Source organism: Phaseolus vulgaris, chromosome 1 (assembly GCF_051622355.1).
Source record: "Phaseolus vulgaris cultivar YP4 chromosome 1, ASM5162235v1, whole genome shotgun sequence".
Taxonomy (NCBI): Eukaryota; Viridiplantae; Streptophyta; class Magnoliopsida; order Fabales; family Fabaceae; genus Phaseolus; species Phaseolus vulgaris.
The window spans coordinates 29,543,337-29,615,425 of record NC_143498.1 but is presented as its reverse complement, the minus strand read 5'-3'; the positions used below and the strand labels follow the sequence as shown (position 1 = coordinate 29,615,425).

General features: G+C 32.4%; 1 protein-coding gene and 1 pseudogene across 1 annotated transcript; both read right to left on the bottom strand.

Annotated features, from left to right (window-relative positions):
* Window positions 1-13,206: 13,206 nt before the first annotated feature.
* On the bottom strand, window positions 13,207-15,645 carry LOC137813820 (Sodium/calcium exchanger family protein). Its single transcript, XM_068616260.2, has one exon. It carries the CDS (start codon window positions 15,141-15,143, stop codon window positions 13,380-13,382), a length of 1,764 nt encoding a protein of 587 aa, XP_068472361.1. The 5' UTR covers window positions 15,144-15,645; the 3' UTR covers window positions 13,207-13,379.
* Window positions 15,646-37,940: 22,295 nt separating this feature from the next.
* Window positions 37,941-38,270, bottom strand: LOC137815776 (secreted RxLR effector protein 161 pseudogene; annotated as a pseudogene).
* Window positions 38,271-72,089: the final 33,819 nt, after the last annotated feature.

Here is a 72,089-nt window from a genome sequence, read left to right as displayed (position 1 = left end):
GTGAAACCAACGCCAAAATTTGGTGAGATCTTGATCTGTTTGAATCTCAAATTTCAGAAGCAAATATTAAAAGGCCAACTCAGGATAAATCTGTGAAAATCACGCATTCTGGACCACAACAATTTGTTTCAGTGGTGCAGTTTTTTATTTTGAAATCAAATCTAGTGTTATTCCATAGGTTCCATTTTGTGTGCTATCCTTTCTTTGAGTACCTTTTTATTTGTTTGTCTAATATTTCATTGAAACTCTTTCTAGTTGTCACATTTAATCCCATTTGTGTGGTACTGTTTTTCAAATTAATTTGTTTCTTGCTTTATTTCTTTGACCTCTAAGCTTGGTGGTGGATTAATTATTAATTGGTACTTGTTTGAGTGGAAATTGACTTGAGAGGAGTCTAGTTTGCTTAATAGGTGCTGGATTGAAGAATTAATTACCTAATTCCAAGAGGAACAAAGGCAAGGGCAGAAACAAACACCTACCAAATACACCACATACATTGGAAGGCCCAACAAAGGAAGTGCAAATAGAAAATCAACAAAGGGAGTTTCATCTAATTTCTTTGCAACTTAACTCTTGTTAATTACTTGTTTAATTACGCAATTAGACGGTGAGTGTGTCTTCAAGGGCTCCAAGTGTCCAAGAAGCCTCACCTAGGGCCGACTAGTTTAAAACTATCTAGTTTAGTATTTGTTAATTGCTTTAATTGCATCTTTTTGCCTTTAATTAGCTATGCTTATTAACTGTTTTTTGTCTTGTTTAAGCTTTGTTAATTTTTGCTTGGGTGATTAGATAGTTTGCATTGTTTCTTGCATTAAAATTTGATTTCTCCAACTTCTTTGTGTTTTAAGTGGTTTACCAAGAGAAAGGTTTGTGTGAAGACATTGAGGGATAGCTTTTGGCTAAGGCAAGACTTGGTACTTAAGTAGTCCATTGTGACTCACCTCTCTTACCTGGAAAACTACCTTCTTTAACTTCCCTCATTTTTTTCAAGGTAAAACATTTCTAGACATAAAACTCTAGTCATGTCTTCTCATTCTTCAAAGTCTATGGAAAGTGATATGAAATCCATCAAATCCCTTCTGAAACAACTTGCCAAGGATGTTCAATTAATTTCCTATAGAAAATTGGAGAACGAGTCTAAAATCAATGAACTAACTATAGCAAAGGAAGAGAAATCACAAAATTCAAAAAAATCTCATACTCATGCATCTCATTCCAAAGAAGATGAGTCTCTAGGAGAGGGAAGCCTTAGAATCAATGACTATTACCAACCACCCCCTAGAAGAAATAGGCAAAGGGAGCAAGAGAGCCCAAGGGAAGTAAGGGTAGACCTACCCCATTTCTATGGTAAGGAAGATGTAGAGGTATACCTAGATTGGGAGATGAAAGTAGAGCAACTCTTTGCTTGCCATAGGGTGAGTGAAGAAAGGAAGGTACCCTTAGCAACCCTTAGTTTCCAAAGTAATGTCATGTATTGGTGGACCTCTCTAGAGAGAGATCGACGTCTTCATAGGGAGCCTCCCATAGAATATTGGAATGACCTTAGGGGGAGCCCTAAGACGTCGCCACATACCTTCCTACTACCATAGGGAGTTGATGGACAAGCTCCAAAGACTCGAACAAAAGAACATGAGTGTGGAAGAGTATAGGCAGAAAATGGAGCTCTACATGATGAGAGCATCCATTAGAGAGGAAGAGATCACCACCATATCTAGGTTTCTAAGTGGGCTCAACCTTGAGATAAGGGATAGAGTTGAACTTCTACCCTACCAAGACTTGAATGACTTGGTTCAACTTTGCATTAAAGTTGAACAACAAAATTTGCGCAAAACTTCAAGTCAAAGGGTGGGTTCTTACTCCAACTTTTATCCCAAGAAAGACTTTAAAAGGGAAGGTAGCACATCTAGAGAAGAACCCAAAGAAACTACCAAACCTTTAGTAAAAGATGCCTCCACCCCACCCATCCGTGCTAGGGACACCAAGTGTTTTAAGTGTTTTGGAAGAGGACATGTGCAAGCACAATGTCCAAACCAAAGGGCTTTGTTCTTAAAAGGAAAAGATGAGTACACTGGTGGTGAGGATGAACCTAGTACACAAGAAAAGGGGGAAGGAGAGAGGATAAATCCTTTGGAGGGGGACTTATTGATGATTCAAAGAATCCTCCACAATCAACCTAGTGCATCCATTGAGACACAACGAGAGAACATCTTTCATACTAGATGCAATGTTTTAGAAAATATATGCTCTCTCATTGTGGATGGTGGATCATGCTGCAATTGTTGTAGCACTAGATTGATTGAGAAACTAAATCTACAAGTAGTTCCTCATCCAAAACCTTACAATTTACAATGGATCAATGAGAATGGGGAACTACGTGTAGACAAACAAGTGGAAATCAAGTTTTCTATAGGTAACTACAAAGACAAAGTTTTATGTGATGTAGTACCTATGGAAGCTTGCCACATCTTATTAGGTAGACCATGGCAATTTGATAAGAAAACCTTGCATGATGGTCTAACTAACAAGATTTCCTTCATCCACAAGCACAAAAAGTTTGTACTTAGCCCTTTACCACATTCCCAAGTGGTAAAAGACCAAATACAAATGAAACATAAGAGGGATGAAGAGAAAATAGAAAAAGAGAAAACTTTTGGGAAACAAAAGGCGTGGGAGAAGAGTGTTCCTTCCCACAAGGTCATTCAACAAGGCAAGCACATTGAACATACCCTTGAAAACATGCTTCTTGTTGAACAACCTAGCCTTACCTCTTGTAAAGGAACACTTGCAAGCATAAGCAAAAAAGAAGAGTCTTTAAAAAAAGCTTGCCTAGATAAAGATGAAGTAAATTATTTCTCATATGTGCTAGGATATCACCAAGTGAATGTCAAGTTATCTATAAGCATCTACAAAAACAAATTTTTATGTGAAGTAGTGCCTAGAGCAACTTGTCATGTCTTATTGAGACAACCATTGCAAAGTGTACAAATTCTCATAAACAATGGTTGTAACAACGAGACTATCTTTACACATAAGAGAAAAAGTCTTCATGAAGGAGAACTCATGGGCCAAATTAGAGTTGATAAAACTCTAGAGCTTTTAAAAGGAAAACTTTTGTCCCCTATGAGAAAAGAGGTTCAAAGACATTACCTTAGGTACTATTCTTGTTTTCAAACTACACCCAAAGTAATGTCTCAAGAACTCTATGCTCCTTCACCTTTTGCAAATGATCCTTGGGAAGACACAAATTTCATATTAGAGCTTCCTAGGACAACAAAAGGTTTTGATTCGATTTTCATGGATAAACTCTTCTCTAGAGAAGTGCTACATCTTCATGGTTTATCCTCAAGCATAGTGTTGGATAGAGCTCCAAATTTCGCAAACCATGATTTGAGGATTCTCTTTGGAAAACTTGCAACTAAGTTGTACACTTTAAATTCTTATCATCCTCAAAGGCATGGTCAAAATACATTTGAAAATCTAGCTCTTTCTACTATGCCTAGAATAATCATAAAGGAAAAACACAACTCTAGAGATGAGCATACACACCATAAAGTAGTTCACAAAACTACTAGTATTTCTACTTTTGAGGTTATATGTGGGCTAAATCATCTTTCTCCTTTTAAGTTGTTACCATCTCCTATAGGATTTATGCCTAAAGAGAAAGTAACCACAAATGAACATTTCAAAATGCATAAGATGATTAGAGAACACATACAACAATCAAAAGAGAAACATTGTACAAAGTTGCCAAAACAAAAAAAAAAACAAAAATGGCAACATAGTAAAATTGATTTTCAGACTAACACCTATGCTTTATTTGATGATTTCTATAGGTGGACATTTGATCCAGGAGGACAAGCTTTGGCGAAACAAGAGGCTGCTATTCGAGATCAAGTCTGTAGATTTGAGGATAGATCTTCTCAAGAAGGAGGAGATGATGGACACCATCCAGCCACATCCATTCCCCTAGTTGAAGAAAAAGCGTTGGATTTGAGGACAGATCCTTTTCAAGAGGGAGGGGATAATGGAAGAGGGCCAAGCACAACCTCATATAAAAAGACAAGAGCTAAGACATGAGCATCCAAAGCCAAACCAAGAGCTTCTAGGCCAAAGGAAGGAGCATCTAGGCCAAAGTGAAGAGCGTCTAGCACAAGGTGGAGAGCGTCTAGAGGGAGAGCGTCTAGAAGGAAGGGTAGACCGTCTAGGACCTATTACTAGGTCCATGACCAAGCTACGGATGTGAGACTTGGGCCAAGCTATGGATGGGAGAGAAAGCAACTTGTATATGCTACATGAAGGCCCATTAAGGATAGCTTAGTATTAGTTGTGGTGTAAATAGCATAAACTTGATTCCATGAGACTTGACCTAGATTTGCTAAAGATTTGGTCACATTCTAGAAGGATTCTCCACATGGTCGGCCATGTGCTCCATGTGATGTAAATTTGCATTTCATTTTGATTAGCATTAGGGTTGCATTATGGTTCTCCTTAGCCTATAAAAGGAAGAGCATACACCTTGTATTTTGAAGACTATTTTGAGTAATGAAATGCTGCCCAAGTGCCATTCAAATTACTCCCTTGCCAAATTCTCTCTAGAATTAGGTTTTTAGTCTTCAATCTTCACCCTCAAATGGAGATGGCTGAACCACTCCAACCCTCACTACTCCTCATGCACCTTCAAGGCACCCACACTTCCTAGGAAGGCCTTGTTCCACTCTCCTCCACTAAGCTTCTGCACCCATCATCATCAAAATCAAAGAAGAGCTCATAGGAATGCCATCACCAAATGATGGAGAAGTGCCTTCATGATTTGTAGAATTGTTGGTGATTGGCGGAAGCTATATGGAGTGTGAGCGAAACAAGGTCCTCCTAGGAGCTATGGTGACCTTGAAGGTGCATGATAGGTAGGGATTGAGAGTGGTGAGGCCAACTCTCTTTGGTAAGGGGGAGATTTGAAGATCAATAGCCTAACCTAAGAGGTTTTTGGGCAAGAAGTGAAATTGGCACAATTTGGCAGCAATTCACTAAGTATATTAATCTTGTAAAACCAAGAGCCAAGACACTCCTTAAATAGTATTGGAGGTCGGTTTACACAAGGTGAAATGAGAGGGAAATTCAAAGCTATGGAAAGACAAAATTGCCGCCTAAAATTCAGCACATGGGAAGTAAGTTTTAGAATCTAGCATGTGCAATTAGATCTAGACCTTACGCTCCACTTTGGGCTAGCTTGGGCCAGTCCTAAGTTTAATTAATTAAGAGTTTAGGAAACTCTAATTAAACTTAGGTTGGCATTTTAGGAACCAATTTGCATTTTAACAAAATTACAAAAGAAATATTATATGCTACTTTTGATAAGAATTTAAAAGTTATTCTACACTAGAAGCTATGGCGTCTTTGAGCATGTATAGGTAGGTCTCTCTGCCATCAGTGGCAGTGTTCCAATCCCCTTCAAGCTTCCTAGCCATGGCCCTAGTGATTGGCCTAATATGACATGTTGGTGGGCTTTCAATTGTAGTGGTGTTTGGGTCTCTTCCATCAACAGTTGCGAGTTCACTTTCCATTTGGACTACCTTATCCTCCACATTTGTTGAAATCGCACTAGAGGAAGCATAGTTTATACTAGTTAGCCTTGTTTTGAATCTTTTAAAGCAAGGCTAATACAAACTCCATATGATAGTCCTTTAACTCAATCTGGATGCTCCTTACGAAATATGACACCAATTGGATCATTTGAAGATATATTTGATGTAGTTTCTAGTTTTTTCAACATTAACTTGTCAATTTTTTTTCACGATGAAATTGAAAGTAATAATCAATATTGTCAAAACAACATACTTGTTAGACCAACAATCAAGCATTTCGACTAGCAACTAAACATATCAGACCAACAATCAACCAATAGGTTTAGTAATCAAGCATTTTAGACCAGCAATCAACCAATTAGAACTTGGTTTTAAATGTAGTGTACCCTTTATCCATATGAAAGAGAGAAACAAAAGCATAAGATGTTGGACCATGCCATTGAAACTCATAATCCAGTCCAAAAACAATGGAGACTCATAGCAATTACTAATTGTTGCAAAATCAATCTAATTGTACTATATAGCATTTATCATATATGCATGCATTAGTGGTCACAAGATATCCTCATACAAATAAGAATTCATGTTATAAACACATTATAAACTGAATAAAGACTAAACAGCAATATACACATATAGTTGCCTCTAATACCAATTCATTGTCTAATACTTACAATCAAAACAACACATAGGTTTAGTAATCAAACATTTCAGACCAGCAATCAACCAATCAAAATAACATATATTGTGTTAAACCAACACTTCAGTATAACATGATCATTATAAAATTTAGAAACCAACAACTCCTCAACTAACCAACTAACATTATATAAAACAACCAATGTATATTTTCAAATTATAATAACAATTACCCCAATTTTCATAGTCTCATCATTCACATAAGTGTCATTTTTCCTCTTATGTGTAATCTTCCACATTTCATCTCGTCCAATATTGTTACCTATCTCAATTCTCTATATTTTGAAATAAAAATTATATAAGTATAAAAAATAGAAATCATAATATATTAAAACAAAGAGTATAATATAAGTGTGGGTTTATGACTCACCTTTTCGTTTTCTTGTCATAATTGGGAGGTTAATTGCCACAATCAATTGCAATCAATGGGAGATTAATTGCCGCAATCAATTGCAATCAATGGGAGATTAATTGTCGCAATCAATTGCAATCAATGGGAGGTTAATTAACATTAATTGTATTTATTATTGTTGTCTCCTAGAACCACTATATATAGTGGCTTCCTTCAAGCAATGTAACTACTACAAACAAGCAACACACACTTGCTTCCTCTCTCTTTTCATATACTCTCTATTTATGTTCTTGGGTGTAAGTGTTTAACCCATATAGAGAGGATTTGTTTTAGGGCTATTTATCTATTAGTCTGAGAGGAATTCATTGTACTCCCAGTATCATTATAGTGAAAGTTTTGGCTCTCTCGTCGGTGGTTTTTTACCTCTATTTAAAGGGGTTTTCCACCTAAAAATTCTGGTATCATTCTCACTTTACTTGTTACTTTAATTTCTCATAATCTTTGGTTGAAATTATCACGCTTCCACGCACGATATCCCTACAAATTGGCATCAGAGCTTTTCGATAATTCAACCAGGATCTATTATTCAATAATGTCAAAATTGGATATTGAGAAATTTGATGGTAAAATCAACTTTGCTATCTGGCGAGTCCAGATGCTAGCTGTTCTCACCCAGAATGGTTTAAAGAAAGTTCTGGCAGGTAAAATGATGAGACCAACCACTATGACGGAGGAGCAGTGGGATGAGATGGATGAAAAGGCATTGTCTGCAATCCAGTTATGCTTGTCCCGTGAGGTGTTGCGTGAGGTCATCAACGAGAAAACTACAACAGGCATATGGAGTAAATTGGAGTCTTTATACATGACCAAAAGTCTTGCAAACTAACTCCGGTTAAAGGAGCGACTCTTTACACTCCGAATGTCCGAAGGTACTCCCATCCAATCTCACCTTGATGAATTTAATTCCATCATAATTGATTTGGAAAATTTGGATGTTAAAATTGATGACGAGGATAAAGCAGTTCTACTTATTGTTTCTCTACCACCCTCCCATCGACAATTCAAAGAAATTATGTTATACGGTAATTATCTTACCTTAAGCTTTGATGATGTCAAGACTAATTTACTAGCCAAAGAAAAATTTGATACTCAAATTCATTCTGAAAGTTCTAGTGAAGGATTAGTAGTTAGAGAGAGAAACCAAGAGAAAGGTAGGAACAATAAGTATAAATCTAGGTCAAAATCTAGAGGCAAGAACTCCAAATATTGTCGTTATTGCAAGAAAAAGGGACACGAGATCTCTGAATGCTATAAATTGAAAAATAAGCAAGATAGAGAAGATAAAGGAAATGGTAAACAACCAGAAAAATTTGCCGAAGCTAGTATTGTTGAAACTGAATTTGATGGGGATTGTTTTGTAGCTTCCAACACTGAACAAAGGTCTAGAAATGAATGGATTCTTGATTCTGGTTGTACTTTTCACATGTCTCACAATAGAGATTGGTTTACCACATATGAACCAGTTTATAATGGTCTTATTTTGATGGGAAACGATGCTCAATGCAAAGTTGTTGGTGAAGGAACAATCAAAATCAAGACACATGATGGAATTGTTAGAACTTTAACAGGTGTCAAATATGTCCCTGAGTTGAAACGGAATCTCATTTCCTTAGGCACCCTTGAATCTCATGGGTGTAGATACTCAGCTGAAGGTGGAGTTTTAAAAGTGTCTAAAGGAGCTCTTGTGTTACTAAAGGCAATTCGATGTGATAGTTTATATGTGCTGCAGGGTTCAACTGTTACAGGTTCTGCAGCTGTTGCCTCACCCAACAAAGATAACACCAAGTTGTGGCATATGAGATTAGGCCACATGAGTGAGAAGGGAATTTTAATCCTCAAGAAGAAGGGTCACCTTGGTAACTACTGTACTGGAAAGGTTGATTTCTGTGAACATTGCATTTTTGGTAAGCAGAAAAAGGTTAGTTTTTCTAAAGCCATACACAGAACCAAAGGTACTTTGGATTATATTCATTCAGATCTTTGGGGTCCGTCAAAAATGTTCCCTCCAGAGGTAAATGTCGTTATATGATGACAATTATTGATGATTTCTCACGAAAACTGTGGGTGTATTTTCTCAAACATAAGAATGAAGCATTTTCCACTTTTAAAGAGTGAAAATTATTGATTGAGAATCAGACTGGCAAGAAGATAAAGAGGTTAAGGACAGACAATGGCCTTGAGTTCTGTTCGAATGAATTCAATGATTTCTGCAAGAAGGAAGGCATTTCCAGACACTTCACCATCCCAAGTACTCCACAACAGAACGGGGTTGCAGAAAGAATGAATAGAACTATCCTGGAGAGAGTTCGTTGCATGTTCTCCCATTCTGGTTTGAGCAAATCTTTTTGGGCTGAAGCGGCTTCAACGGCATGTTATCTAATAAACCGCTCTCCTAACAGATCAATTGATTGCAACATTCCAGAAGAAGTTTGGTCAGGTAACCCTGTTGATTATTCTAATCTTAAAATATTTGGTTGCCCTGCTTATTCTCATGTAAACGAGGGGAAATTAGAACCTCGTGCTAAGAAGTGCATTTTCTTGGGCTATGGCTCAGGGGTTAAAGGCTATCGTTTATATGACCCAGAATCTCATAAAGTAATTCACAGTCGGAATGTGATCTTTAATGAAAATGTTATGCTCTCTTCTGTAAAAGATACTGTCATTTCCTCAATTGATACAGGTGACCAGGAAGATGCTCGAGAGAAGGTGGAGTTTGAGATTAAAACACCCGTTCATGAGGAAAATGTTCCCAATTCCTCCAGTACTCAAGATGATCAAGTCACTGCTATTGATGGTACAAATGAACATTTGAGTCCACATGAGCAATGTCCACCTAAACGACGAGGGTTACCACAACCGTGGTCTTTGGCTCAAGAACTTCCACAACAGAGACCAAGAAAACCGACTCAAAGATTAATTGCAGAATCTGCCAACATTGCTTATGCTTTAACTATTTCACAAGAGATGGGTGAAGAAGGTGAACCCAAGAATTACTCTGAAGCTATCTCTGGTGACGACTCAACAAAGTGAAGAAGTTGAGAGTCTTCTAAAAAACGAAACATGGGAATTGGTGAAGTTACCAGAAGGAAAACGAGTCATTAGTTGCAAGTGGATCTTTAAGAGAAAAGAAGGGATCCCTGGTGTTGAGAGTACAAGGAATAAAGCAAGATTTGTTGTAAGAGGTTTTGATCAAGAGAAAGGTATTGACTTTAATGAAGTATTTTCTCCTGTTGTTCGTCATACTTCAATACGTATATTACTTGCTTTAGTTGCCTTGTATGATTTGGAGCTGGAACAGTTAGATGTGAAAACTGTTTTTCTTCATGGTAATCTTGAGGAAGAGATTTACATCCAGCAGCCTGAGGGCTTCGTGGTTCCTAGAAAGGAGGACCATGTATGTCGTTTGAAGAAATCTTTCTACGGCTTGAAGCAATCACCAAGACAATGGTATAAGAGGTTTGATTTTTTTATGGTTGGACATGGATACTCCAGAAGTAGCTATGATAATTGTGTTTATTTTCAAAAGACATCTGATGGGTCATTTATATACTTGTTGTTATATGTTGATGACATGTTGATTGCTGCAAGAGATAAATCTTTAGTTAACAAGTTAAAGGCCCATCTTAGCAGTGAATTTGATATGAAGGACTTAGGTCCTGCCAAGAAAATTTTGGGAATGGAGATCAACAGAGATCGTCAAGCTGGAAAACTTTTTTTATCACAAAAGAAGTATGTTCTTAAGATGCTTGACAAATTTGGAATGCGAGACTGCAAAGCTGTTAATACTCCAATTGTCGCCCACTTCAAGTTGTCATCAGATCAGTGTCCAAAATCAGACGAGGACAAAAGACGCATGTCACATGTCCCGTATTCAAATGCAATTGGAAGTCTCATGTATGCAATGGTATGTACTAGACCAGATTTAGCTTATGCTGTTAGCATTGTTAGCAGGTTCATGCATAATTCAGGCAAGGCACACTGGGAAGCCGTTAAATGGATACTTCGTTATCTGAAAGGTTCTCCAGATCTTGGTTTAGTATTTGATCAACATAGAGCCGATCCCGGAGGAGCAGTTAGCTATTTTGATGCTGACTATGGTGGTGATTTAGATCGGAGAAGGTCACTTTCAGCTTACATCTTTACCCTATGTGGGTCTGCTATCAGCTAGTATTCTTCACTTCAAGCCATTGCGGTTTTGTCCACCACTGAAGCAGAATATATTGCTGCTACAGAAGGTATGAAAGAGGCTATATGGCTTCGAGGCTTGGTAAGTGAACTTGGTCTTCAACAAGATGTTCTTGTTATATTTTGTGATAGTCATAGTGTTGTTCACTTAACCAGGAACAGTAAGTATCACTCAAGGACCAAGCACATTGAAATTAAACACCATTTTATCCGAGACATTGTTGATACAGGAGATATAATTGTTGAAAAAATTCATACGACCGAAAATCCTGCAAACATGTTGACCAAGCCACTTCCATCGGCTAAGTTCGATCATTGCCTGAACTTGGCTGGTATTATCCATACTTAATCAAGGCTTCATGGCGAGAGAGTGTTCCAGTCAAAGGCAAGTCAAGGTGGAGATTTGTGGGTTTATGACTCACCTTTCCGTTTTCTTGTCATAATTGGGAGGTTAATTGCCACAATCAATTGCAATCAATGGGAGATTAATTGCCGCAATCAATTGCAATCAATAGGAGATTAATTGCCACAATCAATTGCAATCAATGGGAGGTTAATTACCATTAATTGTATTTATTATTGTTGTCTCCTATAACCACTATATATAGTGGCTTCCTTCAAGCAATGTAACTACTACAAACAAGCAACACACACTTGCTTCCTCTCTCTTTTCATATACTCTCTATTTCTGTTCTTGGGTGTAAGTGTTTAACCCATATAGAGAGGATTTGTTTTAGGGCTATTTATCTATTAGTCTGAGAGGAATTCATTGTACTCCCAGTATCATTATAGTGAAAGTTTTGGCTCTCTCGCTGGTGGTGTTTTACCTCTATTTAAAGGGGTTTTTCACCTAAAAATTCTGGTATCATTCTCACTTTACTTGTTACTTTAATTTCTCATAATCTTTGGTTGAAATTACGCTTCCGCACACGATATCCCTACAATAAGTAAAAGAATACCAAGTTATCTCTTCTTCTTGACAAAGACATAGGACCATAAGTGTGAGAAATAGTTTGTCTATTTCTTATATCTCTATTTTTATTACACATGTTCTACAAAGTGAAAATGAAATCAGTTTTTTATAAATTTAAAGTTAAGCTTATTAAAAAAATACTAATGAAAAATGTGTATCATTGTAGAAGGTCATAAACGATAAACAACAAAAACAATCCACTGCTCCATGTTTAGACCTACCACAACATTCTTAATGAGGTATGGTATATATTATTAGATATTATGAGATATTATTAGATATATGAGATATTATCATATGTTATTGGATACTATTAGATGTTATAGATATTGTTAGATATTGTAGATATTGTCATATATTTTTATTTATGGAATGGACTTAACCCACATAAATATAATCTTATGTGTTCAATATACACAAGAGATTATCCTATTTTTTTATTTATTTTAATAAAGTCATTTCTGTTTAAAAGTTGGTCATAAAATTCATTTCAAAGCATTTTATAAACATAACATCTTTTTTAACCAAATCTATGAAACAAAATTGAGACTTTAAAAAAAAAGTTAGTCGACATAGTTGACCATCACACAATTATGAGTATCCGACCATTTACTTTCCATTTTTGATTTACTTTCCATTTTTTACTAACTCCTTGGTTATTAATAAAATTTAAATATATTATTTCATCACCATTTAAACTTATGTAAAACAAAATATCAAAATTACATATTTTTATTTTTATTTATAGCATGAACAAATTTGTTTTTAGAAATGAAAGACGAAGATTTCACTTCTATGAAATCGTGCTCTATACAAGACTTATTCATATTTTAGTAATTTTTTTATTCTGCTGATTCTAGGTACACCAAAGTGGTTAAAAAACCATTGACCTATTTTATCACGTAAGAAGTGAACGAACCAACACAACCTACAAACCCCTATCCATCACACCGACACAAACTGTTCAAATCAGATTTTCGAATCTACGCGAACAAAAGTGGTCTTAATCAATTGTAGCATGAACCACCATTGCTTTGGTCTTCCATTTCTTGACGTTTCCTTCACATTTATGTGTCTTTCAAGTATTCATCTCAATAAAGTTGGAGTGCGAATAAAGACAAATGCATCCCACTTGTAAAAGTTATTGGTTCAACCAACGTTATCATGCTTTTTCGGTTTGAGGATTTCACATTCTCCCAATCACTAGAACAATCTTGATAAAGCAACTACTCAGGAGTCAGAGAAAATTATTTACAAATTTTACTAATCCCAGCATTAAATTATATCAACCAAGCCTATAGATCTAGTGTATAATACAATTTATCTTACATTGTTGTGGAATTAATATCTAAATATTGAACAATTAAATCAATCATATTTTATTTGTATCAAAGTAAAAACTTTATCAAACACTTCTAGGGAGAGAAAATTGATACTTCTCCCTATGTTAGTTAGCCAAACAAAAGGCTTACACCTATCTAATTTAGTCCTAACTATCAAAGGATTTTATACAGAAAGTGATGTGTTATCATCTTATGAAGAGTGAGTTTATCATATTCTGAAATTGGAAAGACCCAAAAGTCTGAATCAGCCTCAGAAAGAGAGAAATGAAGTAAATAACCAAGAGCCCTACTCCCAATACTGCATCAAGCTTCATATCTCTTCTAATCAACACAGCAAGAGCCCAAACCAATCCAACTGCCAAAAGTGCCAATGTCTCCCAAAGATATGGATCTCTAGGAATCACAACAGAAGATGGGTACTCGGACCAAGTAGTGCTCACCAGAGATAAGCCCAATCCAACCACTATATTGAAGATAGGGCCAGCATAACACCCTGATATTGCAATCTGAGCACCTTCTGACCCACCATTCAAAGCCAATGTCATATTTGTCACCAAATCCCCAAGTGAATTCCCCCAGGCAAGAACTGTTAGCCCCAGAATTGAAGGACTAACTCCACATATGTAACCAAGTGAAACCAACAACCCCACCAATTCTTGAGCTGAAATGTAGCTCCAACTAACACTCATCACAAATCCTCCTGCAAGCCAAGGAAACAAGTACTTCCTTGGAGGACTTGACACATTGGTTGTGAAAAATGTTGTTACCCCTAGTGTAATCCCTACAAACAATCCAATTCCATAAACAATAAGACTTGAGTTGAAGTTGTTTTCCTTGTTTGGTACCCACAAGAAGGACAATAGAAGTGGTGCTAGCATAGCTGAACAAACTGCATACCCTTTGGACCATCTCTCTTCACAAACAACAGGAATTGTCAATCTCCTAGGCAAGTAAAGTGGTATCTCCATGACAGAAATTAACATTCTACAACTTGAAGATTTTAAACAGCAACATTTCCTCCCAATTTTCACGTCAAATTCCTGAGCTGTATCTGCAAGTCCTTTCTCCATCCCACTAAGCAAAGGGACACCTAAATCATTGCCGCCACCGTGACTCAAATCACCATCACTTTCAGTATCAGCATCGCCACACACACCTTTATTCCCTCGATTAGATGAGACATAAACAACCACCACATACACCACATACATCAAGCAAAAACTGATTGCCCCAGGAACACTGACCTCACCAGTGATCAAAATGATCAACAAACAGAGAAGAACCAAGAGCAGGAAACAAACATCTCTCACCAAGGCCCACTTCTTGACCCGAATCCGCCTTTGCCTCATTGAAATGCTCACTATTCCAACCACAACACAGGAAACAAAGGATGCACCTCCAAGCACAGTGTTGAAACCAATGTCCTGGGTCCCACTACCGTTGAAAGAGACAAGGGTGGCAAAAACATCACTAGCACCATTTCCAAGAGAGAGAAGAGTCACCCCTGCAATTGTGGGAGAGAGCCTCAGCAATTTGGACAAGTTCTCAAGAGAAGGACAAAAGTAGTCAGAGGCAGTGTTAGCCAACAGGTAGAACAGAACCAAAAGCCAAAGAAACAAAAGACTGTGACCCAATAGAGGGAAACCCCCCAGTTTGCAATAGAAAAGGTACAAGTAGTCAACATAACCCTGAGAAACACACGGATCATTGGATTTCAAATACATGCACTTGGCTTTTGAGTCCCTCAATTTGTGGAAACTTTTGCAATCTTTTTCATCCCCCCTCAATTCTAACCGGTTTCTCCTCAGAACAACATGATCCGAAGAGTGGAGATGGGCAATAAGAGAAACACAAAACACGATCATGAGGAAGGAGATATTCAGGAACAAAGTGAAACTGACTCTGAACCCCATGCGTTTGGGGACAGAAACTGTGGTAGCGGAGAACATGTTGAGATATTATAAACCAAAACCCACTTCCATGATCATGGAAAGATGGAAACTTGATGGCTAAGAAAAGCACAAGACCAACCCAGATGGGGTAAAAATCCAAGCTTTGTTAAATAAATAAAAGAACAGTGAAGCAAAAAAGGGAACTTTTGCTGCTTGAGTATACTTTGTATTGGCGAAATTGTGTTTGTGGAAGAGATTATGAAAGCGAGTTAGAGGAGTTGGGAAAGGGAAGCACGAAGAATTGAATTTTGTAGAGAAAGTTGGAATAAAAAAATAAGATTGAAATGAAAGAGACAGGAACCGAGTCGCTGCCACACACGTCTTGTGACTGGTGTTGGGGTTTCGGCTTTGGTTATGAAAAGCTTTACTTCAGTTTTCATGAAACCAAGAAAAGGACACACACGTGTCGCGGGAAGGGAACACAACTTCCACTCATGGTCACTGTGTCCATTGCAACTACAAACAGTTGTCTCTGTTTCTAAGAAGTTTTTAATTTGAATCCAATATCTAAATATAAATTATAATACTATTATACATTATGTATGAAGGAGAAACTCCTCTTAAATCTTAAATTATCTTAAATTGTATTTGGGTGTTGGATATTCGTATCGGATATTCGTATTGACACTCGTAGGATATGTATATGTGAAGTCTTTAATTCAAAAAATATTTGTTGAATTTTTGATAATTTTAATACGGTTCTAATATAATTTTAAAAAAAAAATACATTAATTTTTTAAACACTCAAACTTATTGTATAAATTTTTATTATAATTATAAAAATAAAAAACAAATCATTTTGAAACATTTATGAAAAATATCTTTTTACTCCAAAACAATAAGCTAAAATATATTTGTGCACATAAATTTTTATTGTCAATTTATATAATTCATAATTATATCATATATAGATTCGTGTACCTGTGTCTTACATTTTAAAGATTATATGTATCTTCATGTCCGTGTTGGTGTCGTGTTCGTGTCATATCAGTATCCGTGTCAGTTTCATGTTACATTCTACAGTATACATTTCTAGCAAGTGGTATATAACTTATTATTTTTACTAAGTATATTTTTGATAGACTTTCCATATATATTTATATGAAAAATATAATTATTTTTTATTATCTTTATCAAATTCATCAAATAAGAGTTTTTATATTAAATTTAAAGAAATTATCTTTTAAAAATATATTTTTTATTTAGTACCTTCAGAATGAAATATTAAAAAATTTATAAGACATAGCACTACTTATTTTGAATAGGCAGCGATAAATAATAATAATATTCTTAGAGGGATATACCACTACCTATTTAGAATAGAATAAATAAGATATACTACTTCTAATCCTTTTACATTAAAATACTTATTTAAACTCTTTAGATTGTCTTATTCGTAAAGCACTTTTATAACATTTTAACAAATATAATATAATTCTTGATATTTGTAATAAATAATTTAAAATATACTTAAGATGACTTTTAATAATAAGCCAATACTAAGGGCACGTAAAGATTAAACTTCTAGTTTTATTTGTCTTAATCGTGCCATTTATTTTATTATACCTTTTTATTTTTCTCTTGTTTATCTCATCTTCTATAATAATTATAAAATACCTCTTTTTTAAATTATAGTTTGAGCTAATTTTATTTATTTATAAATTTTTTTCTTTTATATATGTGTGTGTGTTAGTTACTGTTTTATATTTGAAAACGTGATATAAGTGATTTGGGTAGATGATCACTTTCATATTTCATAATCACATTTGTCTTCTATCATAAAGATGTGACAACTCCTTCCATGAGAATATGTTTGGTTATTTTTTAGTCATTTTTTCATATATTGTAATTAATTTGCATTTTGAAAATTATTCAGAAGCAGATGCAAACAACCATAATGATGCAATAGTATCTTCACGAAAATAGAAAATACGTGAAGTAATATATAACATTTATTTCTTTGTTCTCCCTTTTACGGTATTAATTAATAATAACTGTTAATAAATAAAAGAATGTGGTGATTAATTATTAATTCATGGTATTATTATTCAGAGTATGAAGTCATTCACTTTAGTAGGTGGGGTTCAACCTAAACTTTTCAATTTCATTTTAAGTATATATATATATATATATATTATTTTCAATTAAAAGCTTGAGTATGTAAATAATACAATTTAATTGCTTTCTTATTTTTAACAAAATGTTATATTCTTTTGTATTTTTACTGTTAAAGACAATTATGTTATTTTTACAATTTATAAATCAAATATTGTAGTTAATTTTAGTTGAGTATCTTTTTTAACTTCTTTTAGTCTTGTGCATGAATATAAATTAATTATGTTAATCAATGATGAATGCTATTAAACTTAGCATGGTGGGTAAGTAATTGTTTCAGTCTCTTGTTCAGTCATCTCATCCATTTTAACAAAATCACTATTTTTAGGATAAAAATTGGTTTTTATACTTAATCGTCATTTCATTCTCATTTTAATTATCTTAATTTTGGTCAATTTTTTCTACCCACTTATTTTTTTTTTTGATAACCTTCACATTTATCATTGTTGTTTATGTGATTATGATGGCAGAAGACGAAGAGTCACAGATCGTCAAAGTGCCATTGAAGATGAAAATACTAACAGTCACACTATTCTTAAAGATTCCATTCGATAATTCATAAAACTTCTAAAAATAGCAAGTAATAATAAATTTTAAAGTTGGTAACTAAACTTTTACTATATTAATTTAAAGAATATTTATTAATAATAAAAATTACTTTATATATCAATAATATTTTTAATTTATAAAAAATATATAATTTAAGTAATATAGTGATTAATTATTTTTTTATCTCTAAAATTAATTTTAAATTAATAATTTTCTTGTGGTGAATCAATTTAATAAAATATTAAATTTCTAAATTTTTGAAGTTATTATTATCTTTTTTTCTAACTACTGTATAAGGAATGTATAGTACAATTTTTTTAAGGATTAAATTTATGTTTTATTTTCGAATTCGGTATATTTAAAACACAACTTCAATATCGTACAAATCAATTATCATAATAGATAAACTAATAATTATTTAAATATAAAATAAATAATTTGACTATTTTTTTCATATTTCCAATATAATATTTAATTATAGTAATATCATAAAATTTAAGATGGTACAGATATTTAACTAAAATAAAATTACAGAATTTTATATAAAAAAATATTTATAATAGAAAGACTGATTCTTTTAATATTTATTTATTTTTAATGTTCATTATCATCTTATTTACTTATTAACTGACGTAATGACGTAAGTATCAAAACATCATTAAGTAAACATTCAATTATATATATATATATATAATAAAAGAAGAAATTATAAATCTCACATATAAGAGTTCAACTTAAAAAAAAAAAAAATAAGAACATTTGACACTTATTATAGAAATTATAGTAAAAAAATTCTAAACCTACACGGGTTTATGAATTTGACAAGAAAAAGTCAAAATATTTAGAATTTATCAACAAGTGAGATGGATGACTCAGAGACATTACAATTTCACAATAAGTCAGTGCAATAAAAAATAGTGAATGTTTCAAGATGATACAAATAAAGACATAGAGATATAATAAAACAACATCAAAATGAGTTGAAGACCATAAAATTCGAGATCAAAAGATTGGTTGATAAATAACTCTATAAAAAAAATGGAACAAAAGTGACCCTACACACTCTTAACATGATATCCTGTCTTGATCAAACCAAACTAATCTTCAACCCATTGTTCTAGCTCAACAACAAACTCATAATCACTCTCTTCAAACCAAGCATTAGACAAGGTCAAAGATAGTTGACACAATTACTAGTGTTAAAAACAAAAAGCCTAATTATCGGGATGTAGTTGTTGAACCTCGAGCGCCTTCTTGACCTACATGACATCAAACTTATATTCAATCACAATAAGCAAACCTCAATTATGACTCACAAAAAGAACATCATGTTCCTTTCATTAATGACATTATGAGTGTACTTATACAATTGAGATGTAACAACTACACTACTCCAAATGAACATAAAGGCATATGTAACTCAAGTCAATTGATACTCAAGTAGTTAATGCAAGACTTGTTGAGTGCTTCCTACAAGTCTCAAAGGAGTTGCCCACAACGTTATCACTAATGGAAAAATGATATTTAATGACGACTTATTCTAACAGTTCTATTCCACGTGTCATAGTAAATTATGTGGTGATAAAATTATAAATATAAAAAGACTTACTATGTTAGTTTTAGATTTAACTTACATAGTGTATTATTAGTATGACAATTATATTTTCAACTGTCGTAATAAGTCACAAATTGGCATATAAGTAAATATGAATTAGAGTTACTATATGGATTCTAAATTTTGACCAACATAAACATTTTAGAGGTAAAAAGAGAGATTTTATTTTCATAGTCTCACTCCTTTCTCCTTCTCTTCGACTTCTCATTTTTTATAACATAGTGTGTTTCTTCTATACAACAGTGGGCCTTCTCTTTCCTTTTTTACAACATAGTGTCCACCTAAATGTTTGTTTTCTTTCCATTCGTGCATTAATTTTGTCCAACCCATTTTCGTCTACGCCTTTATTTCATTTTTCAATAGGTATGTCTTTATTTTTGTTTCTATTTATCATTAAAATTTGTATTGCCATCAAATTGAAAACATGGGAGAATTGCTTGTGGGTGAATTAGACTCTCAAATCATATCCTAAGATTTATTAACTCGTTCTTTCATAAACATTTTGTAAGGATTAATTTTATAAACTATGTGTGTTCACTAATATTCAAGTCAATATTTTGTCTACGTTCATAATGAATAAGGTAAGACATACGAGTGAATTTAAATATTATGTGACAAATAAATTTTGTATATTAATAAAATGACAATAATAACATTAAATTTTGTATATTAATAAAATGACAATAATAACATGTGATAATAACTTTATTGCCAATGGATAATGTCTTTAAACTACTCCAAACATGGATGATTGGAGGCAATAATATACAAATGGGTTATTCCTTCCATATTCATAATTCCCAGCAATAAGTACTTAAATTACCATTCCACCCTAACAATGTCAATTCATAATTTTATTGGAAATGTTCATGATTGTGAGAATTTTGCCAAGAAAGGTAATAATTTATAATATAATCCTCTAATAATATATCAGATTTTCTCAATATAATATTTGTTAGTATTTACCCAACCTATTATTAGATTAATTTTATTTCGTTCAATATATCCGTAATATACAAATATAGGAATATGCATATGTTATGATAATAATGCTATTAAATATAAAGATAGTTTTATTTAATTACATATGTTATCATGTATAAATTATTTTTAAGACATATACCCGGTACATGGTTACCACACTAGTTGTTCCTAAAGTTAGAAAGGCATATTTATTTTTCTACATTCACACTTTTCTTTCATTATTATTAGAGCATAATAATGATTGGTTATTCCTTAAGTTGAATTAGAGGCTTTTTTTTTACTCCATCTTCAAAAATAAATTAATAAAAACATTTATAATCGATTTCATTTATGCAATTGTTTATTACATTTTTACCTTTATATAACTTATGTAAAAAAGAAAAAAAATCCTAAAAATAATAACACCTTTTTCTTACATACTACATAAAATAATATAATCAATAATTACAATGTTAGACTTTTTTCTTGATTTAAATTTTTTTATTATTTATAACTTAGTTCCTAAATATTTTTTACAATTGTAAATTAGTCTCTAAGTAACGTTTAATAATTGCAATTAGGTCCTTATTTAACTAATTAAGTTAGTTTTTGCAAACATCCTGAAATTTCAATGAAAATTACTCATTTTATACAACTATTAAATTTCTATGAAATTTATTTTATAATTTATTTTCAGTATGAATTTAATTTACATATATCCTAATTATAATTCTTACTATAAATATGCATTCCGTCAATAATTTTGTTGCAAAATCCAATATTAATAAAATTATAGAATTTTTTATAAAATTTTATAAAAATGAGAATAAGATAAATCATTGTTAATCCATACAAATAGATGTTATAATATATCAAAAATAATTTTTTAATTAAAATACATTATTTTGGATTAAATATGAGTGAAATTAGAAATTTTAAGTATTATAAAGAAAAAGAAAAATATATGATAAATTTTCTTCTCATGTGCTCTTTCTTTCTTAGTTATTTTAGTTCTTAATCGTCTAGTTTTATTCAGTCAGGATTAGGGTTAGGATTTATTCCTTAAACCATTCTTTATAAATTATGATTTTTTATCTCTTAAAACTTCATGTGATAGAACTTAAATAGGAGAATACATCACTTTGAGCCTTCCATTTTAATCTTAGAATGTCATTTACTTCATTAAAAAAAGTGGCAATCCCAATATCTAACTCTTGAAGTTACACATTTTTCTTCAAGTATACAATTTCTTCATTTTTATTAATTTTGAGTATATAAACACTACAAGAAAATCATGAAATAGAAACCAATTTTTATAAACCAAAATAATTAGTTACAATAGTAACTAAATTAGAGATCATTTTAGAAACTAAAAAAAATGATTTCTAAATTAGTTTCTATTATTGTTAAATAGTTTCTAAATTGGTATCTAATTAGCAATTAAAGTTTTTGCTACCAAATTTAGAAACTAAATAATTAGTAGTTAAAACCTTGATTGCTAATTAGATACTAATTTAGAAACTATTTAACAATAATATAAACTAATTTAGAAACCAATTTTTTTTTTAGTTTCTAAAATGGTCTCTAATTTAGTTACTATTGCAACTAATTATTTTGGTTTCTATTTCATGATGTCCTTGTAGTGAAATGAATTCCTGAAATATAAATACATATGATTAGTTTTTTATTTATAAAATGTTTCAATGATAATTATATTTATTTTATTATTGTTTAGTCACAAATTTTTATAAAACATTGATTCTAATTAGGAGATACTTTAATTGACTTGAACAGTAAAACGATTGATAAATTGTTATCTAAAAATAAGTTATAGTTTGTTAGTTACTAGTATATGGACCGTGCAATGCACGGGAATATTTATAATATTTATTATTTAAATAAAAATATTATAATAATAAATTTATATATCAAAATTAAGAATTATTTTAGAGTAAATTAAAATTACAAATCAAAATTACATTAATTTAATATTTATTATTTAAATAAAAATACTATAATAATAAATTTATATATCAAAATTAAGAATTATTTTAGAGTAAATTAAAATTACAAATCAAAATTACATTAATTATTGAAGTATTAATAAAGAATTAAGAAAAATCAAATCGATCAATTATTCAATTATTAGTAAACAATTAAGAATACATAAAAAAACAAAAATAAAAAAATGACCCAGTGTATTATATTTATTGTCATAGCAATGTATAAATATATTTAGATAGATGTTTTCTCAAATTTAAAAGGGAAGGCAGGTTTTCATAAATAGTAAAGTTTTGTTGTGAATAACTGTGCTTCAACATTTTCTTTTTGAAATTGGCAAGGGGTGTTTTGTAGCTGCAAAATATAAAACATACAGAATCTTTTAGATACAATATCCATGAGGTAATCATATATTCATAATTTTATAAGTCATATATTCATGTAGTTGTCTTATAGATGTTAACCACATAGAAAATGGTAAACACATTGTTTCAAAAACAACAAGCCAGAACTTAAATGTATACACCTACATGTATGTATAATATTGTAAGTCACTGTATTCTGTTTTCATATTATTAAATAAATACTTTTGACATAATAAATGGTAACATAATGCAATATCTCATTAATTATAGGAAATACTATTATAGAATAAATATGAACTTCATTACTTGTGACCAAGTGTATTTAAGGCTCAATTGAGACAACAATAATTTCATGGAAAATGTAAATAAATTCGATAACAAAAGAAGTAAGATGTATTTTTAAATTCAAAGCTTTATAACAAAAAATATACCCTGTAAGAGAACAAAACATACTATAAATAATACAAATGGACTACATAGTTGCTTTTCTTTAGGTGCTATAATATGAGGGTTGATCAATATTGTATTCAATGTCAACACATCTCATTTTGCATCTGATGTTAATTGCATCATTGCAAAAAATAATAAATAAAAGAGAAATGTCAATAAAAGAATGGACAATTAATAGAATTATGTAAATATTGAAAATGAATAAGAATGATTTTGTACCCGTCATAGGTTTTTGTCTCAGTAGTTTAAAGAAATGTACTGCTGAAGTTAATAGTTATGAAACAAATAAGATAAAATAATATGATACAATAAATTTAATTAGAAAAAGTTCTATGAACTTTTGATGATTATGTTGTTTGTTTTTGTAAACAAAAAATCATATAATTCATAATTATATAATATATAAATATGTGTCCCCGTGTCCCTGTGTCCCCGTGTCCTTGTGTCCCCCGTCCCCGTGTCTCGTGTCCCCGTGTCCCGTGTCCTGTGTCCCTGTGTCCCTGTGTCAGTGTTTATGCTACATAGATTAGTAGTCCACAAATTAATTATAAATAAAAAGGAATGACTAATTTTTTTCCATAACAAATACATTACAATAGAAAAAAATAATTTGAACAAATTTACATTATATAAATAATTATCTAATATTATGTTCTCATAAGATATTTACGAAGAAGATGAAGTACTGTTCACCAACTTCATGCTAAGTTAATATGCAAAAATCTTTCAGAATAATTCTTGCAATTAAAAAATTAATTCATTATATTATACCAAATACAGTTGTAGTAAAAGTAATAAAAAATGTGTGTTTCTTCCTGAAACATATTGTAGGCGAAAATCATATTAAATTATGAAATCACATTTTGTCATATAAATTAATATTTGTGCACATAAATCTTTATTGTCAATTTATATAATTCATAATTACATAATATATAGACCCGTGTCCCCATGTCAGTGTCTATGCTACATAGATTAGTATTCCACAAATTAAATATAAATAAAAAGGAATGAATAAATTTTTGCCATAACAAATACATTACAATAGAAAAAAATATTTTGAACAAATTTACATTATATAAATAATTATCTAATATTATGTTCTCATAAGATATTTACGAAGAAAATGAAGTACAGTTCACCAACTTCATGCTAAGTTAATATGCAAAAATGTCTCAGAATAATTATTGCAATTAAAAAATTAATTCATTATATTATACCAAGTACATTTATAGTAAAAGTAATATAAAAAATGTGTGTTTCTTCCATAAACATATTGTTGGCGAAAATCATATTAAATTATGAAGTCACATTTTGAAATATAAATTAATACTTGTGCACATAAATCTTTATTGTCAATTTATATAATTCATAATTATATAATATATAGATTCGTGTCTCCGTATCAGTGTGTATGCTACATAGATTAGTAGTCCACAAATTAATTATAAATAAAAAGGAATGAATAAATTTTTGCCATAACAAATACATTACAATAGAAAAAGATAATTTGAACAAATTTATATTATATAAATAATTATCTAATATTATGTTCCCATATAGTATTTACGAAGAAAATGAAGTACTGTTCACCAACTTCATACTAAGTTAATATGCAAAAATCTTTCTGAATAATTCTTGCAATTAAAAAATTAATTCATTATATTATACCAAGTACAGTTATAGTAAAAGTAATAAAAAATGTGCGTTTTTTCCAAAAACATATTGTAGGCGAAAATCATATTAAATTATGAAGTCCCATTTTGTCATATAAATTAATACTTGTGCACATAAATCTTTATTGTCAATTTATATAATTCATAATTATATAATATTTAGATCGATGTCCCCGTGTCAGTGTCTATGCTACATAAATTAGTAGTTCACAAATTAATTATAAATAAAAATGAATGAATAAATTTTTGCCATAACAAATACATTTCAATAAAAAAAAATTTAACAAATTTACATTATATAAGTAATTATCTAATATTATGTTCCCATAAGATATTTACGAAGAAAATGAAGTACTGTTCACCAACTTCATGCTAAATTAATATGCAAAAATCTCTCAGAATAATTATTGCAATTAAAAAATTAATTCATTATATTCTACCAAGTACAATTGTAGTAAAAATAATAAAAAAATGTGTGTTTCTTCTGGAAACATATTGTAGGCGAAAATCATATTAAATTATGAAGCCACATTTTGTCATATAAATTAATTTGTCATATTACAAATTTTATTTTTTTTAAATTATTATTTAAGTAGAAAATAAAATAATTTAGGATTCATATTTGTTTAGAATTTTGAAAAACTTAGAAATCTTATTAATTTTATATTTTTATCCAAGAGAAATTAAATAATTTAGAATATGGATATATTTAGAATTTTGAAATTTAATTAATTTATATTTTTATTTAAAAATGACATTGAATAATTTAATTTTTTATTAATTTTCAATTTTTTATTTAAGAATGACATTAAATTTTTGGGATTTATATTTATTTAGGATTTTAAAAACTTATAAATTTTATTTTGCTTACATTTTTATTTAAGTAGGAAATAAAATTATTTAAAATTTTATTTTTATTTCATATTTTTAACTTTAATTACCATTAATATTTTATTTTATTGATTAATTTGTCAATATTATAATTTATAATGTGTTCATAAAATCAAGTGGAAAGAAAATCTAAGAGATTAACTTTGTTATGATTTGGCAGTCTTTACTCTATTCCATGATATCTGTTTATACATTCATATAAAATCAAATTAACTTCACGAGTTATGGTTTGAAAATCTTGATTTATGATTTAAATTTAAATTATGGTTTAAGTGAATATTTGTTTTACTGTATTAACAAAAACATACTATCGGGTAGTTACTAAAAATTGTATGAAGAAAATTAACACTGTATACATTGTAAAAATCAATATAATTCACTATAATTCAGTACAAATTATATGGAGCTGGACACAACAAATTAGGTCAACTACAATTTAAAATTTAAAATAAAAAAATATAATTATATAACATATTACATTGAAATGTGAGAAAGAGAAAACAAACCAATAAACAGCATCCGCCAAAAAGATAAAAGACAATACAAAACTCCATCAGAAACTTCGATCAGAAAAACCTAGAAAATCCAGTAACTTTGAATAGAAAAGCCTGGAACTTTTAACAGAAAACGAAGAATGTCAAAAATAGTGGAGAAAACAAACCATAAAACAGATAAAGAGTATCGTTCGAAAAGATAATAGACAAAAAATATCAAAACACAACAGAAATGTGAGAAGGAGATGAACAAAGGATAGAATAGATTACCTGAATCATGGACAATGAAAAGAAGAAAAACGAAGAAATAAAAAATGGCTCGAACATAGCTCGAACAGAAATAAAAAATGGAGATTAAGGATGAGCTAAAATGTTGAACATAAAACAATACAAAACTCCATTAGAAACTTCAATTAGAAAAACCTAGAAAAGCAAGAAACTTTAAAACCTGAAACTTTGAACAGAAAACAAAGAATGTTAAAAAGATTGGAGAAAACAAACCATAAAATAGATCAAGAGTATCGGTCGAAAAGTACATTTGTTAACATATTATAAAAAATATTTTGTTAAATTAGAAAGAATGAACTATTTGTGGAGCTGAAAAAATGAAGATAAATGAACCACTCTGAAAAAAGACAATGAATAAACTATTCGAGGAGTTAAAAAAGCAAAATGAATTGGCAAACTAATGTTGTATTTCATGCTTTCGGAAAAGTTCATTAGTCAAATCAAATTCAATGTGATCATGTTATTATTCTTATTTTATGTTAAATAACATTAAAATATTTTATATTTCAATTCATTTTAAAGAATAGTTCTTAGTTCTTATATAAATAGTGATAATAATATTATTATATTATTATACTTGATCCTTATTCATTTAAAAAAATAACACACATTTTATGTCTTTTTTAAAAGTTACATTTATTTAATGGTATTTGACATTTATAAATTTTGAATTAAATTTTATTAAATTAAAATAAGTATGATAGTCCATACAGTGGAAAAATTATAAAATAAAAAATTAAAATAAAGAATACAAAATAACATTCCATAATAACATTTAACATAAAAATTACACAACTTTAACATGTATGTAAACGAAACTTCATAACTAAACTAAAATGTGGGTAAACAAAACTTCATAAATAAACTAAAGTAAAAAGAATTATATATCTCCACAGAGTTAGATTTATCCACTAAACTTTACAACAACTTCAAAATGTCCCATGTACTATTTAAATAAATGTTCCCAAAAAATAATTGAATTATATTGATCTCCTAGCGAACACGTATGTCTAGTACATCATATGAAGATTTAATATATCGTGTAATACTTCCTGCAATATAATTTTATAATATCAATGTAAAATCAATAATATTAACTTAAAAGTAAAATTAAATACATTAAATTGAATAAATAAAAATATATGTTTCTTTTTCAGAAACATGATTTCGGTGAATGACACTTTAAATTACGCCACCACCTTTCTTATCAAAAAGTAAACAAAAAAATATAATAATATAAAAATATTATTATGAATTTTTTTTTCTAAAATAAAATAAAGCTCATAAATATAAAAAAAAAACAATACGAATCCATCGTTCTCTACAAATGTTACAGTATAAAAAGCAATAAAAAAATATAAAAAATTACAGTAAATATCAGTTATAAAATAAAACAAATAAAATATAAATCGTTATAATTTACAGAAAGACAAAACATTACCCTCAAAGCTAACAAACATAAATCTTTTATATTTTAATTCATTTTCAAAGATAATATTCTTATATAAATAGTGTTAATAATATTATTATATTATTATACTTGACCTTTTCTGATTTAAAAAAACAACACATTTTATGTCTTTTTTTCAAAGTTCTTACATATTTATTTTATGGTATTTTACATTTATAAATTTTAAATTATTTTTTATTAAATTAAACAAATTATAATAGTCCATACAATGTAAAAATTATAAAGTAACAAATTGAAATAAAAAATACAAAATAATATTCCATAATAACATTTAACATGAAATTACATCACTTTACTATTGTAGGTAAACAAAACTTCAAAACTAAACTAAACATAATTAATTATCTCCGGTAACAATTACAAAATGTCTCATGTACTATTTAATTAAATGTTCCCAAAAAATAATAGATTAAAAATAACTCATCATTTTAAAGATCTATTGTGTATCTTTCTCGTTATGTGTTGTATACTGAGGTTAAATGTTTATGTTATAATTAAATTAAACCATATGTTACTTGAGGTGTAAGTCTTGCTGAGATGTCAAGTAACATAGTGATGTCTAACCTGAATTTTTTTATAAAAAAAAACAAAAAATTAAATTAGACAATATTCCAACTTTACATTATTCAGACAATGTTAGAAATGAATTTAAATTTCTATATTGTTAATATGCTTAAATTAAATAAACTTAAAAATAAAATAAAATAAAATTAAACACATAATATGTAAGGAAACTAAACAAAACTTGTAATATTAAAATAAGCATAACATTGTACTTAACAAATACATATTAAAATTTGAATTATTTAAGAATTTTATTGATTTTCGATTTTTATTTAAGAATGATATTATAAATTTTTGGATTTTTTTTATTTCAGATTTTGAATAATTTAAAAATTTAATTTATTTTATATTTTCATTTAAGTAGAACATTAAATTATTTAGATTTGGTATTTATTTTAGATTATTATTTAAGTAGGAATGTTAAAAAATTATGAATTTATATTTATTTAAGATTTTGAAAATTTTATAAATTTTATTTATTTAATATTTTTTAAATTAAAAATAAAGTAATTTAATATTTTTATTTATTTAAAATTTTGAAAAACTTATAAATTTTATTTATTTAAAATTTTATTTATTATACGATTATGACAGTATGTATTAACATATTATTATTTTATTATTACTATTATTAATCTTTTATTATTATTATTATTGTTATTTTTTATTTTACATTGTAATTAACTTACCTATACCTATACTTATAGCTTTATTTTACAATTTTTCTGAATATCAATACACATATATACACATATACATAAACATTACACATACCAATACACATCATAACCATAACAATTTTCATTTCAATCATTTTCAATTCAAATGTCCATTCATACCCTTTAATATTTAATCTAATTGATTTTAATTATTTAATTTATTTAATTCTTTAATATTTATATTTAAATTTATCTTTATATCTTTATATCTTGATATTTATTTATTTCTTTTATATCTTTATCTTTATATTTAATATTAATTTAATTTAAAATTTATTTGTTTCTTTTATTTATTATTATATGATTGTGCAAATTTCTTTTATTTATTATACTATTGTGCTGGGATAGTATGTAGTAAGAGATTATTATTTTTATTATTATTATTATTATTTTTATATAAAAAGCTTTCATGTTAGGCATCACTATTCTATTTGACATCTCAGCTAGACTGACACCTCAAGTAACAACAATCATACTATTAATAATATTACTATTATTATTATTATTCTACATAAAAAAAAGACTTTATGTATAAAATAGTTGACATAATAATTATTCACAAATATTTGACATTTATAGTCCATACAGTACAACAATTATAAAGTAAGATATTGAAATAAAAAATACAAAATAACATTGCATAATAAGATTTAACATGAAATTACATAACTTTAGCATGTAGGTAAACAAAACTTCATAACTAAACCAAAGTAAACGAAATTAATTTTCTTCAGTGAAGATTACAATAATTTTCAAATGTCTCATGTACTATTTAATTAAATGTTCCCAAAAAATAATAGAATTATAGAATTATATTCGTTTCTTAGCAAGCAAGTACGTCCAGTACATTTATATGAGGGTTTAATATATCTTGTAGTACTTCGTACAATATAATCTTATAATGTCAGTGTAAAATAAATAATATTAATTTAAAAGTAAAATTAAATACATTAAATTTAATTGAATGAATAAAAATGTATATTTCTTTTTGTATGAACCTTATTCCAGATTTTTATCTAAGTAAAACATTAAATCATTTAGATTTTATATTTATTTTGTATTTTTATTTAAGTAGGGAATAAAATAAATTAGGATTTTTATTTATTTAAAAATTTGAAAAACTTAGAAATTTAATTAATTTATATTTTTAGTTAATAATGACATTAAATAATTTAGGATATGTATTTAGTTAAAATTTGAATAATTTAGAAGTTTTATTGATTTTCGATTTTTACTTAAGAATGACATTATAAATTTTTAGATTTTTTTTATTTCAGATTTTGAATAATTTAGAAATTTATTTTTTTCATATTCTTATTTAAGTAAAATTTAGATTTGGTATTTGTTTTAGATTATTATTTAAGTAGGAATGTTAAAAAATTATGGATTTATATTTATTTAAGATTTTGAAAAATTTATAAATTTTATTCATTTAATATTTTTTTAAATTAAAAATAAAATAATTTAAGATTTTGTATTTATTTAAAATTTTGAAAAACTTAAATTTTTTATTTATTTAAAATTTTATTTATTATACATTGTGTAAGATAGTATGTGCTAAGAGATTATTATTTTTATTATGAATATTATTAATATTTTTATTATTATTACTATTTTTATTCTTTATTTTACAATGCACTGTAATTATTTTATCTATACCTATACCTATAGCTTTATTTTACAATTTTTTTCTAAATACCAATATATACACATAAACATTACCCATACCAATACACTTCATAATCACTTTCATTTCAATCAATTCCAATTCAAATATTCATTCATACCTGCTTATTTAATATTTAATTTAATATTTAATCTAATTGATTTTAATTATTTAATATTTATATTTAAATTTATATTTATATCTTGATATTTAATATTTATTTATTTCTTTTAAATCTTTATGTTTATATTTAATATTCATTTAATTTAAAATTTATTTGTTTCTTTTATTTATTATTATACGATTGTCCAAAAGATCTTAGAAAATTCTTCGCTATAAAAATAAAAAGACTGCAAATGTTGACTACTGTAATTAAATTTGTTTCAATGGACAAAATCCTAAATGCATACATAAAAGATTATACTGTTAGTACTTTCAGAAATAGAAGAAAAATGACGAAGTAATTACCTTAAACAACTATAAGAATAAAAATTTGATTATTATATTATTTTAACGTAAACATTAAATTATAATTTCATATTATTATAAGTATAATTTATGTACATGTATTTTAAAAATATAGATTATTAACATGTGTATTTTTATATTTTTTTATCACTATGTTCTATATCTCTATTTTTTTATTACTATCATATGTGTATTTTTATTTTTATTTTTTAAAGCCTAAATCCTAAACTAAAATACATAATACACAAATTAATTTTATCATTTCTTTAATTCTATTCAAAAATTGATTTTTTAATGTGTTTATTTAATGAAATAATTACTTACTACTTAATGAAAAATGAATGCGGCCCTAATATTTCTATAATCAGAACGAACTACTATTTTATTATTATTATATTGTACATATTAAAAATAATAACAATAAAATTTTGTCTTTATACATAAATATAGATATAAATGTTATGAAATTATTATTAAATTATATGCTTCAATAAAATTAATATTATGTGTATAAATAGTATAAGAATTAGAAAATAATTATTACATTATTTTATTGTAAACCTTAAATTATAATTTCATATTATAATTTTATTTTCAAATTAAAATCAAACACACATTCAAACCAAAACAGAACGAAACTTAAAATAGTAAAAGAAGCGAAATATTGTTTTAGCAAAAATATATTGCCAAATTACATTTAGAAAAAAAAACAAAATTCTTGAGTATTACAACACTAACAATACCCTAATACTATTAGGGATTACCCCGGCCTCAAAGATCAACTTATCACCTTTGTGAAAGGCATGAATTTGACAGAACTCTCTCCATCCATACCCAAATTTTACCGAAGACTTCGGAGGTGCTCTTATGAGAACTTTGCAATTTACTACACTTTTATGGAGGTAGGATGTGTGGTTGTAGTTTGACATAGTAGAAGAACACACCAAAATAAGAGAATGGTTAGAATGCAAAAGACCAGACAAAAAAGAAGAAAATAATGGTATTAATAATGATATTGGAATTGCGAATGAAGTATGCACAGTCAAAATCTACTTCAGACAGTCAAATCTACTTCAGACGTCATGAGAATATATGAATTAGAAAGGTAATTAATGATCTTGGAATTTTAAATTTCGAAAATCTGAAAAATTAAATATTTGAAGAGTAATGATAATAATATTGGAATTGGAAATAAGTGTGCGGCAGAAGTCAGAAAAAGAATATAAGAAAGGTAATTAATGATCTTGGAATTGTAAATTTTGAAAATATGTAAGAATAAATAATAATAATTAATTACCTTAGTTGGTTCAGGGTGATCTAAATAGGTTATTTTTCTTCCTGTTCAGAACACCTTTGGATGTATACGGGTTGGGACACCCCTGAAGTGTCCCATTTCTATATTTATTAATTCTTTGCTGATAAAAAAAAATAAAAAATAATAATTAATAATAAATAATAATAAAATGAAAGCTAATAATACACAAACACAATTACCTCTTAAACGTTTTCAAACTTGAATCAAAAGCACAAAACTGGATTGGAAACCTGCAGATGAAATGGTTGAAAAAAGTATGAGATGAACAGAAGAACAAATGAGATGAAGAATTTAAAATATCAAAAGCAAGAAATAAATAGAAATTTCATGAACATATGCCTTATAAAACTGGAACACAACTGGTACAAATGAAAAAGAGCAAAAAAGATGTACAAAATGAGCAATAAACAGAAAATACAAACAAAAAAAACTGCAATAGAAAACACATAAAACACTTGAGATAAAAGAGATGTACAGAATGAGCAAGAATCTTAAACAAAAAATACAAAAAAAAAACTGCAATAGAAAACACAGAAAACACTTGAGAAAAAAGAGATGTACAGAATGAAAGAATCTTGAACAGCAAATACAAAAAAAGAACTGCATCAGAAAACACAGAAAACCCTTGAGAAAAAAAAAATCGTAAAAGAGATGAAGAGGATCGGTAAAAAAGACAAAAGCAAGAAACTTTGATAAAAGAAATGTATAAAATGAGCAAGAATCTTGAACAAAAAATACAAAAACAAAAAACTGTATCAGAAAACACAGAAAACTCTTGAGAAAAAAAAAAACTTGTAAAAGAGATGAAGAGGATCGGTAAAAAAAGATAAAAGCAAGAAACTTTGATAAAAGATATGTACAAAATGAGCAAGAATCTTGAACAAAAAATACAAAAACAAAAAAACTGCAATAGAAAACACAGAAAACACTTGAGAAAAAAGAGATGTACAAATTGAAAGAATCTTGAATAGAAAATACAAAAAAAATGCATCAGAAAACACAAAAAACCCATGAGGAAAAAAAAAACTGTAAAAGAGATGAAGAGGATCGGTTAAAAAGATAAAAGCAAAAAACTTTGATAAGAAAACCCTAGAAAAAGCGAAAAACGTAACAAACAAAGAACAAAAGAACAAAAACTATGATAAAGACAGAAGAAATAATGGTAAAAGAGATGAAGAAAATCGGAAAAAAGATAAAAGCAAGAAACTTTGATCAGAAAAATCTATAAACTGCATCAGTTACGAAAACATGTAAGAAATCGAGAACAAAAAATGTAAAAAACAAACCATAAAATAGATCAAGAGAATCAGTCGAAAAGATAAAAGCAAGAAACTTTAAAAATACAAAAAATATAAAAACATGGTAGAAATGTGAGAATGAGATGAAGAAACGGTATAAAAGATAACCTCGTTCATGGAGTGCAAAATCAATCCATAAGAGGGGGTATATGTTGTCCGAAAAAGGCGCCACAATTCATCCGAAATCAAATTTGAATTTGAAAAAAATTTACCTTGTTTGTGATTTATGATTCTTCTGCAAATTGTTCTGCAAACACAGTTGCGGAAAAAAGACCCCAATTTAAGCTTTGTTGAGAGAAGAACGAAACCCTAATCCTCGAATCCTCGATTCTGAAGATATTGCTTTTGGGCAAACTGTGAATCACTGAACCCTTCAGAAGTTCCGTATGAGTGACACAATTGCCAAAATGGTGAAAATGAGTAAAGGAAAAGGAGAGAAGCGAGGGGAGAAGGGTTGTCATTAGGGTTTTAGAGAAAAAAGAGTTTCAGAGAGAGAATGGAGAAAACGAAATATGATAGAGAGAAGGGAATCAAATCAGAATGAGAGAGAAAAAAGTTACTTTTAAAAAGTGCTACGTGGCACGTTTTGATTAGTCCAGGTATATTGTGTTGATTGGTGGAATTTTTTCTACTTCTGGTATTAAATGTTTTTGATTTTTTTTTTTGAAATTTTGTGGAGAGGACACGTGTTTAAACTTACCCTGAGAGTTCTCTCTATTTGTATTATGTATAGATTAAGTTACCTTATCTATACAATTTAAGGGAACACACACAAAAACTTTTGCACATGTCTCCATCAGAAATTTCCAGAAAAAATAATTCAAAACAAAATTTTACCAAAACTAGAAAATCTACACGTGTCAATCATCTAAGAAAGAAGTGTGAGTCTCCGTATGCATGCCACGTGGACATTTTCTTTTCTTCTTCTTTCTCTATGTACCTTCAACTTAGCACCCAAAGTTTAGTCAAGAAGGCAACGTGCAGAACATATGTGCAAGCATTGGTTCTCTCATATGTAGAGGGAGAGCATAAACAACAATCAACAAAGAAGGAAGTGTGCATACCTCCTTTTTCGCGGTCTCTGATAAATGTCATAATTCAATATTATTTATACAAAAAGATAAAAATTTATGGACTTTAATTGATGAAATAGTTATAATTCAACCTCTAATTTAGGAATTTTAACCTTTTTACATATTTTTAGATTATAAAATGAATATGAACTATTTATTCCCAATTTTGTATTATTTTCAATAATTTAAGAAGAGATGAAGCAAATGGATATATTATGAATAGAGATGTCATTTAACCCAAACCCAATTAGGTTAAATAGAAGGCATAAAGCATAACCCTAGACATCATTGGGAGGAACCAAGGAAGAAAACTCTAAAGGAGACAGTAGTCAAGGAGGAACACTCTCCATCTTCTTTTCTTGTTATCCATGCTTTTAATAGCCACCATGAATGACTAATTCTTTTCTTTGGGATTTGGAGTAATTTGTCAAACTCTTATGTATTGAGGTGATATTTATCTATAATATTCCAGTTCTTGATTTATGATTGGTATTATCATTTTATTCTCAAAGTCTGAATTATTCATGACTTTTATCCTTAGATTTGATTGGAAAGCACTTATAAGAATCTGACCTACATGATAATGCTTAACATATTTGAATGCTAGGAATAGATTTGAAATGTTAATTGTTTTATAACATCTGTTCATAATGATAAGGAGTTTTTATAAATATGCGAGGAATCGATATTTAGGAGACTCTCTTAATAATTTTGTATGTGAGGAATCAATACGAATGATTTTTATATGTGCATCAATATCAATTAAGACTAAATATTGTAATCTTTTGTAAAAATACAGACGAGTGAGAAGGATGAACCTCAGTCCCAATTTTCACAATTGAATCACACAAATCTTTTACTTTGCTTTATTTACATCCTTGCAAATTCATCATGCACAACAAACTTTTCAAATAAACTTTTAGATATTGTTTATATTTAATGAATATTATACTCGAGAATTCAATTATTCCTTGTGAGTTCGATATCCATCCTTAGACACAAATTTATTACTTATGACACGATACACTTGCCGTAAAAGAGTTATCATATGTGCAAGCATTGGTTCTTTCTTACTCGGAGAATGAGAGCACAAAAACAATAATCATCAAAGAAGGGAAGTGCACATACCTTCTTTCTCATAGTCTCCCCTTTGCTTCTCTTATATCGCACCTCTTCTATGACTTTTTTTTCAAAAATGGAACGGTCAAAGATATTATGCTTAGCACAAAAAAGAGCAGTCAACAAAGAAGGAAAGTGTGCATAATGTGAAGTTTGAAAATTAAAATTTGAAATTTGAAGTTTGGAGTGAACTTTTCAATATTTATATATGTTGAAGTTCTTTGTACTCATGTTTCTGCACCATGGGATATGATGGTTCCATCACATATACAAGCAACCAAGAAGGAAAACCACAAACAAACAAAGGTATACATTACAATTCATCTATTTTAGGGCACACATTCATTCCGATTTTAAATTTTAAATTTTAACTTTAAATGGAGTTCAACTTTCAAAATGCATGGGTTAAAGTTAGTTTATTTTTGCATAACACGAAGTATTGCCCTTTCATTTGTAAAATCAAAGCGTACAATAATAAACAATAATGCACATCATAATAAAGATCCTACAGACTATGGTTCTCACACATCATATTCCATTATAATAGAGATAGAAACTTACTTTGATCCATGAGTTCCCTATGTGAGTAGTTTCCTTTTATTTTCTTTTCTCAATTTATCTTTTGCAATTCCTTTCTTTGTCACATTCTTTCTTGATGGTTAACCATGAACAACTTCCTTTGCAGAGACAAAACCCATTTCTATTCTTTACCAATCTCCATCAAATTAGATTTTCATTAGGTATCATAAGATACACACACACACACACACACACACACACACATATATATATATATATATATAACTTCTCACATTAACCAATGAGTATTTAATTTTATTAAATCATATTCAAGCCCAAAGCCCAAAATCTATTTCATATGATTCACATTATAAAATTAATTTACATAATTTTCTAACATTCTCCCACTTGACTTATGAGCTATAATAATTTCATGATTTAATAATTACATAAATCATAATGTGCATTGAAAGACCTTACATAAATTGGTACTATCATCAATAAAAATCAAGGATACAGAAATAATAAGAGTCATGGTGGTTACATGTCTTTTAATCAACACGTTTCCTTCCATGTACTATTATATCATCCTTTCTCCCTAATATGACTTTATAATGAGAAGTTCATAATAGGTTCAAACATAATGTCATTTTCATTAACAATAACATAATTTTTTTTCCACACCATAATTTGCATGCATATACATAAAGTAGAAAACATAGATTTCAGAAACTTTTATATATCAATGAGCTTAGAGTGTCAAATAAGCATTACTAACAACATTCATCATTCACTAGTACACATAATGCCCATATTCTCAACATGACCAGGAAATGTTTTGGACGGTAACCCTTTTGTTAAAGGGTCAACAATAATAAGATTAGTGTTAATATGTTCTATTGACACTCTATGTTTTTTAACTTCCTATTTAAAAACAAAATATTTCAATTCCATATATTTAGCACCTTTCGAATACTTGTAGTTTATAGAAAAGAAGACAATTACGTAATTATCACAATAAATTCTCAGTGGCTTGGTAATATTGTCAACAATTCCAACTCCTAAAATAAAATTCCACAACCTATTAGCCTGAACTGTGACCTCAAAGCATGCACAAATTCAACCTCCATGGTGGATGCAACAATGACTGACTGCTTCATACTTTTCCATGAAATTTATCCTCCAGCTAAAAGATGCACATAACCAAATGTGGACTTTCTTGTATCTATACAACCAACAAAATTTGAATTTGTATATCCAATCACCTCAAGATGATTAAATTTCCTATACGTAAGCATGTGATTCTTTGTCCCTTGTAAGTATCTTAAAACTTTCTTTGCAGTTTTCCATTGATACAGTCCTGGATCACTCTGGGGTCTACCAAGCATACCAACTGCAAAACGAATATCTAATCTTGTATATGTTTGAGCATACATCAAACTTCCAACAACAGATGCATAAGGGATATTCTCCATTTGTTTTTGTCCAAAATCGTTTTTGGACATTGCAGGAGACTAAATTTGTCTCCTTTCTGTATTGGAATATGAGATGTTGAACATTTATCCATTCTAAATCTCTCTAAAAATTTATTAATATATGCTTTCTGAGACAAGCCTAACAATCCTTGTGATCTATCATGACATATTTCTATTCCTATCACATAGTATGTCTCACCCATTTCTTTCATTTCAAAGTCATTAGAGAGAAACTTCTTAGTCTCGCTTAATACACCAAGATCATTAGTTGTAAGCAAGATATGATCAACATATAGAATTATAATTATAAACTTGTTCCCAGCGACCTTCAGATATATACATTGATCAATAATATTTTCCTTAAATCCAAAGGACACAATAGTATCATCGAACTTAAGATACCGTTGTCTAGAAGCTTGTTTAAGCCCACATATTGATTTCTTAAGTTTACACACCATGTGTTCCTTTCCTTCATCAATGAACCCCACTGGTTGGTCCATATAAACATTCTCTTATAAATTCCCATTCAAAAAGGAAGTTTTAACATCCATCTAATGCAACTCAAGATCATAATGAGCTATTAATGCCATGATAGTTCTAAAGGAATCTTTCTTGGAAATAGGTGAAAATGTTTCCTTATAATCAATGTCATCCTTTTGAGTAAAACCTTTGGAAACAAGTCAGGCCTTATAACGTTCGATATTCCCATGAGAGTCACGTTTAGTCTTAAAGATCCATTTACACTCATCTCCCTTACATCATTCTGACAATTCCATAAGGTCTCATACATCATTTTGTGCCATTGATTTAAGCTCATCTTTCATGGCATCTAACCATTTATCAGAATTATCACCACTAATGGCTTCTGAAAATGAAACTAGGTCATTATCAATGCCTAAGTCATTTTCTGACTCTTGTACATAAACCACATAATCATTCGAAATAGCAGATTTTCTTTCTCTTTGAGATCTTCTTAATACTATTTATTGTGGTTCTTCTACTACAAGTTCATTGTTAACCTCATGATCATTAATTTGTTGTTCTTCTTCATCGTTGAGTGGTTCAACTACATCAGGAATAACAATACTTGAAGTAGAGGTACTAGTTAAAGGAACTTGTATTCTAACTTCCTTAATCTCCACATTTTGTGAAGCTTCACTCCCACTATTTTCACCATTTTCAATGAATTGTGCATTTCCAGTTTCAATAATTCTTGTACTATGGGTAGGACAGTAAAACATATACCCTTTTGAATTTGCTGGATAACCAATGAAATATCCACTAATTGTTCTTGCATCCAATTTCTTTTCTTGCGGATTGTATATTTTAATTTCTGTCTGACATCCCCAAACATGCAAGTGTCTCAAACTAGGTTTCCTGCCTGTCGACAATTCAAAAGGTATCTTTTGAACTGCCTTACTACGAACCCTTTCAACAGATACATGATAGTTTTTAAAGGATACATCCATAATGATACATGTAAAGATGAATTACTTAACATAGTCCTAACCATATCCATTAAAGTTCGATTACGCCTTTCTGATACACCATTTTGTTGTGGTGTACTTGTCATTGTGTATTGAGCAAAAAAACCATGTTTCTCAAGGAACTTAGCAAATGAACCAGAGTGTTATCCACTTTCATCATACTTTCCATAATATTCACCACCTCTATCTTACCTGACAATTTTCACCTTTCTATCTAATTGTCTTTCCACTTATTTATATAAACTTTCAAGGCATTCACTGCTTGAGATTTTTCATCCAGTAACATAACGTGAAAATCATCAACAAAGGTGATAAAATACCCTTTCTTTATTGAAAGAATTTACATCAAAAGGTCCACATATATTAGTGTGTATTACTTCAAGAAGCTGAGTGTTTCTTGTGGCTCCCTTCTTTGTGTGTTTTGTTTGTTTGATTTTAATACAATCCACATATACATTTAGATCAGTAAAATCTAAATTTGAAAGTATTTCATTCTTTACTAATCTTTCCATCCTTTCTTTGGAAATATGTCCCAAACGTTTATGCCACAAGAAAGCAGAACATTCATTCACTAAACTACGTTTAGTGCCAACATTAAGATGCGAGATCATAAGAGTTTCAACATATAAATTATCAAGATTCAATTTATATAAACCATCATAAAGAGTACCAAATCTAATCAAACAAGTATTCTTATACAAACTGAAAGTACCAGATCCAATCAAACCATCATAGAATTAATTCCATAAAATATCATTCATCAACAAAATATACAAATATATATTTATGCAATTACTTTTATTTATCTAATCTTTTCCTCTTGCATTAAAATAAAACAAAAAAATCATGATTTATGATGCGGCGAAAGACTTGAGATTTTATTATTTTAATTTGAAATCAATTCATAATGCAACATAATTAAAATGATAAATTAAATCATCAAAATTATTCACAAATGATATTATTTTCTTTATAATATTCATAATTTTGAAATTAGGTTCATAAAATTGGGAAAAACATCATTCATGCAGAATCATAATAAATTTGAGCAAGCATGGCTCTTACAAAGCGTACAATAATGAACAATAGTGCACATCATCGTCATAAGGATCTTACAAACTATGATTCTCACACATCATATTCAATTATAATAGAGATAGACACTTACCTTGATCCATGAGAGTCCCTATGTGAGCAATTTCTTTTTATCTCCTTTTCTCAATCTATCCTTGCAATTCCTTTCTTTGTCACATTCTTTCTTGATGGTTAACAGTGAACAACTTCCTTTGCAGAGACACAACATGTTTCTATTTGATGTGAATGCAATAACAAGAATACATGATTCTTTGACATTCTTAGGAGCAACTTGAGTTGGTCATGAAATTACACTTTACTTAGAATTGGATCAATGTTCTAATTCAAGAACTCACCAAGACTTTGCACCAAACCAAAGCTCATATGGAAGTCCATATATTGTCAAATGGAATCAAACAACAAGGAATGAAGAACAAGAATGGAAAAACCGAACAGAATATGCAAGATTAAGCTACTGTACCGAACAAAAATTGAACACAAAGCTGGAAAACACAATTTCAATCGGTGGAAATGAATGGAAAACACTAAGCATTGGAAACTACCGAATAAAAAATGAAAGAAATGAAGGAAGGAACACTTATGGAATGAAGCTTGCTGGATTTGAGACTTTGGAAATTCAGTCACGCCACTTGGAGCCTTGTTCCAAGATAAGTGCAAGGTTGCCGCCACTTGAAGCTCACCATTGGCACACAAGATAAGGCAAAGGAAGAAGAAGACAACAAGACTCACAATTTCTCTCTAAATTTGAGTATAGTCTCTCTACTTCTAATTTCCAAATCTGATTTGTACAAGGACAACACCTTTATTTATAGCCTATAAGGTGCTGAAATGCAAAGCCAAATGTGCCCCAAATGACACTCAAATTCGGCGCCAACTAGTGCATGAAGGAAGTGTGACTTTCCTTCCTAGTTTGGCACCTCCTAACTCCTATCTACACTCCCCCTAGCATCCCTTACTACTTACACACCTATTTATTACATCCGCACCCCTACTCTATAAAAGAAATAAGAAGAGCCATCTTTTGATACTCTTGTCCCAAAGCTCTTGCCATGCTCCTAGTGATTCGTTGGGCTTGGGCCCCTTGTTGGGCTTGGGCTTCATGGGCTTGAGCATCCTCTACTTGGTTTCCATCATACTCCCCGGGCTGGAGAGAATTCGTCCACGAATTTGGGAAACCTGCAGCAAAAGGAGTGAGATCAGTAATATTGAAAGAATTACTACCAAGATAAGTAGTAGGCATATCTAACTCATAGGCATTATCATTAATCCTCTTGATGACTTGGAAAGGGCCATCACCATGAGGCATAAGTTTGGACTTCCTTAGAGAAGGAAATCTATCCTTTCTCAAATGAAGCCAAACCCAATCGCCGGGCTCAAAGATTAATGCCTTTCTCCTTTGGTTGGCAGTGTCAGCATACTTACCAACTTTCTTCTCAATTTGTAACTTGATGCGGTTATGCAAATCCTTAATAAAAGAAGTCTTTTCAAAACCGTCCTTGCATAGAACCTCATCAAGTACAGGAATGGGAAGAAGATCTAGAGGTGTGAGGGGATTAAACCCATAAACAACCTCAAAAGGAGAATGGTTAGTGGTGGAATTTACTACCCTATTATAAGCAAACTCAACATGAGGTAGTAAATCCTCCCAAGCCCTTGGATTCCCGGAAATAAAGCATTGCAATAATTGACCCAAAGTTCTATTAACCACTTCAGTTTGACCATCAGTTTGAGGGTGACAAGTAGTAGAAAACAGAAGTTTTGTGCCAAGTTTCCCCCATAAGGTCCTCCAAAAGTGACTTAAGAACTTAGAATACCTATCGGATACTATACTTCTAGGAAGTCCATGTAAACGAACAACTTCCTTGAAGAAGAGATTTGCAATATGGCATGCATCATCTACTTTGTGGCATGGAATAAAATGAGCCATTTTAGAAAAACGGTCCACTACCACAAAGATGGAATCCTTACCCTTCGATGTCTTGGGCAGTCCTAAGATAAAATCCATAGAAATATCAACCCAAGGCATTGTAGGGATAGGAAGAGGGGTATATAAACCATGGGGTTGGACCTTAGATTTAGCCTTCCCACATGCTATACATCTATCACAGAAGGTATGTACGGATTTGCGCATGTGAGGCCAAAAGAAATGTTCATGCAATGTTTCTAAAGTCTTAGCTACCCCAAAATGTCCCATAAGCCCATCCTCATGAGCCTCTCTAACAAGAGATTGTCTTATGGATCCTTGGGGAACACAAAGTCTTTTTCCTTTGAAAAGAAAAACATTATGTAAGAAAAAGTCTTTGTGACCTCCCTTGGAACACTCTTGATAGATTAGAGAGAAATCTAAGTCATCATGATAAAGTTCCTTTATGTGATCAAATCCTAAATATTGGACATTCAAAACATTTAACAAGGTATATCTTCTTGAAAGAGCATCGGCAACCACATTAATTTTACCTTGTTTATGTTTGATCACATAAGGGAATTGCTCAATAAACTCCACCCACTTAGCATGTCTCTTATTAAGCTTGCTTTGGCTTTTCAAATATTTAAGGGACTCATGATCACTATGGATCACAAATTCCTTTGGAAAAAATAGTGTTGCCAATTTTGCAAAGCTCTAACAAGAGCATAAAGTTCTTTATCATAAGTGGAGTAATTGAGATGACTCCCTTTGAGTTTCTCACTAAAATAAGCTATGGGGTGTCCTTCTTGAAGGAGAACGGCCCCAATGCCTATATTAGAGGCATCACATTCTATTTCAAATGTCTTAGCAAAGTTAGGAAGGGCTAGAATGGGGGCTTTAGTTAATTTATCCTTCAAAGTTTGAAAAGCGTTTTCTTGCTCTTGTCCCCACTTAAAAACCACATCCTTCTTTACTATGGCATTTAAAGGTGCGGCAATTGTACTAAAGTCTTTCAAGAACCGCCTATAAAAACTAGCAAGTCCATGAAAACTTCGTACTTCATTGACATTGGTGGGTGTAGGCCAATGTTGAATTGCTGCAACTTTTGTTTGATCTACATGCACCCCTTTATGACTTACCACAAACCCTAGGAAGTCTATATGATCTAATGCAAAGAAACATTTAGCATGATTAGCATACAATTTCTCCTTCCTAAGGGTTTCTAATACTTGTCTAACATATGACTCATGATCTTCTAAAGACAAGCTATATATAAGAATATCATCAAAGTAAACCACAACACACTTGCCAATGAATGCTCTTAATACATGATGCATGAGTCGCATGAAGGTACTAGGAGCATTAGTCAAGCCAAAAGGCATGACCAACCACTCATATAAACCAAATTTGGTCTTAAAAGCGGTTTTCCATTCATCACCATGTTTAATTCGAATTTGATTGTAACCACTCTTAAGATCAATTTTGGAAAATATTTTAGACCCATGTAATTCATCCAACAAGTCATCTAACCTAGGAATGGGATGCCTATATTTGATGGTAATGTTATTTATAGCGCGACAATCCGTACACATCCTCCATGTCCCATCTTTTTTTGGGACAAGTATGACAGGCATAGCACATGGGCTCATGCTATCTTGTACCCACCCCTTAGCTAATAAATCCTCAACTTGTTTTTGAATTTCTTTGGTCTCTTGGGGATTGGTCCTATATGCAGGGCGATTTGGTAAAGAAACCCCGGGCATGAAGTCTATTTGGTGTTCAATCCCTCTTAGAGGTGGTAAGCCTTTAGGAGGATCTTGAAACACATCTTCATATTCCTTTACCAAATTGTCCAAACATGTGGGACTATCCTTAGCCGACTCACATTCAATAGGTCTAGGAATAGCTAAAAAAATAGGCTTGTGAGTAACTATTACCTTTTTAACTTGTTGAGTAGATATGAGAAGGCTTCTCTTGGAACTTTGTTTATCATTTTCTTTCTCTCTCTTTTCTCTCATTTTGACTTGGTCCTCATGCACTTCCTTTGGAGAGAGAGACTTAAGAATGACTTTGTGCCCATGGAAGTTAAAAGAAATTTTGTTGGTAAAGCCATCATGAAAATTTTTTCTATCAAATTGCCATGGCCTACCTAAAAGAATATGAGTAGCTTCCATTGGAACAACATCACACAAGACCTCATCTTTATATTTACCAATGGAAAATGTAATGAGGACTTGCTTGTTCACCATTAACTCACCCACCTCACTCAACCATTGTAACTTGTAGGGCTTGGCATGAGAGATGGTAGGCAATCCAAGTTTGTCTACCACTCTTGTGCTTGCCACATTAGCACAACTCCCCCCATCCACAATCAAAGAGCATACCCTATCATTAGTAAGACACCTTGAATGAAAAATATTTTTCTCTTTGAGTTTCATCAAAAGGTTTTAAAACTTGTCCAAGCATGCGTCTTATTACTAATAGGTCACCCTCATGTGGGCTTTCACTCTCACTCTCACTTGGGGATCTAGAAGGTGAGGAATGTCTAGAAGATTCAGACTCATGCTCACTACCATCTACCCCATCATGCATATACATAGTTCGTTTAGAAGGGCAATTAGAAGCATTATGTCCATAGCTTAAGCATTTAAAACACTTCTTACTAGACGATTTAGGTGGAGATTTAGGCCTAGAAATGGAAGTGGAAGGCTTAGACTCTCTAGGTTTGAAAGTAGAGTCCTTAGAAGGGATATTTGAAAAAGAGTTATTTTTATTTTTCCAAGAAGAGTGGTAGTAGTTATCCTTAGAAGAATTTTTGAAAGCATTTTTCCTTGCAAGTTGATTTTCAATTTTACTAGCAAGGTGCACCACATTTTCCAAAGAAGAATATTCTTGCAACTCTACCACGTCTTGAATGTCCCTTCGAAGGCCACTCACAAACCTAGCTATCTTAGCTTCCTCACTCTCATCCATATTAACTCGAATTAAAAGCGTGTCTAGTTGTTTAAAGTAATTATCCACACTTAGCATGCCTTGATGAAACCGTTGGAGTTTCAACAATAGGTCTTTCCTAAAGTGTGGGGGTACGAATCTAGCGCGTAAACAAGCTTTCAAATCGTTCCAAGAGACCACGGGCGGCCTCTTGTGTAGGTCAATGTCCATGAGATATTGATGCCACCATTGCATGGCATACTCCAAAAATTCTAAAGAAGCTAATCTAACCCTATGCTCATCTCTAACCCCATTTACATCAAAAATTTGCTCAACCTTAGCCTCCCATCCTAAGTATACATTGGGATCACTTTCACCACTAAAGCTAGGAAGTTTTACATTAGGAGAACAAGGGCCAGCCACATGTTGGCGCCTCTCTTCATGGTGATGATGCCTTGGCCGTGCATTGTCTTCATAATAACCATGAGAAGAATGAGAATGCCTTGAAGAATGCCGAAGAGGAGGATGAGGTCTTCTCTCCCGGTTTTGATGGATTTCTTCACGGCTTAACTCCAAACTTTGGAGCCTTGCCTCCATTTGTCTTATCACATCAAGATAGTGAGCATTTGATTGCTTGGCATTCTTTAAGTCTTCAAAAAGGGCTGCCTTTTGAGGTGAGCAAGGTTTGGAGAATTCTCCACTAGAAAAATGAGCCATGATCAAAAAAATACAAAAAAACAGAAACAAACAGTGAAAGAAACTTGTTAGACAAATAAAGTGAGATATAGGTTGCTGGAAAAATGCCCAAGAAAGTACTCAAGCCACTCCAAGAAAGTATTCTGTCCTCAACCAAGCCTTTCTTGTGGAATGGAGGAGCTTCAAATGAAACAATGTCACAGCAAACCAACTTACTTAAGAACAAGTCTCCACAAAACTTTTAGAAGAACAAAAAGACAAGCAAGAAAAGGTATAAACAAGAAAAGCTAAACCAAAAACAGAAAGCAATGTATGACAAACTGGAAAAGAAAATGAATGAAAGACAAGCAAGAAAATAAGGAACTCAATGAATAAAGAAGGCACACCAAAAGAGTCCTAAAGAAAAGTGCTAGAGTAGATTGAAGAAAACAGAAAACAGCTACTGGAATTTTTTTTTTTTAAATGCAAACTGTGCTATGTTTACAGATTTAACTGGAATGATTGAAAGCGAACTGGAATGTGAAAAATTAACCACAGAAACTTCAATGTCTTAACTCAATAATGGCACTGGAATGAGGTAAAAACAGTAAGCCAATTGAGAGAAATAAATTTTTCAAAATTGCTGCCCAATTACTGTATTCTTTTCGGCAGTATTGTACACTTTTCGTATTTTATTTATCATTTTTTGTGTACTTGGAATTTTTGAGTAATTCTTTTTTCTATGCTTTTGTAACACTTTGAAGAATGTAAATCCAAATTTTCACAAATTTCCAGTGAGGCAATTAATTGCAGTAAATTGAAAACAGTAGCACGTTTGTAAGAAAACAGAGTATCCTATTTAGGAATGAAAAACAGTATGATGAACTAGCAAAGACATAATGGAAATTGTGTAAAGGAACTTGTATAGAATGAAAATACAAGCATGAACTCAAATCTAAAAATGAAAATGCACAAAGGATCAAGCAATAAACTCAAAAAAACAGAGAGTAAACCAAAGCAAGAAACAATCAAAGCAATAAAAGTACTACAAGAAGTAATGACAATTATGGAATAACATGACTAAGACAAAACTTGACATGATTACAAAATTAAAAGACATATCACAAAATATAACAACAAGTGAAAGGAAGCTTAAAGTCAGCTCTAGGAAGGAGAGTGTCATTCCAAAAGAGCAGCCATACTCATATGAACAATGAGTGCCATAATCCTTTTCACAAACACTTGGTGTAACAAAAGAAAAAACAGCAAGGAAACTCAAAATAAATCCTAAAAACAGAATGGTAAACAACTTGAATTAAAGAGCTCTTGAAAGTAAAGTGCAATACAACTCAAAATTTAAGCAAAAACAAGCCTAGACTCTAGATACCACATGATGTGAATGCAATAACAAGAATACATGATTCTTTGACATTCATAGGAGCAACTTGAGTTGGTCATGAAATTACACTTTACTTAGAATTGGATCAATGTTCTAATTCAAGAACTCACCAAGACTTTGCACCAAACCAAAGCTCATATGGAAGTCCATATATTGTCAAATGGAATCAAACAACAAGGAATGAAGAACAAGAATGGAAAAACCGAACAGAATATGCAAGATTAAGCTACTGTACCGAACAAAAATTGAACACAAAGCTGGAAAACACAATTTCAATCGGTGGAAATGAATGGAAAACACTAAGCATTGGAAACTACCGAATAAAAAATGAAAGAAATGAAGGAAGGAACACTTATGGAATGAAGCTTGCTGGATTTGAGACTTTGGAAATTCAGTCACGCCACTTGGAGCCTTGTTCCAAGATAAGTGCAAGGTTGCCACCACTTGAAGCTCACCATTGGCACACAAGATAAGGCAAAGGAAGAAGAAGACAACAAGACTCACAATTTCTCTCTAAATTTGAGTATAGTCTCTCTACTTCTATTTTCCAAATCTGATTTGTACAAGGACAACACCTTTATTTATAGCCTATAAGGTGCTGAAATGCAAAGCCAAATGTGCCCCAAATGACACTCAAATTCGGCGCCAACTAGTGCATGAAGGAAGTATGACTTTCCTTCCTAGTTTGGCACCTCCTAACTCCTATCTACACTCCCCCTAGCATCCCTTACTACTTACACACCTATTTATTACATCCGCACCCCTACTCTATAAAAGAAATAAGAAGAGCCATCTTTTGATACTCTTGTCCCAAAGCTCTTGCCATGCTCCTAGTGATTCGTTGGGCTTGGGCTTCATGGGCTTGAGCATCCTCTACTTGGTTTCCATCACTATTATTTACCAATCTCCATCAGATTAGATTTTTATTAGATATCATAATATATATATATATATATATATATATATATATATATATATATAACTTCTCACATTAACCAATAAGTGATTTATTTTATTAAATCATATTCAGCCCCAAAGTTCAAAATCTATTTCATATGAGTCACATTTTACATAATTTTCTAACACCAACGTGTTGAATATTGTTTTTTTTTTTCTACTTTCTTCATTATCAATTGTAAAATAACATTTTACAACTTCACCTTGTCAAGGTTATTTTTTTTATTGTAGCTGTTCAGAAATTTTTGTATGCTCATACCTATTTGATATTTGTAATATGTAGCGGAATAATTCAGCTTTTATATATTTAATTCATGACATGCAAATTAAATTGTTTATCATGATAAAGGATCTAATGAATGTACTCAACTAATACAAGTTTTTTTTATCATAACCTAACAGTTAAACTTCTAAACACATATCTTATAAAAATGTTTTTTTATCATAACATAACAGTTAAACTTCTAAACACATATCTTATAAAAATGTCTCCAATCAATTAAATTTGTGCAGTTTATGAAATACTTTGTTAGTCCTGTTTTCTATTTATCATTTAAATCTATTTATTTAAAAATAATTTTCTTCAAATAAGTATTACAAATATATTTCTTAATCCATTACGAATGTTTCTCCAACTTATTTAATCAGAATAATTTCAATAAATTAAAATTCTCAAATACTTAGTCATGTTATCTTGAACCAATGATTTTGTCATTATCTTCTTATTTGTTTCCTCTAATCAATATTGTAAATAAATGAATTCGTTTCTTAAACTGTTTCGAACAAAATCAAATTACAAAATTGCAAAAAACTGAATCTTTTGTTTTCACCATCTACTACAAAATAAAAACCATAAAAGGAACAAGTCAAACAATTCAAATTATAAAATATAATGTTTAACGTTTCATGTTATCTGATACCCATATTTCGTCTACCATACTATAAATTTGTGCTCATTATTATATATACAAGTTTATTTTATCTATAAAAAGATATTTTATTTTGTAGTATTTTTATATATTATACTTTTATATAATATAAATTTATTTGTATTAATTCCTGTCAAAAACTCCAAAGACTAGTTTACATACACAAGAGATTATAATTCAACAGAATTTTTTTAATTCTTTTGAACTAAGGAGTTGATATGATTTGAATATTAATTTTATTGTTAAAACAAAATATCTGATTAAGTATCATGTTAGAATATAAAATATTGTTTTAATCTAACCCTATCATTTATATTATTTATCCAAACTTTTAAATTTCTAGTATTTACTTCTTTTTTCTTATTTTAGCTCTTTTGTTTAAAAATCCATTAGTATCTCATCTTACTACTTGTATCATTTAATACACTTGTCAAATATGATAAAATTTCTCAAGTTTCTCTACTCAAAATATTTAAACTTCAATTTCTTCATAAGTATTTTATCTGTATTTATAATTGGCGTGGTGATGGTGTTTGTGAACAACAAAATAAACGTTTTTCCATGAGATGAAATTAGAATATAGAAACCTTATTATAAACGACAAAAAGCTTGAGAATGCTTTAGAATATAAAAAACAACAAATTATATCTCATACTAAAAATACAACTAAGCATTATTTTTATTTATTAAAATAATGATACCTTAAATTTCTGATAAATTATATTATGTATTTATTAAAAATTGTTGTGAATAATGCAAGCATATTGTATGAAGGATCACTAGTTGTTGTCATGAGAATTAAAAAAGAGAAGAGAATGCAAGAAAAACTTAGCAACTAAGAAAGAAAGTCGTTTGTTTCTCACTGTCACTACTCTTTCTTCTTCCAACCACTTCTTCTTTATATTTCTACTATTCAAGTTGAAGAAATAGGAACAATTAATTTAAATTCAGAAAAAGGGGTTCAATACCACATATAATACAAGTGTTATCTTTTAGAAAAAAAACTATATAAAAATATCCTCTTGTAAATAAATAATATAAAATACTTCTATTATTAATAAATAGGTTTGAATAGCAGGTGAGTTTGGGGACAATGATTAGATTATTGTAGGAAAAGTCAAAAACGCGCTTTCCCAAATGACTTTGTCTGAACGACATGGTTTTGGATTACGGAAACCCTCGACGTAAACCTGTAACCAAACGCAACGTGTGGGTTCACCCATATTCACTTCTAACAACTTTTAATTAATACTACAATGTTATTATTTATCTAAATGATTTTAATGTTTAATTTATTTATTTATATAAATTTAAAAAAATTATTTATAAGATTATTTTTTAGTGTTTTCTTAATTATTATTAATATTGGTGAAATAGTTAAATATCTTAACTATATAAAGTTAGTCGAATTAATCTATTTTGATTGAATTTTAATAAATATATAACAAAATTTAGTAGAGAAAATTTGTTTAAATGGGTGATTATATAACCTATTAATATGTGGCTAGTCTAATCAAAATAAAAAATTTCAGACTCACTAAAATGTGAGTTCAGTTATCTTATTTTTGTCTTATTTTTAGTTTAATTTGTATTAAGTTGTGAACCGAAATGGTTGACTTATACACCCTTATCAACAACTTATGTGAGAATTTATTTTGGAGTTTTCACTCGTTTTGTTTATTTAAAGTGTTACTTGGATATAAAAAGTATTTTTTTAAAATTTTATTATTTAAAAATTGAAAATAGTTATTTTTAATCTCTAATATTTATTGTTCTTACAAAGTTAGATTTCTCCTAAAGTGACTCCTTCTGTATTTGTCTTCCAGTTTTCTCGATTTTCAGGCACAATGGTCTCCGATTGGTTCTTCGTTTCATCGAGATGAGTGTGGGGAAATCTGCAAAGGTACCCTGAAAATCAAGTTAGTCCGAGTATAATATGCATATGAATTGAGAGTGAAAAATTACCTTTAACGTTGGGTCTCCTCTGGTATTTATACCTTTTGGATGGACCTCAACTGTCATGGGTCTGCTCATGAGTCCAAAGAAGGTCCAAACATGCCTTAATAATGATTTATCATTGACCTGGCGTAATTGTAGTTAATTGTGGATTTACGAGTTGTGTTTAGATTAAGGGGGTCATTCGGACATTTGGTCATGTCGGCCTTCTCGACAATCCGGTAGTACATTTGCCCCCAGGCTCGAGTGGAGCGTTTTGAGTGTAACATAGAGTCTAAAATAAAAATTGTTTTATTTTTGACTGGATGTTCATCCCGTGTCATATGCCCCCCCAAGCCCTAATAGAGGAACTCTATGTAGGGTCTTATATGGTCGATAGACCGGGAAGCCGCTACTTCGTGTAATTGGCATCTCCACATGAACACCATGTCGTGTGATTGCGCACATGCACCGGAAGTCAAGTTGGGGAAGCTTATTGAAGTGCTCGAGGCGCGTGGATGTGACGTGTTGTCAAGAAGTGCAGAGTCACATGATCTGGACCGTTGATGTCAAGTTGATCCAACGGTGGAGATCAAATGTGACGATTCATATTCTCCTTTTCCTCTTCTTATAAATAGGAGTGGTTGTGGGTTCCATTTTTTACACGCTAACTGTGAATTTGCTCTGAGAATCCGAGAGCCAAGTGTGTCTTCCTTATAATCTGTGTGTACCGGTTGAAGAGTCTTTAGAGGTAACCATTGTTAGAATATATGGCCTTAAACGAGAGGGGGGTGAATTGTTTAAGAAATATTTTAGTAAACTTTTAACCTTAGAATGAAAATTCTTCAAAAGAACCTTGATTAAGGATTCAGTTTTTCAAAACAAAAAGCAAAAGCACAAAGCTGGAAAAACAATCGGTTGTTTTAACGAAACAATCGATTGTTTATACCAATTTCAAAATGACAAAACTGAATTTAAAGAGATAGGGATAGAGAAATTGTACACAGTTGTTTATACTGGTTCACTCCAAATCCAGAGCTACATCCAGTCTTCTCAGAACCCTGAGGATATCCACTAAGTAATCACCACTTGATCACTTACACAACAACCAAGAGAATGACCTTGAACACCTCAAGAAACACACTCTCCTTGGCCAACACTAAGATTGTTGATCTTGAACACCTCAAGAACACACAACCAATCTCAGCAAACACAGAAACGAATTGTTCAACAGATTACAAAGATTACACTTGTTACAGATGAATATCTGAAATCAATACAAGTAGAATCCTATTCCAGCACCTTGATCAATCACAAACTCTTAAGCAATCTCAGCACTTTGAAAAACTCTTTAGAAAAACTTTGTCAAAAGATTTTTAATTCTCAAATCTGTTTTTCCTAATATATTCAAAGATGTAGTTTGTTATCAAATCTTAACAAACTCTTAAATTGCATTAAAAGATTGGTCAAAGCATTTAATGACTGGAGCGTATTTAGTTAAATCATTTAAAGCTCAGTCAAACACAAAACAGTTTTTCTGTTATGGTTCCAAAACAAACAATCGGTTGTTTCCTCGAATCAATTGGTTGTTTTGGTACTTAACAGTTTCAACCATTCAAAAACAATTTTCAATCTTTCTCAAAACACCTAAGTATAAACAATCGGTTGTTTCGACAAAACAATCGGTTGTTTCAACTTAGTTTGAAAAACATTTTACTTTCATAAAGATTGAGATGCTAATTGCTTGAGATTTAATCAAAGGGTGGATTACAACATATAAACTACCCCAAAACAAAGCTTAAACCAGCACAACAACAACAAGCAAAGCAGAGGCTTCAACATCCTTCAAAGGATTTTGATTCTTCAAAACTTTGAACATCACAAGGTTCAACAATCTCCCCCTATTTGATGAAGACAAATCCCTGGTGCTTGTGTTGTACCTGATTAAATCTGAAGCAGTTTCTGCAGAAAAAGCATTTATACTATCCAAAGCTTCTTATAGCAGCTAGTTAGATTTTAACTCATTTAAAGAATAAAACATGATAAACAATCGGTTGTTTACACGAAACAATCGTTTGTTTCTATCAGCAGCAGCAGAAAACACTTTTATATCAGAGTTTTTAATATTTTATGCAATACCAGACAAAGGTATACAAGAACCAATAATTCTCCCCCTATTTGTCTTCACAAATAGACTTTAACATGTACCACAAACAGATTTAAGAGAGATTATTAAGATCAAGAATACCTAACTCATTTCTTAAGAAGAAAAACCTCTCTTTTGGTAATGGTTTTGTGAAGATGTCAGCTAGCTGCAGTTTGGTCTCCACAAACTTCACTTCACAGTTCCCATTTTGCACATGATCTCTGATGAAATGATGTCTTATTTCAATATGTTTGGTCCTTGAGTGTTGAATCTAATTTTTGGTAAGATTGATTGCACTTGTGTTATCACACATCAAGGGAACTTTGCTGATTTGTAAACCAAAATCTGCAAGTTGTTGCTTGAGCCATAGAATCTGTGCACAGCAGCTACCAGCAGCTATATATTCAGCCTCAGCAGTAGAGAGAGCAACACATGCTTGCTTCTTGCTATGCCATGAGATTAGGCTTGAGCCAAGAAGATGACAAGTGCCACTTGTGCTTTTTCTATCTAGCTTGCAACCTGCAAAGTCAGATCTGAATAACCAATTAAATGTATTGGAGAGTGAGAAGGATACCATAGTCCTACAGATGATGTTCCTTTGAGATATTTCAGAATTCTTTTTGCAGCTTTGAAGTGTGACTCTTTAGGATTTGCTTGATATCTTGCACATAGACACACCGCAAACATGATGTCCGGCCTACTAGCTATTAGATAAAGCAAGGATCCAATTAAACCTCTGTATTTTGTTTGATCTATACTCTTTCCAGCAGCATCCGCATCCATGTAACAGCTTGATGGCATTGGAGTGCTTGCTTCTTTGCAATTCTCCATTTCAAACTTCTTGAGAATCTCCTTGCAATACTTTGATTGACTTAAGAAGATCCCATCCTTTTTTTGCTTAACCTGCAATCCAAGAAAGAAGGATAGTTCTCCCATCATAGACATTTCAAACTCACCTTTCATTGCAGCCACAAATTCTTCACACAATCTATCTTGTGTAGCACCAAAGATGATGTCATCAACATAGATTTGCACAAGAATTATTTCTGCATTTGACTTCTTGATGAAGAGAGTCTTGTCTACCATTCCTCTTTCATAACCATGAGATAGCAGAAAGTTGCTAAGCCTCTCATACCACTACCTTGGAGCTTGTTTCAGTCCATACAAAGCTTTCTTCAATTTGAAGACATGGTTAGGATACTTGTGATCTTCAAAACCCGGTGGTTGATCTACATAGACTTCCTCATTGATGTAGCCATTCAAGAAGGCACTCTTTACATCCATTTGGAAGAGTTTAAAACCACTCATACATGCAAAGGCCAGCAGCAACCTTACAGTCTCCAATCTAGCCACAGGAGCAAAGGTTTCACCATAGTCTATGCCCTCTTCTTGATTGTAGCCTTTGGCAACTAGCCTTGCTTTGTTCCTTGTGATCACTCCATCCTCATCTAGTATGTTCCTGAAAACCCATTTCGAACCAATAATATTCATTTCAATAGTTTTAGGGACAAGAAACCATACCTCATTCCTTTCAAACTGATTTAGCTCTTCATGCGTAGCTTCAACCCACTTCTAATCCTTGAGAGCTTCCTCAATTGACTTTGGTTCAATTTGAGAGACAAAAGCTGTGTGCCTACAGTAGTTTGAGATGGAGCTACGTGTGGAGACACCTTCCTTTATCTACCCTATGATGTTATCCACTGAAAGATCTTTAGGAATCCTCCATTCTTTGGGCAGCTCACTCTGTTGCACAATTTCAATCGGTTGTTTCTGCGAATCAACCGGTTGTTTCTGCGAATCAACCGGTTGTTTTTCTGCACAGATTTCCAGCTTCTCCAAACTGATGCTCTGTTCATCTTCCTCAGCACTGATCTTTGGAATCTGACTGATTCTGCGATCTAGCTCATCAAAGACAACGTGAACTGATTCTTCTACAGTCATCAACCTTTTGTTGAAGACTCTATATGCATGGCTTGTGAGTGAATAACTAATGAAAATACCAAGGTCAGCTTTTTCATCAAACTTTCCCAAGCTTTCCTTTCCATTGTTGAGAACAAAACAGTTACAGCCAAAGACTTTGAGGTGACTGATGTTGGGCTTCCTTCCATTGAAAAGTTCATATGGAGTTTTCTTCAAAATGGGCCTTATAAGTACCCTATTCATCACATAACAAGAGGTGCTCACTGCATCTGCCCAAAAATACTTAGGAAGTGATGATTCACTAAGCATTGTTCTTGCAAGCTCTTCAAGAGACCTGTTCTTCCTCTCTACAACTCCATTTTGCTGTGGTGTTCTTGGTGCAGAGAAATTGTGCAGAATCCCCAACTTCTCACAGAACTTGACAAACTTCTCATTCTGGAATTCTCCTCCATGGTCACTCCTTATAGAACCTATGTTGCTGTTCTTTGTGTTTTGTAGTCTTCTTGTTAGCTTTTTGAATGCAGCAAAGGCATCACTCTTTGATTCCAAGAACAAGGTCCAAGTGTACCTAGAGAAATCATCAACAATAACAAGAGCATAATAATTTCCACCAAGACTCATAGTTCTAGAGGGTCCAAAGAGATCCATGTGAAGGAGTTCAAGAGGTCTCAAAGAAGAGACAACATTTTTGGTTTTAAAAGAACTTTTCACTTGTTTCCCTTTTTGGCATGCTTCACAAATGTGATCCTTCTCAAACTTGAGTTTTGGCAGCCCAATCACAAGATCTTTTGATATTAGCTTGTTCAAATGATTCATGTGAATATGAGCAATTCTTCTATGCCAAAGCCAAGATTCATCTTGCTTGGATAGAAGACATCCAATTGAACATGGTGAAGAGATATCTAGAAGATACACATTATTAACTCTCTTACCTACCAACATTACCTCTTTGTTGTTGGGTAGACAAATTTCACATGTGTTTGTCTTGAACATCACTTGATATCCCTTGTCACAAAGTTGGCTAATGCTCAGCAGATTATGCTTTAGGCCTTCAACAAAGAGCACATCATGAATCACCAAGATGCTCTCATCTCCTATGGATCCTCTTTCAAGAATTCTTCCTTTGTTGTTATCTCCATAGGTGACATGACCCTCTTGCTTGAAGGATATTCTCAGGAACTTTGATTTGTCCCCTGTCATATGCTTGGAGCATCCACTGTCCAAGTACCAAAGTTGCTTGCTCTCCTCCAAGATTTCCTACAAAAGAGATTTCCAAGTACAAAGGTTTGGTCCCCTTATGAATGTGGGTCCATCTGGTTTATACTCATCAATAAAAGCTTTATTTCCCTTGGGAATCCACTTCATAAGCCCTTTAGGAACATGTTTTCTGATTTTACAGAATCGCACAGAATGGCCTCTTTTCATACAATAGAAGCATGTAACAATCGGTTGTTTCGATTGTCCAATCGATTGTTTTTCTGGCATTTTTGAAAATGATTTTGAAAATCTATCTTGTTTGTTTTGTGGATTAAAACCCAATCCAGATTTTCCAAAAACACAATTTTGAGATGCTAGCACACTCTCAAAGTTTGATTGGCCTTTAGAAAGCTTATCCATTGTTTTAACAAGATAATGGACCTTCTTTTCAAGATTTTCGTAATTTTCACAAACTAGAGTATCACACTTGCAAGAGGAATTTTTGTAAATGATTTCCAGATTTTCAAAATCTGTTTTTGAATTTTCTAAATCCTCTTCCAGTGCCTTTACTCTGTTTTCAAGCCAGCTGTTCTTTTCTTTTAACCGATTGTTCAAGAGAGCGAATCGGTTGGCTTCTTCATGCGTTTCTTGAAAGGCTTGAAGTAATTGACCATAATTTTCAGAGTTTGAGGAGTTTGATGAACTTACACTACTTGAGTCATCCTCCCTTCTGGCCATTAAGCACAGATTGAGGCTTTTCTTATTTTGCCTTCTCTTCCTTCTTGCTTGACTCTTTGTCATTGCTTCCTTTGGTTCATGAGCAGCCTTGAGTGTCTCCCACATTTCCTTAGCAGTTTTGCACTTTGATATCCTGAAAAATTCATTAGTATCTAGTGCAGAAGCTATAATGTTTTGAGCATACCTATCAAGCTGAGCTATCTTACATTCATCATTTGTCCAGTTGGACAAAGGTTTTGCAATGAAAGAGTTATCCTTTTTGAACTTTGGAAATGTAAGGGCCATTCTGAATTGAGTCCCAAATTCTTTGATCAATAGATTCAATAAAGATTTTCATTCTTGCTTCCCAAAACTTATAATTCAATCCACAGAATAAAGGTGGTTTGTAGATTGAAGCACCCTCCTCAAAAGATAGTTTTCCAGCCATAGAATTTTTTTTTAGATCAACTTGAATAACTTTCAAGAACCAAGCTCGAGAGGGGGGGGTGAATTTTTTAAGAAAGATTTTAGTAAAATTTTAACCTTAGAATGAAAATTCTTCAAAAGAACCTTAATTAAGGATTCAATTTTTCAAAACAAACAGCAAAAGCACAAAGCTGGAAAAACAATCGGTTGTTTTAGCGAAACAATCGGTTGTTTATACCAGATTCAAAATGACAAAACTGAATTTAAAGAGATAGGGATAGAGAAATTGTACACAGTTGTTTATATTGGTTCACTCCAAATCCAGAGCTACATCTAGTCTTCTCAGAACCCTGAGGATATCCACTAAGTAATCACCACTTGATCACTTACACAACAACCAAGAGAATGACCTTGAACACCTCAAGAAACACACTCTCCTTGGCCAACACTAAGATTGTTGATCTTGAACACCTCAAGAACACACAGCCAATCTCAGCAAACACAGAAACGAATTGTTCAACAGATTACAAAGATTACACTTGTTACAAATGAATATCTGAAATCAATACAAGTAGAATCCTATTCCAGCACCTTGATCAATCACAAACTCTTAAGGAATCTCAGCTCTTTGAAAAACTCTTTAGAAAAACTTTGTCAAAAGATTCTTAATTCTCAAATCTGTTTTTCTTAATATATTCAAAGATGTAGTTTGTTATCAAATCTTAACAAACTCTTAAATTGCATTAAAATATTGGTCAAAGCATTTAATGACTGGAGCGTATTTAGTTAAATCATTTAAAGCTCAGTCAAACACAAAACAGTTTTTCTGTTATGGTTCCAAAACAAACAATCGGTTGTTTCTTCGAATCAATCGGTTGTTTTGGTACTTAACAGTTTTAACCATTCAAAAACAGTTTTCAATCTTTCTCAAAACACCTAAGTATAAACAATCGCTTGTTTCGACAAAACAATCGATTGTTTCAACTTAGTTTGAAAAACATTTTACGTTCATAAAGATTGAGATGCTAATTGCTTGAGATTTAATCAAAGGATGGATTACAACATATAAACTACCCCAGAACAAAGCTTAAACCAGCACAACAACAACAACCAAAGCAGAGGCTTCAACATCCTTCAAAGGATTTGGATTCTTCAAAACTTTGAACATCACAAGGTTCAACAACCATGTCTTCCCTTTCTGTCACCACTTTATTTTGATTTGTGTCAGGGGTCCGAGTAGGGGAAGGCCTATGGTCGTAAATGTTAGTTTTAGTGATACTGAGAGCACTCGGAAGTCCTCTTGGGCTATCAGTCTTGTATGTAGAAATAACTTAGAGTCTGCAATGTCGTCTTCTTCTTCCCTAAGTGCATACGAGCGGGAGAAAAACCGAGAGGCCGATTAGGTTCGAGAGGTTTTTTCCAAGTATCAAGATGCATCCATGCTCCAAGCTTTTGTCGAGAGCGTAGATATCGTTTTAGAGGGTTTGCCGGATGGTGCATTAACATTATGTAGGTGTAAGGAGTATAAAACTATTTGTCTAGGTAAGGGAGAGAACCCAAAGGTCTTTTTCTATTTTTATTCTTTTTTGTATCTCGACATTCATGTCTTCCTTTTGATGAGTTCACCATGGAGGTGTTGCACATCTTAAATGTGGCTCCTACTCAGTTGCATCGAAATAGCTGGGTTGTGCTTCAGTCTTTTCAGTTGCTCTGTGAGGTGCTAAGTCTTAAGCCCACCCCTAAATCTTTTTTGCATTTTTTGGTACGAGGCTAGGAGACCGGATAAGTTGGATATCTTCATTCGGCCAATCAAAAAATAGTCTCCTTGCTTCTTTTACCACATCCTATAAGAACTTCAAGGGGAGTTTCTTCAATGTCGTGATTGAGAAGGAAGGTCGATAGTTTTTCTACGATGGTGAGACTCCAAGGTTCCCCTTCTATTGGACAAAGGATCTGACACGTTTCCATATGTGGCTGAGGTCCCTGATGACCGATGACGACCTGTAAGTACAATCAGTCTTGGACGAGCTTCCCCGCAAGATCCCAATCCAGCCTCTCGTATGTGTTTACTTGTCTCCTAAAAAAATCGTTGATGTTGATGGTATGTCATTCTACTCGTCTCAGCTTATTTTTATCCTGACGTTGACTTAATTCTCTTGTTGTGTGCAGGGATAACGACAGGCATGGCACCGACATGCGACAACATGGACTACTTTCGAGAGCTTTTCCTGAAGAGGCAAGCACAAAGGGCCGGGAGGGCCGAGATAGGTGATGGGTCCTCCACACCTGTCGCAGAAGCTGTCGTTCCCATAACCGTGGTGCCGACACCGGAGAGCACCTGTCCTCCCATCAATCCAAAGAAAAGAATGAAAGAAGACCATGGGAAAGATTGTGGTCGTTCTTCTCGGCGTCACGGAGAACGCTCTCCTTCAGACAAGTCCCCAAGAAAGGGTTGGGTGACCGGGGGTTCGAGCTCAACTGGCCCTGATCTACAAGTGGCCGAGGGGAGACCGTTACACTCAACCCCTATGAGCAAGACGCTTGCCTGTTGACTCAGCCTTCTCAAGTCCATAATGCATTCATGGAGTTATGCTTGCGCACACTTGTCCTCGACAAGGGCCTGACTTCTGATATGATGAAGCGAAACAAAAACACAACTGAGTTGGATAGCTTGCGCTCTTAGCTGGAGGAGTCGGCCGCCAACCTCCAGTCAACCTTAAGTGAGAACAATAATCTCTTGGCTAGGAATCAAAACCTAGAAGCCGAGATTAATCACTGGAAGAACTTATGCGCCGAGGCCGCGAGGGTGGATAAAGGGCTCTCTGTGAAGGCGGATGAAGAGATCCGAGGGCTTAAGGAAAGCCTTTCGGATATGACCCTCTCGAACTACCGGTCTGAGGATAAGGTTGAGAAGTTGTTGAAGGACCTGGAGGTCGTCGAGGATAACGTTTTGGATCACCATGAACTCGACTTCTGGAAGGCTCTTCAACAAGCGGCCTTCTTCTACAAAATTCCCTTGGACGAGGGAAATTTTGAGAGAATAGATGTCGACTCTTAAACTCTTAGGTCTTTTTTTTTTGGCCGAGCACACGTGTTTAACCTTTTGTAAATGCGTGCCCTTTTATGTAAATTGGCGGCCCTTCGGCCTTTAATGGAATCAATCTTAATCTCATGAAACTGTTTTTCTTGCTTTCGCCTTCTTTTTACTCGACTTTCGGCCAAGTGAATTCTTCCTTGGCCGAGAGGTTTCTTTCATGCACTCTTGGCAGAGATTAACTTAAGTGAATTCTACCTTGGACAAAATGTTTCTTTAACGTGCTCTCGTAGGGATTCACTTAGGTGAATTCTACCTTGCCCGAGAGGTTTCTTTGACGTGTTGTCAGTAACGATTCAATTATATAGTTGACAAGTCTGCTTTCATTCATCTGATGCCTCATTAAAACATACTTCAGCCAAAACCCTCTTTGGGAAAAAAATACCAATAGTAGGAAAGAGTACATCTACAATACATTTAAGCTAAAGTACATTTTCAAGTGGCTCGCATTCCAGGTCCTTGGACTTCTCGACCATCCAACTGCTACAAGCGGTAAGCTCCATTGTGCAGGCTCTCTTTAACCTGAAATGGTCCTTCCCAATTCGAATTGATCTTACCCTTTACTGAAGTCTTGCGAGCTTCTCCTCTCATCCTTCATACGAGATCACCTTCTTGGAATACCCGTGGTTTAGTTTTTGAGTTATATCTCCTGGACGCCCTTTGCTTACATGCTTCTTCTTGTATCTTTGGCTTATCGCTCAGCTTCTGAAGCAAATCCAACTCGGTCTTTAGGAATTCGTCGTTTCTCTTGAGGTTGTCAAGTTCACATTGAATTATCGGCTCTTCGACCTCGACTGGTAACATGGCTTTTGCGTCGTATGTGAGGTTATAGGGAGTTTCGCCTTTGCTGAGTTTGGGGTGCACCTGTAGGTCAAAAGGACTTTGACAAGCTCTTTTTTCCACCTTCCCTTCGCGCCGCCTAACCTTTTCTTCAACTCGGTCAGTATGACCTTGTTTCCAGATTCGGCCTGCCCATTAGTATGTGGGTGTTCCACCGAACTCGTTTTGTGTCGAATGCCGAGACTGTCATAGAACTCGACAAGCTTCTAGTCTATAAACTTTCTTCCTGTGTTGGTCATAATAGTGTGTGGGATTCCGAATCAACATACTATATCTTTCCAAACAAATTTTTGACCTGTTAAACGGTGATTTTTGCAGGAGGTTGCGCCTCGATTCACTTAGTAAAATAATCCACTACTACCAGCAGGAATTTTCTTTACCCAGTTGCCGGTGGAAAAGGGTTGACTATAGGCAAACATCCTTGGAGAATTGATGTTATGCAAGTCGTGAGGGTGGAAATGTATGAGGGGGTCGTGGTCTTGGCAATTTTGGCATCTCTTAAAAAAATCAGCACAATCAGCTCTTAGGGTGGGCTAATAATAGCCTACTCTGAGTACTCTCGTCGCCATTGTTTGCGATCTTGAGTGTAGGTCGCATGCACCATGGTGTAGCTCCTTCAAGATGTATTCGGTATCGGCTTTGGATACACATTTAAGCAATGGAGTTAAAAAACCTCTTTTATACAAGTCATCACCCACCAAAACAAATCGAGAGGCCTTCTTTGCAAATGCAATGTCATGATATTCCTTCCCGCCCTCCCGGTCTTCTAGCACACCCTTGATCTTGTAAACCCAATCTACCTCCTCTTGCCCTACCATCATGCATTCTTCGGTTGCGACCGAGGGAGTAGATAAAGTTTGTTGTATGACGATGTCGTGTCGACCTTTCTGCTTACTACTGGCCAATTTCAATAAAGATTTCAGCTCGAGAGTTATCTTCTCATTTTATGTGGTGTTTGGTGGCACTTTCAAATCCAACCATGATGCCGACCACTCAGTGGTAATACTTTTGGAGCAAAGGATCCTTTGTTGAACCAAGTGGTGTTCAAGCTTTGAAGAATCCAAATCCTTTGAAGGATGAAGCCTCTGCTGTGCTTGGTGTTGTTGTGCTGGTTTAGCTTAGTTCTGGGGTAGTTTGAGTTTTGTAATTCACCCTTTGATTAAATCTAAAGCATAAGCATCTCATTCTTTGTGAAAGTAAAATGTTTTCAAACTAAGTTAAAACAACCGATTGTTTTGTCGAAACAACCAATTGCTTGTACTTAGGTGTTTTGAGAAAAAGATTGAAAACTGTTTTTAAATGGTTGAACTGTTAAGTACCAAAACAACCGATTGATTCGAGGAAACAACCGATTGTTTGTTTTGGGACCATAACAGAAAAACTGTTTTCGGTTTGACTGAGCTTTAAATGTTTTAACTGCTTACGCTCCAGTCATTAAATGCTTTGCCCAATCTTTTAATGCAATTTAAGAGTTTGTTAAGATTTGATAACAAACTACATCTTTGAATATATTCAGAAAAACAGATTACACAATTAATCTTTGACAAGTTTTTGCTAAGAGTTTTTGAGTTTTTCAAAGAGCTGAGAGTGTGTGATTGATCAAAGTTGTGGAATAGGATTCTGCTTGTTTTGATTTCAGATTATCTTCTGTAACAAGTGTAATCCTTGTATTCTCTGTAAATACAAGTTTCATTTCTGTGTTTGCTAAGATTGGTTGTGTGTTCTTGAGGGGATCAAGATCAGCAATATTGGTGTAGGTGTGTTGACCAAGGAGAGTGTGTTTCTTGAGGTGTTCAAGGTCATTATCTTGGTTGTTATGTAAGTGATCAAGGTGTGGTTGCTTAGTGGATTTCCTCAGGGTTCTGAGAAGACTGGATGTAGCTTTGGATTTGGAGTGAACCAGTATAAACAACTGTGTACAATCTCTCTATCCCTATCTCTTTAAATTCAGTTTTGTCATTTGATAACTGGTATAAACAACCGATTGTTTTGGTAAAACAACCGATTGTTTTTCCAGTGTTGTGCTTTTGCTTTATGTTTTGAAAAACTGAATTCTTAATTAAAGTTTTTATTGAAGTATTTTCATTTTAGGCTTAAAATTTTACGAAAATCTTTCTTAAACAATTCACCCCCCTCTCATTTAAGGCCATACATTCTAACAATTGGCATCAAGAGCTTGGTTCTTGAAAGTTATTCAAGTTGATCAAAAATCTTTTCTCTATGGCTGGAAAACTATCTTTTGAGGAAGGTGCTTCAATCTACAAACCACCTTTATTCTGTGGATTGAATTATAAGTTTTGGGAAGCAAGAATGAAAATCTTTATTGAATCTATTGATCATAGAATTTGGGATTCAATTGAGAATGGTCCTTACATTCCAAAGTTCAAAAAGGATAATTCTTTCATTGCAAAACCTTTGTCCAAATGGGCAAATGATGAATGTAAGATGGCCCAGCTTGATCGGTCTGCCCAAAACATTATAGCTTCTGCACTAGATACTAATGAATTTTTTAGGATAGCAAAGTGCAAAACTGCCAAGGATATGTGGGAGACTCTCAAGGCTGCTCATGAACCAAAGGAAGCAATGACAAAGAGTCAAGCAAGAAGGAAAAGAAGGTAAAATAAGAAAAGCCTCAATCTTTGCTTCATGGCCAGAAGGGAGGATGACTCAAGTAGTGTAAGTTCATCAAACTCCCCAAACTTTGAAAATTATGGTCAATTGCTTCAAGCCTTTCAAGAAACACATGAAGAAGCCAACTGATTGGCTCTCTTGAAAAATCGGTTAAAAGAAAAGAACAACTGGCTTGAAAACATAGTAAATGCACTGGAAGAGGATTTAGAAAATTCAAAAACAGATTTTGAAAATCTGGAAATCATTTACAAAAACTCCTCTTGCAAGTGTGATACTCTAGTTTGTGAAAATTGCGAAAATCTTGAAAAGAAGGTCAACTATCTTGTTAAAACAGTGGATAAGCTTTCTAAAGGCCAATCCAACTTTGAGAGTGTTCTAGCATCTCAAAACTGTGTTTTTGGAAAATCTGGATTGGGTTTTAATCCACAAAACAAACAAGATAGATTTTCAAAATCTTTTTCGAAAATGCCAGAAAAACAATCGATTGGACCATCGAAACAACCGATTGTTACATGCTTATTGTTGAACCAAGTGGTGTTCAATGTTTTGAAGAATCCAAATCCTTTGAAGGATGTTGAAGCCTCTGCTTTACTTGATGTTGCTGTGCTGGTTTAAGCTTTGTTCTGGGGTAGTTTATATGTTGTAATCCATCCTTTGATTAAATCTCAAGCAATTAGCATCTTAATCTTTATGAAAGTAAAATGTTTTTCAAACTAAGTTGAAACAAGCGATTGTTTTGTCGAAACAAGCGATTGTTTATACTTAGGTGTTTTGAGAAAGATTGAAAACTGTTTTTGAATGGTTGAAACTGTTAAGTACCAAAACAACCGATGGATTCGAGGAAACAACCGATTGTTTGTGTTGGAATCATAACAGAAAAACTGTTTTGTGTTTGAATGAGCTTTAAATGCTTTAACTGTATACGCTCCAGTCATTAAATGTTTTGACCAATCTTTTAATGCAATTTAAGAGTTTGTTAAGATCTGATAACAAACTACATCTTTGAATATATTAAGAAAAACAGATTTGAGAATTAAGAATCTTTTGACAAAGTTTTTCTAAAGAGTTTTTCAAAGAGCTGAGATTGCTAAGAGTTTGTGATTGATCAAGGTGCTGGAATAGGATTCTACTTGTATTGATTTCAGATATTCATCTGTAACAAGTGTAATCTTTGTACTCTGTTGAACAATTTCGTTTCTGTGTTTGCTGAGATTGGCTGTGTGTTCTTGAGGTGTTCAAGATAAGCAATCTTAGTGTTGGCCAAGGAAAGTGTGTTTCTTGAGGTGTTCAATGTCATTCTCTTGGTTGTTGTGTAAGTGATCAAGGTGTGGTTGCTTAGTGGATATCCTCAGGGTTTTTTAGAAGACTGGATGTAGCTCTGGATTTAGAGTGAACCAGTATAAACAACTGTGTACAATTTCTCTATCCCTATCTCCTTAAATTCAGTTTTGTCATTTAAAAAAGGGTATAAATAACCGATTGTTTCGTTAAAACAACCGATTGTTTTTCCAGCTTTGTGCTTTTGCTTTTTGTTTTGAAAAACTGAATCCTTAATCAAGGTTTTCTAAAAGAATTTTCATTCTAAGCTTAAAAGTTTACTAAAATCTTTCTTAAACAATTCACCCCCCCTCTCATTTAAGGCCATATATTCTAACAATTGGCATCAAGAGCTTGGTTCTTGAAAGTTATTCAAGTTGATCAAAAAAAATTTTTATGGCTGGAAAACTATCTTTTGAGGAGGGTGCTTCAATCTACAAACCACCTTTATTCTGTGGATTGAATTATAAGTTTTGGGAAGCAAGAATGAAAATCTTTATTGAATCTATTGATCAAAGAATTTGGGACTCAATTGAGAATGGTCCTTACATTCCAAAGTTCAAAAAGGATAATTCTTTCATTGCAAAACCTTTGTCTAAATGGACAGATGATGAATGTAAGATGGCTCAGCTTGATAGGTCTGCTCAAAACATTATAGCTTCTGCACTAGATACTAATGAATTTTTTAGGATATCAAAGTGCAAAACTGCTAAGGAAATGTGGGAGACACTCAAGGCTGCTCATGAACCAAAGGAAGCAATGACAAAAAGTCAAGCAAGAAGAAAGAGAAGACAAAATAAGAAAAGACTAAATCTTTGCTTCGTGGCTAGAAAAGAGGATGACTCAAGTAGTGTAAGTTCATCAAACTCTTCAAACTCTGAAAATTATGGCCAATTGCTTCAAGCCTTTCAAGAAACGCATGAAGAAGCCAACCGATTGGCTCTCTTGAACAATCGGTTAAAAGAAAAGAACAGCTGGCTAGAAAATAGAGTAAAAATACTGGAAGAGGATTTAGAACATTCAAAAATGGATTTTGAAAATTTGAAAATCATTTACAAAAATTCCTCTTGCAAGTGTGATACTCTAGTTTGTGAAAATTGTGAAAATCTTGAAAAGAAGGTCCACTATCTTGTAAAAACAGTGGATAAGCTTTCTAAAGGCCAATCAAACTTTGAGAGTGTGCTAGTATCTCAAAATTGTGTTTTTGGAAAATCTGGATTGGGTTTTAATCTACAAAACAAACAAGATAGATTTTCAAAATCTTTTTCGAAAATTCCAGAAAAACAATCGATTGGACCATCGAAACAACCGATTGTTACATGCTTCTATTGCATGAAAAAAGGCCATTCTGTGAGATTCTGTAAAATCAGAAAACATGTTGTTCCTAAAGGGCTTATGAAGTGGATTCCCAAGGGAAATAAAGCTTTTATTGATGAGTATAAACCAGATGGACCCACATTCATAAGGTGGCCAAACCTTTGTACTTGGAAATCTCTTTTGTAGGAAATCTTGGAGGAGAGTAAGCAACTTTGGTACTTGGACAGTGGATGCTCCAAGCATATGACAGGGGACAAATCAAAGTTTTTGAGAATATCCTTCAAGCAAGAGGGTCATGTCACCTATGGAGACAACAACAAAGGAAGAATTCTTGGAAGAGGATCCATAGGAGATGAGGACAACTTGGTAATCCATGATGTGCTCTTTGTTAAAGGCCTATAGCATAATCTGCTGAGCATTAGCCAACTCTGTGACAAGGGATATCAAGTGATGTTCATGACAAACACATGTGAAATTTGTCTCCCCAACACCAAAGAGGTAATGTTGGTAGGTAAGAGAATTAATAATGTGTATCTTCTAGATATCTCTTCACCATGTTCAATTGGATGTCTTCTATCCAAGCAAGATGAATCTTGGCTTTGGCATAGAAGAATTGCTCATATTCACATGAATCATTTGAACAAGCTAATATCAAAAGATCTTGTGATTGGGCTGCCAAAACTCAAGTTTGAGATGGATCACATATGTGAAGCATGCCAAAAAGGGAAACAAGTGAAAAGTTCTTTTAAAACCAAAAATGTTGTCTCTTCCTTGAGACCTCTTGAACTTCTTCACATGGATCTCTTTGGACCCTCTAGAACTATGAGTCTTGGTGGAAATTATTATGCTCTTGTTATTGTTGATGATTTCTCTAGGTACACTTGGACCTTGTTCTTGGAATCAAAGAGTGATGCCTTTGCTGCATTCAAAAAGCTAGCAAGAAGACTACAAAACACAAAAAGCAATAACATAGGTTCTATAAGGAGTGACCATGGACGAGAATTTCAGAATGAGAAGTTTGTCAAGTTCTGTGAAAAGTTGGGGATTCTATATAATTTCCTTGTTCCAAGAACACCACAACAAAATGGAGTTGTAGAGAGGAAGAACAGGTGTCTTGAAGAGCTTGCAAGAACAATGCTTAGTGAATCATCACTTCCTAAGTATTTTTGGGCAAATGCAGTGATCACCTCTTGTTATGTGATGAATAGGGTACTTATAAGGCCCATTTTGAAGAAAACTCCATATGAACTTTTCAATGGAAGGAAGCCCAACATTAGTCATCTGAAAGTCTTTGGGTGTAGCTGTTTTGTTCTCAACAATGGAAAGGAAACCTTGGGAAAGTTTGATGACAAAGTTGACCTTGGTATTTTCGTTGGTTATTCACTCTCAAGCCATGCATATAGAGTCTACAACAAAAGGTTGATGACTGTAGAAGAAAAAGTTCACGTTGTCTTTGATGAGGTAGATCGCAGAATCAGTCAGATCCCAAAGATCAGTGCTGAGGAAGATGAACAGAGCATCAGTTTGGAGAAGCTGGAAATCTATGCAGAAAAACAACTAGTTGATTCGCAGAAACAACCGATTGAAATTCTGCAACAGAGTGAGCTGCCCAAAGAGTGGAGGATTCCTAGAGATCTGTCAATGGATAACATCATAGGGCAGATAAAGGAAGGTGTCTCCACACGTAGCTCCATCTCAAACTACTGCAGGCACACAACTTTTGTCTCTCAAATTGAACCAAAGTCAAATGAGGAAGCTCTCAAGGATGAGAAGTGGGTTAAAGCTATGCATGAAGAGCTAAATCAGTTTGAATGGAATGAGGTATGGTTTCTTGTCCCTAAAACTAATGAAATGAATATTATTGGTTCGAAATGGGTTTTCAGGAACAAGCTAGATGAGGATGGAGTGATCACAAGGAACAAAGCAAGGCTAGTTGCCAAAGGCTACAATCAAGAAGAGGGCATAAACTATGGTGAAACCTTTGCTCCTGTGGCTAGATTGGAGGCTGTAAGGTTGTTGCTGGCCTTTGCATGTATGAGTGGTTTTAAACTCTTCCAAATGGATGTAAAGAGTGCCTTCTTGAATGGCTACATCAATGAGGAAGTCTATGTAGATCAACCACCGGGCTTTGAAGATCATAAGTATCCCAACCATGTCTTCAAGTTGAAGAAAGCTTTGTATGGACTGAAACAAGCTCCAAGGCAGTGGTATGAGAGGCTTAACAACTTTCTGCTATCTCATGGTTATGAAAGAGGAATGGTAGACAAGACTCTCTTCATCAAGAAGTCAAATGCAGAAATAATTCTTGTGCAAATCTATGTTGATGATATCATCTTTGGTACACAAGATAGATTGTGTGAAGAATTTGTGGCTACAATGAAAGGTGAGTTTGAAATGTCTATGATGGGATAACTATCTTTCTTTCTTGGATTGCAGGTTAAGCAAACAAAGGATGGGATCTTCTTAAGTCAATCAAAGTATTGCAAGGAGATTCTCAAGAAATTTGAAATGGAGAGTTGCAAAGAAGCAAGCACTCCAATGCCATCAAGCTGCTACATGGATGCAGATGCTGCTGGAAAATGTGTAGATCAAACAAAATACAGAGGATTGATTGGATCTTTGCTTTATCTAACAGCTAGTAGGCCGGACATTATGGTTGCGGTGTGTCTATGTGCAAGATATCAAGCAAATCCTAAGGAGTCACACTTCAGAGCTGCAAAAAGAATTCTGAAATATCTCAAAGGAACGTCATCTGTAGGATTATGGTATCCTTCTCACTCTCCAATACATTTAATTGGTTATTCAGATTCTGACTTTGCAGGTTGCAAGCTAGATAGAAAGAGCACAAGTGGCACTTGTCACCTTCTTGGCTCAAGCCTAATCTCATGGCATAGCAAGAAGCAAGCATGTGTTGCTCTCTCTACTGCTGAGGCTGAATATATAGCTGTTGTTAGCTGCTGTGCACAGATTCTGTGGCTCAAGCAACAACTTGCAGTTTTTGGTTTACAAATCAGCAAAGGTTCCTTTGATGTGTGATAACACAAGTGCCATCAATCTTACCAAAAATCAGATTCAGCACTCAAGGATCAAACATATTGAGATAAGACATCATTTCATCAGGGATCATGTAAACAAATGGAACTGTGAAGTGAAGTTTGTGGAGACCAAACTGCAGTTAGCTGACATCTTCACAAAGCCTTTACCAAAAGAGAGGTTTTTCTTCTTAAGAAATGAGTTAGGTATCCTTGATCTTAATAATCTCTCCTAAATCTGTTTTTAATACATGCTAAAGTCTATTTGTGAAGACAAATAGGGGGAGAATTAATTGGTTCTTGTATATCTTTATCTGATTGTATAAATTGTTAAAAATCTCTGATATAAAAGTGTTTTCTGCTGCTGCTGATAGAAACAACCGATTGTTTCGTGTAAACAACCGATTGTTTATCATGTTTTATGCTTAAAATATGTAAAAATCTAACTTGCTGATGTAAGAAGCATTGGGTAGTATAAATTTTTTTTTTGCAGGTACTGCTTCAGGTTAATCAGAACGAACACAAGCACCAGGGATTTGTCTTCATCAAATAGGGGGAGATTGTTGAACCAAGTGGTGTTCAAGCTTTGAAGAATCCAAATGCTTTGAAGGATGTTGAAGCCTCTGTTGTGCTTGGTGTTGCTGTGCTGGTTTAGCTTAGTTCTGGGGAAGTTTGAGTTTTGTAATTCACCCTTTCATTAAATCTAAAGCATAAGCATCTCAATCTTTGTGAAAGTAAAATGTTTTCAAACTAAGTTAAAACAACCGATTGTTTTGTCGAAACAACCGATTGTTTGTACTTAGGTGTTTTGAGAAAAAGATTGAAAACTGTTTTTAAATGGTTGAACTGTCAAGTACCAAAACAACCGATTGATTCGAGGAAACAACCGATTGTTTGTTTTGGGACCATAACAGAAAAATTGTTTTCTGTTTGACTGAGCTTTAAATGTTTTAACTGCTTACGCTCCAGTCATTAAATGCTTTGACCAATCTTTTAATGCAATTTAAGAGTTTGTTAAAATTTGATAACAAAATACATTTTTGAATATATTCAGAAAAATAGATTACACAATTAATCTTTGACAAGTTTTTGCTAAGAGTTTTTGAGTTTTTCAAAGAGCTGAGAGTGCTAAGAGTGTTTGATTGATCAAAGTTGTGGAATAGGATTCTGCTTGTATTGATTTCAGATTATCTTCTGTAACAAGTGTAATCCTTGTATTCTCTGTAAAGACAAGTTTCGTTTCTGTGTTTGCTAAGATTGGTTGTGTGTTCTTGAGGGGATCAAGATCAACAATCTTGGTGTAGGTGTGTTGACCAAGGAGAGTGTGTTTCTTGAGGTGTTCAAGGTCATTCTCTTGGTTGTTGTGTAAGTGATCAAGGTGTGGTTGCTTAGTGGATTTCCTCAGGGTTCTGAGAAGACTGGATGTAGCTCTGGATTTGGAGTGAACCAGTATAAACAACCGTGTACAATCTCTCTATCTCTATCTCTTTAAATTCAGTTTTGTCATTTGATATCTGGTATAAACAATCGATTGTTTTGGTAAAACAATCGATTGTTTTTCCAGTGTTGTTCTTTTGCTTTATGTTTTGAAAAACTGAATTCTTAATCAAGGTTTTATTGAAGTATTTTCATTCTAGGCTTAAAATTTTACGAAAATCTTTCTTAAACAATTCACTCCCCCTCTCGTTTAAGGCCATACATTCTAACATCCTTCACTTGGTATTCGCCACTTATGTGACCGATAGTCAGTTTTGAGTGTATCTTGCACTCGACCTTCCAGGCTCCCATGTCTTTAGCCAACAATAAACCTGCTATGAGATCTTCATACTCAGCCTGGTTGTTTGACGTTTTGAAACCAAAGCGTAAAGATTGTTCTATTCATAGATTTCCCGGCCCTT

What these genes read in the sequence shown, in the direction of transcription:
- LOC137813820 (XM_068616260.2), bottom strand. Translation starts at nt 15,143, where the DNA reads ATGTTCTCCGCTACCACAGTTTCTGTCCCCAAACGCATGGGGTTCAGA.